Genomic DNA, 72,089 nt, shown 5'->3' with positions numbered 1-72,089 from the left:
TATATATATATATATATATATATATATATATATATATATTATTTTTTTCAAAAACCAATAAAAAAAACAATTAAATGCAACAAATTAGTCCATTATTAAATACCTATAAATATAAAAAAAAATAGTCTATTAAATAATATCTATTAATTTAAACAAAACAGAAGTTAATTAATGACTTTCCTCCAGAGGTTATGAACGAATCTCTTCAAAAACATTTTAGCAGTAACTACTGGAAAACAGTAAAGATCTACAATCTTTATTTGAAGCTAAAGTTTTGTTTAAATGGTATTTACTTATTTTGATAATAATTTTGAAGGTTTAATTTACTGAATTAATGCTGTCATTTAGGAATAATATTGTGCTAGAATCAAGATTGCCATTATTTAATGATAAATGGTGCACACACGGAGCTGTAGGCAATGTGCTTTCGAAATTAATATTTGTATGTTAACGTTACCAAAAGTAGGCTAACCCGCGCCCAAGGCCCCCTTTCCCGCGATCCATGTAGGCCTATAGACAATAGAGATAGAGAACATGGGAATTTGTAAGTATGCAAAGTACATTAGTTTTATCCAAAAACAACTCGCTAATAAAGTAGGCCTATAATCTATCCGTGGGGGAGAGAGAGCGCAGTCCGAATTGGTCACACCGAACGCGTCAAACACGTCAAGTCTAGTTAGACGCTTGAATCTTCTGCAGCCCGCTCAAGTTCAAAATTTTCTACTGAGAAAGACGTTCGCGGCAAACGAGTCACCCAATTCGCGACGCCCGGCGCGAATGATGCGTCTTCGCGTCTTTGCATTGATATGAATGTACTCTGCTATCGCAATTAAATTCGCGTTCGGTGTAAACACACCATTAATGCATATACGAGCCAACATCATGGTCATATATTTTGAAAAAACACAATATATAGCTACTCGCGTGCAAAACACTTATTTCATTCGTTAACATGTAGACTACAAATGTTTGCATTCGTAAGAAACGTTTCTAATTGTTGATGCAAAATTTGTAGCAATTCTGAAATTCAGTTAAAAGTAAATTTCTTGACCAAAAATGCAATAAATGATCATGTGTAGGCCTAAGTACAAAAATTAAGCTTACCGCTTCTCAACGTCTTCACATGTGTTTCATATTTTTTTTGTCTGGATAGGCATCACGGGAAATTGCATAGCCTATATCACGTGGCTCATACAGTTACTTAATGTCACATCCGGCCAGGAACGAAACAGAGAGTGAATCCAATCGCAAGCATTTATTAATTACACTAACAGATAATCCAGGGACCTCAGAACAGGACAGACGAACAGGCAGGAACCGAGTGACATTAAACAACAACCGACACCCAACAACTGAAACACAGGGGTATAAATACACAGACAAACAAGCTAATCAAGCTAACAAGGGGGTGTGGTAAATAAGAAACACCTGTGGACACTGAGCAAAATCATAACAAAAGACAAGACACATGGCAGGATCACATGACAAACAAGGAAACACGTGATACACAAAGCAAAACAAAACCCACAACGTGACATAGCCTCCCCCCTATGGGCGGCTCCCGACGCCCCTAGTGTAACACCCAAAACAAAACCCAAAACACAAGTTCAGGAGGGTGGTGACGCGGAGGTGGTCCTGGGGGAGGGAAGGAGGGCCAAGTCTGTGCAGGGGAACAGGACCAGACTTGGAGCAGACGACCAGGCGAAGGCCAGGGCAGAGCAGGACCAGGCGAAGGCCAGGGCGGAGCAGGACCAGGGCGGAGCAGGACCAGGCGAAGGCCAGGGCGGAGCAGGACCAGGCGAAGGCCAGGGCTGAGCAGGACCAGGCGAAGGCCAGGGCGGAGCAGGACCAGGCGAAGGCCAGGGCGGAGCAGGACCAGGCGAAGGCCAGGGCGGAGCAGGACCAGGCGAAGGCCAGGGCGGAGCAGGACCAGGCGAAGGCCAGGGCGGAGCAGGACCAGGCGAAGGCCAGGGCGGAGCAGGACCAGGCGAAGGCCAGGGCGGAGCAGGACCAGGCGAAGGCCAGGGCGGAGCAGGATCAGGCGACTGCCAGGGCGGAGCAGGACCAGGCGAAGGCCACGGCGGTGAAGACCCCTCGGGCGGCCACGGCGGTGAAGACCCCTCGGGCGGCCACGGCGGTGAAGACCCCTCGGGCGGCCACGGCGGTGAAGACCCCTCGGGCGGCCACGGCGGTGAATTCCTCTCGGGCGGCCACGGCGGTGAATTCTCCTCGGGCGGCCACGGCGGTGAGAGCCCTTCGGGCGGCCACGGCAGTGAGAGCCCTTCAGGCGGCCGTGGCTGGGACACTGGGCCCCCCCCAAAAAAAATATTTGGGTTGAGTCCCCGGGTGAAGGGCAGATGGGGAGTGGATGGTCTCGGGCTGGACGGTCTCGGGCTGGAGGGTCTGGACGGTCTCGGGCCGGACGGTCTGGACGGTCTCTGGCTGGACGGTCTGGCCGGTCTCTGGCTGGACGGTCTGGACGGTCTCTGGCTGGACGGGCTGGACTGTCTCTGGCTGGACGGGCTGGACGGTCTCTGGAGGGCTGGACGGAACCAGCAGTGAAGAGCATAGTCTCTGGAGGGCTGGACGGAACCAGCAGTGAAGAGCATACAGTCTCTGGAGGGCTGGACGGAACCAGCAGTGAAGAGCATACAGTCTCTGGAGAGCTGGACGGAACCAGCGGTGAAGAGCATACAGTCTCTGGAGAGCTGGACGGAACCAGCGGTGAAGAGCATTCAATCTCTGGAGAGCTGGACGGGACCAGCGGCGAAGAGCATTCAGACTCTGGAGAGCTGGACGGAACCAGCGGCGAAGAGCATTCAATCTCTGGAGAGCTGGACGGAACCAGCGGCGAAGAGCATTCAATCTCTGGAAAGCTGGACGAAACCAGCGTTGAAAGCTCGGGCTCGGCAGGGCTGACGGTGAGCGCAGGCTCGGCAGGGCTGACGGTGAGCGCAGGCTCGGCAGGGCTGACGGTGAGCGCAGGCTCGGCAGGGCTGACGGTGAGCGCAGGCTCGGCAGGGCTGACGGTGAGCGCAGGCTCGGCAGGGCTGAGCTCCGGCAGGTCGGTCTTGGCGGACAGAGAATCGTTCAGCAAAACAGCCTGGATGATATAGTCCTTCAGACTACAGCTAGGGTGATGGAGTGGCATAAAGGAGTAGAGTGGCTCGGATAGCCCTCCTCTGAAGAATACCATCAGGCATACCTCATCAAAAGATGAGACAGGTGCCAGCTTAATAAAGTCCATAATATACTCCCCTAAGGACTGATCTCCTTGACGGAGACACATAATCTGTGCTGCTGGATTCATTTGGAGGTCGGTTGTTCTGTCACATCCGGCCAGGAACGAAACAGAGAGTGAATCCAATCGCAAGCATTTATTAATTACACTAACAGATAATCCAGGGACCTCAGAACAGGACAGACGAACAGGCAGGAACCGAGTGACATTAAACAACAACCGACACCCAACAACTGAAACACAAGGGTATAAATACACAGACAAACAAGCTAATCAAGCTAACAAGGGGGTGTGGTAAATAAGAAACACCTGTGGACACTGAGCAAAATCATAACAAAAGACAAGACACATGGCAGGATCACATGACAAACAAGGAAACACGTGATACACAAAGCAAAACAAAACCCACAACGTGACACTTAAGCTGATATAATCGATTTACTTAATTTTGATGCAATTATTGTAGTAGTTGACATGCATTATGTTTTTTTATTATTTTATTTATGCATACATTTAAGTGCACCTAGTAGCTTATATTTTTTTTGTTACACACATATGTTAAGTAAACGTTGAAAAGTTAGGAATACTTATTTTTTTATGTTTGATCCAATTACTTTCATAAGTATTGGTTGTTCGGCTGCTTCAAGATCATACATGCTTTCGAAACAGTACTGTGATGTCATACACCAATCGTCTGTACTCTGTACAGTGCTGCTTCAAGATCATACTGTTTGCTTTCGAATCAGTACTGTGATGTCATACACCAATCGTCTGTACTCTGTACAGTGCTGCTTCAAGATCATACGTATGCTTTCAAATCAGTACTGTGATGTCATACACCAATCGTCTGTACTCTGTACAGTGCTGCTTCAAGATCATACTGTATGCTTTCGAATCAGGACTGTGATGTCATAAACCAATCGTCTGTAGGGGAGACCCGGGGCAATTGTAACGTATTTTACATTTTCCTTAATAACTCACAAACTACTTGAGATAGACTAGTCATCTTTTGATACAAGAAACATATATATGTGCACTAATTAATAATACAATTTATATATTTTTACTTATAAGAACAAGACTAAAATATTCAATTAAATGCAGTGTGGGGGCAATTGTAACACTGAGAAATAACTCCTATTAACCCACTTTATCTCAAATAAAAGCCTACCTCAAAGTAATCACTTTACTGCTGTTAATTTTAAGAGTTTATATAATATTCCCACTTTGTCAAGCACATATAAAACACACATTATTTTATATAAAAAATGCTAATTGATGATTTGTTAATACTGGAACAAACATTTATTTTAATACACCCTTTTAAAATGAAGTTTTACAATAGAATTTAGTGAAATATGTTCATTTTTTTAACAGAAAAGTATGTCAACACACACAAACAAGCTTATTACAATGGGCCTTGTGGCTCGGGGGCAACTGTAACACAGTGTTACAGTGTTGTTTATGTTCGTTTTTAATCAATAACCTAGGGATAAAATGTATACAAGTTTAAATTGACAGACATCTAAACTTTAGACAGCAGAAGAAAAATACTGTACATCCAAAAAATAACTTTCACACCTCAAAATCAGTTTGTCGTTAATAACTTCTGCTAAAGTTGAAAATGTCACGCTTCTTTTCCACAGATAGAGAGAGAATCCTATTGGGCATGTACAGATTAAGTGTCATCACTCTAGCTTGTTTCTGATTGGAGGAATTGAGTGTGGTACAATTGCCCCCTGTTAGTTACAATTGCCCCCGGTCTCCCCAGTGCTTCGTCAAGGTGATCAAAGTACACTGCATGCTTTCGAATCAGTACTGTGATGTCATACACCCAGGGATGTAGTGAAGGCTAAATGCGCAAATGCCGTTTACGCACCTCCCAATATTCGGGAATTGCGTTTACCCACCTCCAAAGTGCGTTTATCCACCTTTCAATTGCGTTTATCCACCTCTAAATATCCTAGTTCCTAAGACATTTTAAATTAAGCTTATGTCGTTAATTTAGTTTCTTTAATTTAGTTAATTTAGTATAGGTTGTTAAACCTAAGGCGAACTTTTTTACTCATTAAGACGGTCGCCTGCCACCACCTACTGGCGGTTTAGTGTTAAATGTTTAAAAGTAGCATCATTCTTTCTTATATGTAAATTAAAATCAATTTCATAACATTATTTCATGCAATTGTAATTTTTCAGTGTAAATGATTTAATTTGATCAACCCCTAGAGTAACAGCCCTATGGTGTCTTATTATTAGAAATAATTGAATTTATTGATCAAATTTAGGAATTTAAAATGAAATATGAAGCATACATTTAATAATATTGGGGGAGGGGGGTGCCCTTTAAAGGTGCAGAAATTACAATATGGTGATTTAAATATCAAAGCTGATATATCAATGATGAGAATATTTTTTAAGAATAAGTCAAATTTTTAAAAAATCCGAACAAGCAACTTTTTTACTCGGACAAGTGAAAGGCAGATTTACTTAGCATATGAAAAGGCTTAATGTCGAGCCCTCCCTATATAGCAATGTCATCAGGAGACACACATACACCGGTAGGCAGTGGCCCACCTTACCTGGTGACCATGTCTTGGTCCACCAGAATTTATAGTTTACCCACCTCTTCAACTACACCTCTGCATACACCAATCGTCTGTACTCTGTACAGTGCTGTCGATCACTGTCTGCTGTATGCTTTCGAATCAGTACTGTGATGTCATACACCAATCGTCTGTACTCTGTATAGTGCTGCTTAGTTGATCACTGTATATTTTCGAATCAGTACTGTGATGTCATACCCAGGGATGTAGTGGAGGCTAAATGCACGTAAATGCCATTTACCCACCTCCCAATATTCGGGAATTGCGTTTGCACCTCCAAAGTGCGTTTATCCACCTTTCAATTACGTTTATCCACCTCTAAATATCCAGTAGTTCCTAAGACATTTTAAATTAAGCTTATGTCGTTTTAGTTTCATATTGTCCACACTCTAAAAAATGATGAGTTGGATTTACTTAAAATATATATGCACCATTTTTGTATCAAAAAATGTGCACATATCTTTTAAGTAAATCCAACACAGTGCAGGCCATGTGAGATCAAAATAAATCTTAGTTCTGTTAACTTAAAATTTAAGCTCATTTATATATATAAAATAAGACAATTAAATCAGTTGAACCAACCATTTTAACTTAGTTTAGATCTTCAGCTTACATGTCTTAAAATAAATAACATGCAAATCACACACAATAAAGCATTTCACTTTATTATTTATTTAAATTGCATCTTAAAATATATTCAAATAGAAAATAGTTGTTAAAATAATAATAATAATATAGTCACAATATTACAGTTTTTCTTGGATCAAAGAAATGAAGGCTTGGTGGGCAGAAGAGACTTCTTTTAAAAATATTAAACAATCTTAGTGTGTGTGTGTGTGTGTGTGTGTGTGTGTGTGTGTGTGTGTGTGTGTGTGTGTGTGTGTGTGTGTGTGTGTGTGTGTGTGTGTGTGTGTGTGTGTGTGTGTGTGTGTGTGTGTGTGTGTGTGTGTGTGTGTGTCTATATATATAATATATATATATATATATATATATATATATATATATATATATATATATATATATATATATATATTATTTTTTTCAAAAACCAATAAAAAAAACAATTAAATGCAACAAATTAGTCCATTATTAAATACCTATAAATATAAAAAAAAATAGTCTATTAAATAATATCTATTAATTTAAACAAAACAGAAGTTAATTAATGACTTTCCTCCAGAGGTTATGAACGAATCTCTTCAAAAACATTTTAGCAGTAACTACTGGAAAACAGTAAAGATCTACAATCTTTATTTGAAGCTAAAGTTTTGTTTAAAGGGTATTTACTTATTTTGATAATAATTTTGAAGGTTTAATTTACTGAATTAATGCTGTCATTTAGGAATAATATTGTGCTAGAATCAAGATTGCCATTATTTAATGATAAATGGTGCACACACGGAGCTGTAGGCAATGTGCTTTCGAAATTAATATTTGTATGTTAACGTTACCAAAAGTAGGCTAACCCGCGCCCAAGGCCCCCTTTCCCGCGATCCATGTAGGCCTATAGACAATAGAGATAGAGAACATGGGAATTTGTAAGTATGCAAAGTACATTAGTTTTATCCAAAAACAACTCGCTAATAAAGTAGGCCTATAATCTATCCGTGGGGGAGAGAGAGCGCAGTCCGAATTGGTCACACCGAACGCGTCAAACACGTCAAGTCTAGTTAGACGCTTGAATCTTCTGCAGCCCGCTCAAGTTCAAAATTTTCTACTGAGAAAGACGTTCGCGGCAAACGAGTCACCCAATTCGCGACGCCCGGCGCGAATGATGCGTCTTCGCGTCTTTGCATTGATATGAATGTACTCTGCTATCGCAATTAAATTCGCGTTCGGTGTAAACACACCATTAATGCATATACGAGCCAACATCATGGTCATATATTTTGAAAAAACACAATATATAGCTACTCGCGTGCAAAACACTTATTTCATTCGTTAACATGTAGACTACAAATGTTTGCATTCGTAAGAAACGTTTCTAATTGTTGATGCAAAATTTGTAGCAATTCTGAAATTCAGTTAAAAGTAAATTTCTTGACCAAAAATGCAATAAATGATCATGTGTAGGCCTAAGTACAAAAATTAAGCTTACCGCTTCTCAACGTCTTCACATGTGTTTCATATTTTTTTTGTCTGGATAGGCATCACGGGAAATTGCATAGCCTATATCACGTGGCTCATACAGTTACTTAAGCTGATATAATCGATTTACTTAATTTTGATGCAATTATTGTAGTAGTTGACATGCATTATGTTTTTTTATTATTTTATTTATGCATACATTTAAGTGCACCTAGTAGCTTATATTTTTTTTGTTACACACATATGTTAAGTAAACGTTGAAAAGTTAGGAATACTTATTTTTTTATGTTTGATCCAATTACTTTCATAAGTATTGGTTGTTCGGCTGCTTCAAGATCATACATGCTTTCGAAACAGTACTGTGATGTCATACACCAATCGTCTGTACTCTGTACAGTGCTGCTTCAAGATCATACTGTTTGCTTTCGAATCAGTACTGTGATGTCATACACCAATCGTCTGTACTCTGTACAGTGCTGCTTCAAGATCATACGTATGCTTTCAAATCAGTACTGTGATGTCATACACCAATCGTCTGTACTCTGTACAGTGCTGCTTCAAGATCATACTGTATGCTTTCGAATCAGGACTGTGATGTCATAAACCAATCGTCTGTAGGGGAGACCCGGGGCAATTGTAACGTATTTTACATTTTCCTTAATAACTCACAAACTACTTGAGATAGACTAGTCATCTTTTGATACAAGAAACATATATATGTGCACTAATTAATAATACAATTTATATATTTTTACTTATAAGAACAAGACTAAAATATTCAATTAAATGCAGTGTGGGGGCAATTGTAACACTGAGAAATAACTCCTATTAACCCACTTTATCTCAAATAAAAGCCTACCTCAAAGTAATCACTTTACTGCTGTTAATTTTAAGAGTTTATATAATATTCCCACTTTGTCAAGCACATATAAAACACACATTATTTTATATAAAAAATGCTAATTGATGATTTGTTAATACTGGAACAAACATTTATTTTAATACACCCTTTTAAAATGAAGTTTTACAATAGAATTTAGTGAAATATGTTCATTTTTTTAACAGAAAAGTATGTCAACACACACAAACAAGCTTATTACAATGGGCCTTGTGGCTCGGGGGCAACTGTAACACAGTGTTACAGTGTTGTTTATGTTCGTTTTTAATCAATAACCTAGGGATAAAATGTATACAAGTTTAAATTGACAGACATCTAAACTTTAGACAGCAGAAGAAAAATACTGTACATCCAAAAAATAACTTTCACACCTCAAAATCAGTTTGTCGTTAATAACTTCTGCTAAAGTTGAAAATGTCACGCTTCTTTTCCACAGATAGAGAGAGAATCCTATTGGGCATGTACAGATTAAGTGTCATCACTCTAGCTTGTTTCTGATTGGAGGAATTGAGTGTGGTACAATTGCCCCCTGTTAGTTACAATTGCCCCCGGTCTCCCCAGTGCTTCGTCAAGGTGATCAAAGTACACTGCATGCTTTCGAATCAGTACTGTGATGTCATACACCCAGGGATGTAGTGAAGGCTAAATGCGCAAATGCCGTTTATGCACCTCCCAATATTCGGGAATTGCGTTTACCCACCTCCAAAGTGCGTTTATCCACCTTTCAATTGCGTTTATCCACCTCTAAATATCCTAGTTCCTAAGACATTTTAAATTAAGCTTATGTCGTTAATTTAGTTTTCTTTAATTTAGTTAATTTAGTATAGGTTGTTAAACCTAAGGCGAACTTTTTTACTCATTAAGACGGTCGCCTGCCACCACCTACTGGCGGTTTAGTGTTAAATGTTTAAAAGTAGCATCATTCTTTCTTATATGTAAATTAAAATCAATTTCATAACATTATTTCATGCAATTGTAATTTTTCAGTGTAAATGATTTAATTTGATCAACCCCTAGAGTAACAGCCCTATGGTGTCTTATTATTAGAAATAATTGAATTTATTGATCAAATTTAGGAATTTAAAATGAAATATGAAGCATACATTTAATAATATTGGGGGAGGGGGGTGCCCTTTAAAGGTGCAGAAATTACAATATGGTGATTTAAATATCAAAGCTGATATATCAATGATGAGAATATTTTTGAAGAATAAGTCAAATTTTTAAAAAATCTGAACAAGCAACTTTTTTACTCGGACAAGTGAAAGGCAGATTTACTTAGCATATGAAAAGGCTTAATGTCGAGCCCTCCCTATATAGCAATGTCATCAGGAGACACACATACACCGGTAGGCAGTGGCCCACCTTACCTGGTGACCATGTCTTGGTCCACCAGAATTTATAGTTTACCCACCTCTTCAACTACACCTCTGCATACACCAATCGTCTGTACTCTGTACAGTGCTGTCGATCACTGTCTGCTGTATGCTTTCGAATCAGTACTGTGATGTCATACACCAATCGTCTGTACTCTGTATAGTGCTGCTTCTAGTTGATCACTGTATATTTTCGAATCAGTACTGTGATGTCATACCCAGGGATGTAGTGGAGGCTAAATGCACGTAAATGCCATTTACCCACCTCCCAATATTCGGGAATTGCGTTTGCACCTCCAAAGTGCGTTTATCCACCTTTCAATTACGTTTATCCACCTCTAAATATCCAGTAGTTCCTAAGACATTTTAAATTAAGCTTATGTCGTTTTAGTTTCATATTGTCCACACTCTAAAAAATGATGAGTTGGATTTACTTAAAATATATATGCACCATTTTTGTATCAAAAAATGTGCACATATCTTTTAAGTAAATCCAACACAGTGCAGGCCATGTGAGATCAAAATAAATCTTAGTTCTGTTAACTTAAAATTTAAGCTCATTTATATATATAAAATAAGACAATTAAATCAGTTGAACCAACCATTTTAACTTAGTTTAGATCTTCAGCTTACATGTCTTAAAATAAATAACATGCAAATCACACACAATAAAGCATTTCACTTTATTATTTATTTAAATTGCATCTTAAAATATATTCAAATAGAAAATAGTTGTTAAAATAATAATAATAATATAGTCACAATATTACAGTTTTTCTTGGATCAAAGAAATGAAGGCTTGGTGGGCAGAAGAGACTTCTTTTAAAAATATTAAACAATCTTAGTGTGTGTGTGTGTGTGTGTGTGTGTGTGTGTGTGTGTGTGTGTGTGTGTGTGTGTGTGTGTGTGTGTGTGTGTGTGTGTGTGTGTGTGTGTGTCTATATATATAATTATATATATATATATATATATATATATATATATATATTATTTTTTTCAAAAACCAATAAAAAAAACAATTAAATGCAACAAATTAGTCCATTATTAAATACCTATAAATATAAAAAAATAGTCTATTAAATAATATCTATTAATTTAAACAAAACAGAAGTTAATTAATGACTTTCCTCCAGAGGTTATGAACGAATCTCTTCAAAAACATTTTAGCAGTAACTACTGGAAAACAGTAAAGATCTGCAATCTTTATTTGAAGCTAAAGTTTTGTTTAAAGGGTATTTACTTATTTTGATAATAATTTTGAACGTTTAATTTACTGAATTAATGCTGTCATTTAGGAATAATATTGTGCTAGAATCAAGATTGCCATTATTTAATGATAAATGGTGCACACACGGAGCTGTAGGCAATGTGCTTTCGAAATTAATATTTGTATGTTAACGTTACCAAAAGTAGGCTAACCCGCGCCCAAGGCCCCCTTTCCCGCGATCCATGTAGGCCTATAGACAATAGAGATAGAGAACATGGGAATTTGTAAGTATGCAAAGTACATTAGTTTTATCCAAAAACAACTCGCTAATAAAGTAGGCCTATAATCTATCCGTGGGGGAGAGAGAGCGCAGTCCGAATTGGTCACACCGAACGCGTCAAACACGTCAAGTCTAGTTAGACGCTTGAATCTTCTGCAGCCCGCTCAAGTTCAAAATTTTCTACTGAGAAAGACGTTCGCGGCAAACGAGTCACCCAATTCGCGACGCCCGGCGCGAATGATGCGTCTTCGCGTCTTTGCATTGACTATGAATGTACTCTGCTATCGCAATTAAATTCGCGTTCGGTGTAAACACACCATTAATGCATATACGAGCCAACATCATGGTCATATATTTTGAAAAAACACAATATATAGCTACTCGCGTGCAAAACACTTATTTCATTCGTTAACATGTAGACTACAAATGTTTGCATTCGTAAGAAACGTTTCTAATTGTTGATGCAAAATTTGTAGCAATTCTGAAATTCAGTTAAAAGTAAATTTCTTGACCAAAAATGCAATAAATGATCATGTGTAGGCCTAAGTACAAAAATTAAGCTTACCGCTTCTCAACGTCTTCACATGTGTTTCATATTTTTTTTGTCTGGATAGGCATCACGGGAAATTGCATAGCCTATATCACGTGGCTCATACAGTTACTTAAACTGATATAATCGATTTACTTAATTTTGATGCAATTATTGTAGTAGTTGACATGCATTATGTTTTTTTATTATTTTATTTATGCATACATTTAAGTGCACCTAGTAGCTTATATTTTTTTGTTACACACATATGTTAAGTAAACGTTGAAAAGTTAGGAATACTTATTTTTTTATGTTTGATCCAATTACTTTCATAAGTATTGGTTGTTCGGCTGCTTCAAGATCATACATGCTTTCGAAACAGTACTGTGATGTCATACACCAATCGTCTGTACTCTGTACAGTGCTGCTTCAAGATCATACTGTTTGCTAACTCACAAACTACTTGAGATAGACTAGTCATCTTTTGATACAAGAAACATATATATGTGCACTAATTAATAATACAATTTATATATTTTTACTTATAAGAACAAGACTAAAATATTCAATTAAATGCAGTGTGGGGGCAATTGTAACACTGAGAAATAACTCCTATTAACCCACTTTATCTCAAATAAAAGCCTACCTCAAAGTAATCACTTTACTGCTGTTAATTTTAAGAGTTTATATAATATTCCCACTTTGTCAAGCACATATAAAACACACATTATTTTATATAAAAAATGCTAATTGATGATTTGTTAATACTGGAACAAACATTTATTTTAATACACCCTTTTAAAATGAAGTTTTACAATAGAATTTAGTGAAATATGTTCATTTTTTTAACAGAAAAGTATGTCAACACACACAAACAAGCTTATTACAATGGGCCTTGTGGCTCGGGGGCAACTGTAACACAGTGTTACAGTGTTGTTTATGTTCGTTTTTAATCAATAACCTAGGGATAAAATGTATACAAGTTTAAATTGACAGACATCTAAACTTTAGACAGCAGAAGAAAAATACTGTACATCCAAAAAATAACTTTCACACCTCAAAATCAGTTTGTCGTTAATAACTTCTGCTAAAGTTGAAAATGGCACGCTTCTTTTCCACAGATAGAGAGAGAATCCTATTGGGCATGTACAGATTAAGTGTCATCACTCTAGCTTGTTTCTGATTGGAGGAATTGAGTGTGGTACAATTGCCCCCTGTTAGTTACAATTGCCCCCGGTCTCCCCAGTGCTTCGTCAAGGTGATCAAAGTACACTGCATGCTTTCGAATCAGTACTGTGATGTCATACACCCAGGGATGTAGTGAAGGCTAAATGCGCAAATGCCGTTTATGCACCTCCCAATATTCGGGAATTGCGTTTACCCACCTCCAAAGTGCGTTTATCCACCTTTCAATTGCGTTTATCCACCTCTAAATATCCTAGTTCCTAAGACATTTTAAATTAAGCTTATGTCGTTAATTTAGTTTTCTTTAATTTAGTTAATTTAGTATAGGTTGTTAAACCTAAGGCGAACTTTTTTACTCATTAAGACGGTCGCCTGCCACCACCTACTGGCGGTTTAGTGTTAAATGTTTAAAAGTAGCATCATTCTTTCTTATATGTAAATTAAAATCAATTTCATAACATTATTTCATGCAATTGTAATTTTTCAGTGTAAATGATTTAATTTGATCAACCCCTAGAGTAACAGCCCTATGGTGTCTTATTATTAGAAATAATTGAATTTATTGATCAAATTTAGGAATTTAAAATGAAATATGAAGCATACATTTAATAATATTGGGGGAGGGGGGTGCCCTTTAAAGGTGCAGAAATTACAATATGGTGATTTAAATATCAAAGCTGATATATCAATGATGAGAATATTTTTTAAGAATAAGTCAAATTTTTAAAAAATCCGAACAAGCAACTTTTTTACTCGGACAAGTGAAAGGCAGATTTACTTAGCATATGAAAAGGCTTAATGTCGAGCCCTCCCTATATAGCAATGTCATCAGGAGACACACATACACCGGTAGGCAGTGGCCCACCTTACCTGGTGACCATGTCTTGGTCCACCAGAATTTATAGTTTACCCACCTCTTCAACTACACCTCTGCATACACCAATCGTCTGTACTCTGTACAGTGCTGTCGATCACTGTCTGCTGTATGCTTTCGAATCAGTACTGTGATGTTATACACCAATCGTCTGTACTCTGTATAGTGCTGCTTAGTTGATCACTGTATATTTTCGAATCAGTACTGTGATGTCATACCCAGGGATGTAGTGGAGGCTAAATGCACGTAAATGCCATTTACCCACCTCCCAATATTCGGGAATTGCGTTTGCACCTCCAAAGTGCGTTTATCCACCTTTCAATTACGTTTATCCACCTCTAAATATCCAGTAGTTCCTAAGACATTTTAAATTAAGCTTATGTCGTTTTAGTTTCATATTGTCCACACTCTAAAAAATGATGAGTTGGATTTACTTAAAATATATATGCACCATTTTTGTATCAAAAAATGTGCACATATCTTTTAAGTAAATCCAACACAGTGCAGGCCATGTGAGATCAAAATAAATCTTAGTTCTGTTAACTTAAAATTTAAGCTCATTTATATATATAAAATAAGACAATTAAATCAGTTGAACCAACCATTTTAACTTAGTTTAGATCTTCAGCTTACATGTCTTAAAATAAATAACATGCAAATCACACACAATAAAGCATTTCACTTTATTATTTATTTAAATTGCATCTTAAAATATATTCAAATAGAAAATAGTTGTTAAAATAATAATAATAATATAGTCACAATATTACAGTTTTTCTTGGATCAAAGAAATGAAGGCTTGGTGGGCAGAAGAGACTTCTTTTAAAAATATTAAACAATCTTAGTGTGTGTGTGTGTGTGTGTGTGTGTGTGTGTGTCTATATATATAATTATATATATATATATATATATATATATATATATATATATATATATTATTTTTTTCAAAAACCAATAAAAAAAACAATTAAATGCAACAAATTAGTCCATTATTAAATACCTATAAATATAAAAAAAAATAGTCTATTAAATAATATCTATTAATTTAAACAAAACAGAAGTTAATTAATGACTTTCCTCCAGAGGTTATGAACGAATCTCTTCAAAAACATTTTAGCAGTAACTACTGGAAAACAGTAAAGATCTACAATCTTTATTTGAAGCTAAAGTTTTGTTTAAAGGGTATTTACTTATTTTGATAATAATTTTGAAGGTTTAATTTACTGAATTAATGCTGTCATTTAGGAATAATATTGTGCTAGAATCAAGATTGCCATTATTTAATGATAAATGGTGCACACACGGAGCTGTAGGCAATGTGCTTTCGAAATTAATATTTGTATGTTAACGTTACCAAAAGTAGGCTAACCCGCGCCCAAGGCCCCCTTTCCCGCGATCCATGTAGGCCTATAGACAATAGAGATAGAGAACATGGGAATTTGTAAGTATGCAAAGTACATTAGTTTTATCCAAAAACAACTCGCTAATAAAGTAGGCCTATAATCTATCCGTGGGGGAGAGAGAGCGCAGTCCGAATTGGTCACACCGAACGCGTCAAACACGTCAAGTCTAGTTAGACGCTTGAATCTTCTGCAGCCCGCTCAAGTTCAAAATTTTCTACTGAGAAAGACGTTCGCGGCAAACGAGTCACCCAATTCGCGACGCCCGGCGCGAATGATGCGTCTTCGCGTCTTTGCATTGATATGAATGTACTCTGCTATCGCAATTAAATTCGCGTTCGGTGTAAACACACCATTAATGCATATACGAGCCAACATCATGGTCATATATTTTGAAAAAACACAATATATAGCTACTCGCGTGCAAAACACTTATTTCATTCGTTAACATGTAGACTACAAATGTTTGCATTCGTAAGAAACGTTTCTAATTGTTGATGCAAAATTTGTAGCAATTCTGAAATTCAGTTAAAAGTAAATTTCTTGACCAAAAATGCAATAAATGATCATGTGTAGGCCTAAGTACAAAAATTAAGCTTACCGCTTCTCAACGTCTTCACATGTGTTTCATATTTTTTTTGTCTGGATAGGCATCACGGGAAATTGCATAGCCTATATCACGTGGCTCATACAGTTACTTAATGTCACATCCGGCCAGGAACGAAACAGAGAGTGAATCCAATCGCAAGCATTTATTAATTACACTAACAGATAATCCAGGGACCTCAGAACAGGACAGACGAACAGGCAGGAACCGAGTGACATTAAACAACAACCGACACCCAACAACTGAAACACAGGGGTATAAATACACAGACAAACAAGCTAATCAAGCTAACAAGGGGGTGTGGTAAATAAGAAACACCTGTGGACACTGAGCAAAATCATAACAAAAGACAAGACACATGGCAGGATCACATGACAAACAAGGAAACACGTGATACACAAAGCAAAACAAAACCCACAACGTGACATAGCCTCCCCCCTATGGGCGGCTCCCGACGCCCCTAGTGTAACACCCAAAACAAAACCCAAAACACAAGTTCAGGAGGGTGGTGACGCGGAGGTGGTCCTGGGGGAGGGAAGGAGGGCCAAGTCTGTGCAGGGGAACAGGACCAGACTTGGAGCAGACGACCAGGCGAAGGCCAGGGCAGAGCAGGACCAGGCGAAGGCCAGGGCGGAGCAGGACCAGGGCGGAGCAGGACCAGGCGAAGGCCAGGGCGGAGCAGGACCAGGCGAAGGCCAGGGCTGAGCAGGACCAGGCGAAGGCCAGGGCGGAGCAGGACCAGGCGAAGGCCAGGGCGGAGCAGGACCAGGCGAAGGCCAGGGCGGAGCAGGACCAGGCGAAGGCCAGGGCGGAGCAGGACCAGGCGAAGGCCAGGGCGGAGCAGGACCAGGCGAAGGCCAGGGCGGAGCAGGACCAGGCGAAGGCCAGGGCGGAGCAGGACCAGGCGAAGGCCAGGGCGGAGCAGGATCAGGCGACTGCCAGGGCGGAGCAGGACCAGGCGAAGGCCACGGCGGTGAAGACCCCTCGGGCGGCCACGGCGGTGAAGACCCCTCGGGCGGCCACGGCGGTGAAGACCCCTCGGGCGGCCACGGCGGTGAAGACCCCTCGGGCGGCCACGGCGGTGAATTCCTCTCGGGCGGCCACGGCGGTGAATTCTCCTCGGGCGGCCACGGCGGTGAGAGCCCTTCGGGCGGCCACGGCAGTGAGAGCCCTTCAGGCGGCCGTGGCTGGGACACTGGGCCCCCCCCCAAAAAAATATTTGGGTTGAGTCCCCGGGTGAAGGGCAGATGGGGAGTGGATGGTCTCGGGCTGGACGGTCTCGGGCTGGAGGGTCTGGACGGTCTCGGGCCGGACGGTCTGGACGGTCTCTGGCTGGACGGTCTGGCCGGTCTCTGGCTGGACGGTCTGGACGGTCTCTGGCTGGACGGGCTGGACTGTCTCTGGCTGGACGGGCTGGACGGTCTCTGGAGGGCTGGACGGAACCAGCAGTGAAGAGCATAGTCTCTGGAGGGCTGGACGGAACCAGCAGTGAAGAGCATACAGTCTCTGGAGGGCTGGACGGAACCAGCAGTGAAGAGCATACAGTCTCTGGAGAGCTGGACGGAACCAGCGGTGAAGAGCATACAGTCTCTGGAGAGCTGGACGGAACCAGCGGTGAAGAGCATTCAATCTCTGGAGAGCTGGACGGGACCAGCGGCGAAGAGCATTCAGACTCTGGAGAGCTGGACGGAACCAGCGGCGAAGAGCATTCAATCTCTGGAGAGCTGGACGGAACCAGCGGCGAAGAGCATTCAATCTCTGGAAAGCTGGACGAAACCAGCGTTGAAAGCTCGGGCTCGGCAGGGCTGACGGTGAGCGCAGGCTCGGCAGGGCTGACGGTGAGCGCAGGCTCGGCAGGGCTGACGGTGAGCGCAGGCTCGGCAGGGCTGACGGTGAGCGCAGGCTCGGCAGGGCTGACGGTGAGCGCAGGCTCGGCAGGGCTGAGCTCCGGCAGGTCGGTCTTGGCGGACAGAGAATCGTTCAGCAAAACAGCCTGGATGATATAGTCCTTCAGACTACAGCTAGGGTGATGGAGTGGCATAAAGGAGTAGAGTGGCTCGGATAGCCCTCCTCTGAAGAATACCATCAGGCATACCTCATCAAAAGATGAGACAGGTGCCAGCTTAATAAAGTCCATAATATACTCCCCTAAGGACTGATCTCCTTGACGGAGACACATAATCTGTGCTGCTGGATTCATTTGGAGGTCGGTTGTTCTGTCACATCCGGCCAGGAACGAAACAGAGAGTGAATCCAATCGCAAGCATTTATTAATTACACTAACAGATAATCCAGGGACCTCAGAACAGGACAGACGAACAGGCAGGAACCGAGTGACATTAAACAACAACCGACACCCAACAACTGAAACACAAGGGTATAAATACACAGACAAACAAGCTAATCAAGCTAACAAGGGGGTGTGGTAAATAAGAAACACCTGTGGACACTGAGCAAAATCATAACAAAAGACAAGACACATGGCAGGATCACATGACAAACAAGGAAACACGTGATACACAAAGCAAAACAAAACCCACAACGTGACACTTAAGCTGATATAATCGATTTACTTAATTTTGATGCAATTATTGTAGTAGTTGACATGCATTATGTTTTTTTATTATTTTATTTATGCATACATTTAAGTGCACCTAGTAGCTTATATTTTTTTTGTTACACACATATGTTAAGTAAACGTTGAAAAGTTAGGAATACTTATTTTTTTATGTTTGATCCAATTACTTTCATAAGTATTGGTTGTTCGGCTGCTTCAAGATCATACATGCTTTCGAAACAGTACTGTGATGTCATACACCAATCGTCTGTACTCTGTACAGTGCTGCTTCAAGATCATACTGTTTGCTTTCGAATCAGTACTGTGATGTCATACACCAATCGTCTGTACTCTGTACAGTGCTGCTTCAAGATCATACGTATGCTTTCAAATCAGTACTGTGATGTCATACACCAATCGTCTGTACTCTGTACAGTGCTGCTTCAAGATCATACTGTATGCTTTCGAATCAGGACTGTGATGTCATAAACCAATCGTCTGTAGGGGAGACCCGGGGCAATTGTAACGTATTTTACATTTTCCTTAATAACTCACAAACTACTTGAGATAGACTAGTCATCTTTTGATACAAGAAACATATATATGTGCACTAATTAATAATACAATTTATATATTTTTACTTATAAGAACAAGACTAAAATATTCAATTAAATGCAGTGTGGGGGCAATTGTAACACTGAGAAATAACTCCTATTAACCCACTTTATCTCAAATAAAAGCCTACCTCAAAGTAATCACTTTACTGCTGTTAATTTTAAGAGTTTATATAATATTCCCACTTTGTCAAGCACATATAAAACACACATTATTTTATATAAAAAATGCTAATTGATGATTTGTTAATACTGGAACAAACATTTATTTTAATACACCCTTTTAAAATGAAGTTTTACAATAGAATTTAGTGAAATATGTTCATTTTTTTAACAGAAAAGTATGTCAACACACACAAACAAGCTTATTACAATGGGCCTTGTGGCTCGGGGGCAACTGTAACACAGTGTTACAGTGTTGTTTATGTTCGTTTTTAATCAATAACCTAGGGATAAAATGTATACAAGTTTAAATTGACAGACATCTAAACTTTAGACAGCAGAAGAAAAATACTGTACATCCAAAAAATAACTTTCACACCTCAAAATCAGTTTGTCGTTAATAACTTCTGCTAAAGTTGAAAATGTCACGCTTCTTTTCCACAGATAGAGAGAGAATCCTATTGGGCATGTACAGATTAAGTGTCATCACTCTAGCTTGTTTCTGATTGGAGGAATTGAGTGTGGTACAATTGCCCCCTGTTAGTTACAATTGCCCCCGGTCTCCCCAGTGCTTCGTCAAGGTGATCAAAGTACACTGCATGCTTTCGAATCAGTACTGTGATGTCATACACCCAGGGATGTAGTGAAGGCTAAATGCGCAAATGCCGTTTACGCACCTCCCAATATTCGGGAATTGCGTTTACCCACCTCCAAAGTGCGTTTATCCACCTTTCAATTGCGTTTATCCACCTCTAAATATCCTAGTTCCTAAGACATTTTAAATTAAGCTTATGTCGTTAATTTAGTTTCTTTAATTTAGTTAATTTAGTATAGGTTGTTAAACCTAAGGCGAACTTTTTTACTCATTAAGACGGTCGCCTGCCACCACCTACTGGCGGTTTAGTGTTAAATGTTTAAAAGTAGCATCATTCTTTCTTATATGTAAATTAAAATCAATTTCATAACATTATTTCATGCAATTGTAATTTTTCAGTGTAAATGATTTAATTTGATCAACCCCTAGAGTAACAGCCCTATGGTGTCTTATTATTAGAAATAATTGAATTTATTGATCAAATTTAGGAATTTAAAATGAAATATGAAGCATACATTTAATAATATTGGGGGAGGGGGGTGCCCTTTAAAGGTGCAGAAATTACAATATGGTGATTTAAATATCAAAGCTGATATATCAATGATGAGAATATTTTTTAAGAATAAGTCAAATTTTTAAAAAATCCGAACAAGCAACTTTTTTACTCGGACAAGTGAAAGGCAGATTTACTTAGCATATGAAAAGGCTTAATGTCGAGCCCTCCCTATATAGCAATGTCATCAGGAGACACACATACACCGGTAGGCAGTGGCCCACCTTACCTGGTGACCATGTCTTGGTCCACCAGAATTTATAGTTTACCCACCTCTTCAACTACACCTCTGCATACACCAATCGTCTGTACTCTGTACAGTGCTGTCGATCACTGTCTGCTGTATGCTTTCGAATCAGTACTGTGATGTCATACACCAATCGTCTGTACTCTGTATAGTGCTGCTTAGTTGATCACTGTATATTTTCGAATCAGTACTGTGATGTCATACCCAGGGATGTAGTGGAGGCTAAATGCACGTAAATGCCATTTACCCACCTCCCAATATTCGGGAATTGCGTTTGCACCTCCAAAGTGCGTTTATCCACCTTTCAATTACGTTTATCCACCTCTAAATATCCAGTAGTTCCTAAGACATTTTAAATTAAGCTTATGTCGTTTTAGTTTCATATTGTCCACACTCTAAAAAATGATGAGTTGGATTTACTTAAAATATATATGCACCATTTTTGTATCAAAAAATGTGCACATATCTTTTAAGTAAATCCAACACAGTGCAGGCCATGTGAGATCAAAATAAATCTTAGTTCTGTTAACTTAAAATTTAAGCTCATTTATATATATAAAATAAGACAATTAAATCAGTTGAACCAACCATTTTAACTTAGTTTAGATCTTCAGCTTACATGTCTTAAAATAAATAACATGCAAATCACACACAATAAAGCATTTCACTTTATTATTTATTTAAATTGCATCTTAAAATATATTCAAATAGAAAATAGTTGTTAAAATAATAATAATAATATAGTCACAATATTACAGTTTTTCTTGGATCAAAGAAATGAAGGCTTGGTGGGCAGAAGAGACTTCTTTTAAAAATATTAAACAATCTTAGTGTGTGTGTGTGTGTGTGTGTGTGTGTGTGTGTGTGTGTGTGTGTGTGTGTGTGTGTGTGTGTGTGTGTGTGTGTCTATATATATAATTATATATATATATATATATATATATATATATATATATATTATTTTTTTCAAAAACCAATAAAAAAAACAATTAAATGCAACAAATTAGTCCATTATTAAATACCTATAAATATAAAAAAATAGTCTATTAAATAATATCTATTAATTTAAACAAAACAGAAGTTAATTAATGACTTTCCTCCAGAGGTTATGAACGAATCTCTTCAAAAACATTTTAGCAGTAACTACTGGAAAACAGTAAAGATCTGCAATCTTTATTTGAAGCTAAAGTTTTGTTTAAAGGGTATTTACTTATTTTGATAATAATTTTGAACGTTTAATTTACTGAATTAATGCTGTCATTTAGGAATAATATTGTGCTAGAATCAAGATTGCCATTATTTAATGATAAATGGTGCACACACGGAGCTGTAGGCAATGTGCTTTCGAAATTAATATTTGTATGTTAACGTTACCAAAAGTAGGCTAACCCGCGCCCAAGGCCCCCTTTCCCGCGATCCATGTAGGCCTATAGACAATAGAGATAGAGAACATGGGAATTTGTAAGTATGCAAAGTACATTAGTTTTATCCAAAAACAACTCGCTAATAAAGTAGGCCTATAATCTATCCGTGGGGGAGAGAGAGCGCAGTCCGAATTGGTCACACCGAACGCGTCAAACACGTCAAGTCTAGTTAGACGCTTGAATCTTCTGCAGCCCGCTCAAGTTCAAAATTTTCTACTGAGAAAGACGTTCGCGGCAAACGAGTCACCCAATTCGCGACGCCCGGCGCGAATGATGCGTCTTCGCGTCTTTGCATTGACTATGAATGTACTCTGCTATCGCAATTAAATTCGCGTTCGGTGTAAACACACCATTAATGCATATACGAGCCAACATCATGGTCATATATTTTGAAAAAACACAATATATAGCTACTCGCGTGCAAAACACTTATTTCATTCGTTAACATGTAGACTACAAATGTTTGCATTCGTAAGAAACGTTTCTAATTGTTGATGCAAAATTTGTAGCAATTCTGAAATTCAGTTAAAAGTAAATTTCTTGACCAAAAATGCAATAAATGATCATGTGTAGGCCTAAGTACAAAAATTAAGCTTACCGCTTCTCAACGTCTTCACATGTTTCATATTTTTTTTGTCTGGATAGGCATCACGGGAAATTGCATAGCCTATATCACGTGGCTCATACAGTTACTTAAACTGATATAATCGATTTACTTAATTTTGATGCAATTATTGTAGTAGTTGACATGCATTATGTTTTTTTATTATTTTATTTATGCATACATTTAAGTGCACCTAGTAGCTTATATTTTTTTGTTACACACATATGTTAAGTAAACGTTGAAAAGTTAGGAATACTTATTTTTTTATGTTTGATCCAATTACTTTCATAAGTATTGGTTGTTCGGCTGCTTCAAGATCATACATGCTTTCGAAACAGTACTGTGATGTCATACACCAATCGTCTGTACTCTGTACAGTGCTGCTTCAAGATCATACTGTTTGCTAACTCACAAACTACTTGAGATAGACTAGTCATCTTTTGATACAAGAAACATATATATGTGCACTAATTAATAATACAATTTATATATTTTTACTTATAAGAACAAGACTAAAATATTCAATTAAATGCAGTGTGGGGGCAATTGTAACACTGAGAAATAACTCCTATTAACCCACTTTATCTCAAATAAAAGCCTACCTCAAAGTAATCACTTTACTGCTGTTAATTTTAAGAGTTTATATAATATTCCCACTTTGTCAAGCACATATAAAACACACATTATTTTATATAAAAAATGCTAATTGATGATTTGTTAATACTGGAACAAACATTTATTTTAATACACCCTTTTAAAATGAAGTTTTACAATAGAATTTAGTGAAATATGTTCATTTTTTTAACAGAAAAGTATGTCAACACACACAAACAAGCTTATTACAATGGGCCTTGTGGCTCGGGGGCAACTGTAACACAGTGTTACAGTGTTGTTTATGTTCGTTTTTAATCAATAACCTAGGGATAAAATGTATACAAGTTTAAATTGACAGACATCTAAACTTTAGACAGCAGAAGAAAAATACTGTACATCCAAAAAATAACTTTCACACCTCAAAATCAGTTTGTCGTTAATAACTTCTGCTAAAGTTGAAAATGTCACGCTTCTTTTCCACAGATAGAGAGAGAATCCTATTGGGCATGTACAGATTAAGTGTCATCACTCTAGCTTGTTTCTGATTGGAGGAATTGAGTGTGGTACAATTGCCCCCTGTTAGTTACAATTGCCCCCGGTCTCCCCAGTGCTTCGTCAAGGTGATCAAAGTACACTGCATGCTTTCGAATCAGTACTGTGATGTCATACACCCAGGGATGTAGTGAAGGCTAAATGCGCAAATGCCGTTTATGCACCTCCCAATATTCGGGAATTGCGTTTACCCACCTCCAAAGTGCGTTTATCCACCTTTCAATTGCGTTTATCCACCTCTAAATATCCTAGTTCCTAAGACATTTTAAATTAAGCTTATGTCGTTAATTTAGTTTTCTTTAATTTAGTTAATTTAGTATAGGTTGTTAAACCTAAGGCGAACTTTTTTACTCATTAAGACGGTCGCCTGCCACCACCTACTGGCGGTTTAGTGTTAAATGTTTAAAAGTAGCATCATTCTTTCTTATATGTAAATTAAAATCAATTTCATAACATTATTTCATGCAATTGTAATTTTTCAGTGTAAATGATTTAATTTGATCAACCCCTAGAGTAACAGCCCTATGGTGTCTTATTATTAGAAATAATTGAATTTATTGATCAAATTTAGGAATTTAAAATGAAATATGAAGCATACATTTAATAATATTGGGGGAGGGGGGTGCCCTTTAAAGGTGCAGAAATTACAATATGGTGATTTAAATATCAAAGCTGATATATCAATGATGAGAATATTTTTTAAGAATAAGTCAAATTTTTAAAAAATCCGAACAAGCAACTTTTTTACTCGGACAAGTGAAAGGCAGATTTACTTAGCATATGAAAAGGCTTAATGTCGAGCCCTCCCTATATAGCAATGTCATCAGGAGACACACATACACCGGTAGGCAGTGGCCCACCTTACCTGGTGACCATGTCTTGGTCCACCAGAATTTATAGTTTACCCACCTCTTCAACTACACCTCTGCATACACCAATCGTCTGTACTCTGTACAGTGCTGTCGATCACTGTCTGCTGTATGCTTTCGAATCAGTACTGTGATGTCATACACCAATCGTCTGTACTCTGTATAGTGCTGCTTAGTTGATCACTGTATATTTTCGAATCAGTACTGTGATGTCATACCCAGGGATGTAGTGGAGGCTAAATGCACGTAAATGCCATTTACCCACCTCCCAATATTCGGGAATTGCGTTTGCACCTCCAAAGTGCGTTTATCCACCTTTCAATTACGTTTATCCACCTCTAAATATCCAGTAGTTCCTAAGACATTTTAAATTAAGCTTATGTCGTTTTAGTTTCATATTGTCCACACTCTAAAAAATGATGAGTTGGATTTACTTAAAATATATATGCACCATTTTTGTATCAAAAAATGTGCACATATCTTTTAAGTAAATCCAACACAGTGCAGGCCATGTGAGATCAAAATAAATCTTAGTTCTGTTAACTTAAAATTTAAGCTCATTTATATATATAAAATAAGACAATTAAATCAGTTGAACCAACCATTTTAACTTAGTTTAGATCTTCAGCTTACATGTCTTAAAATAAATAACATGCAAATCACACACAATAAAGCATTTCACTTTATTATTTATTTAAATTGCATCTTAAAATATATTCAAATAGAAAATAGTTGTTAAAATAATAATAATAATATAGTCACAATATTACAGTTTTTCTTGGATCAAAGAAATGAAGGCTTGGTGGGCAGAAGAGACTTCTTTTAAAAATATTAAACAATCTTAGTGTGTGTGTGTGTGTGTGTGTGTGTGTGTGTGTGTGTGTGTGTCTATATATATAATTATATATATATATATATATATATATTATTTTTTTCAAAAACCAATAAAAAAAACAATTAAATGCAACAAATTAGTCCATTATTAAATACCTATAAATATAAAAAAAAATAGTCTATTAAATAATATCTATTAATTTAAACAAAACAGAAGTTAATTAATGACTTTCCTCCAGAGGTTATGAACGAATCTCTTCAAAAACATTTTAGCAGTAACTACTGGAAAACAGTAAAGATCTACAATCTTTATTTGAAGCTAAAGTTTTGTTTAAATGGTATTTACTTATTTTGATAATAATTTTGAAGGTTTAATTTACTGAATTAATGCTGTCATTTAGGAATAATATTGTGCTAGAATCAAGATTGCCATTATTTAATGATAAATGGTGCACACACGGAGCTGTAGGCAATGTGCTTTCGAAATTAATATTTGTATGTTAACGTTACCAAAAGTAGGCTAACCCGCGCCCAAGGCCCCCTTTCCCGCGATCCATGTAGGCCTATAGACAATAGAGATAGAGAACATGGGAATTTGTAAGTATGCAAAGTACATTAGTTTTATCCAAAAACAACTCGCTAATAAAGTAGGCCTATAATCTATCCGTGGGGGAGAGAGAGCGCAGTCCGAATTGGTCACACCGAACGCGTCAAACACGTCAAGTCTAGTTAGACGCTTGAATCTTCTGCAGCCCGCTCAAGTTCAAAATTTTCTACTGAGAAAGACGTTCGCGGCAAACGAGTCACCCAATTCGCGACGCCCGGCGCGAATGATGCGTCTTCGCGTCTTTGCATTGATATGAATGTACTCTGCTATCGCAATTAAATTCGCGTTCGGTGTAAACACACCATTAATGCATATACGAGCCAACATCATGGTCATATATTTTGAAAAAACACAATATATAGCTACTCGCGTGCAAAACACTTATTTCATTCGTTAACATGTAGACTACAAATGTTTGCATTCGTAAGAAACGTTTCTAATTGTTGATGCAAAATTTGTAGCAATTCTGAAATTCAGTTAAAAGTAAATTTCTTGACCAAAAATGCAATAAATGATCATGTGTAGGCCTAAGTACAAAAATTAAGCTTACCGCTTCTCAACGTCTTCACATGTGTTTCATATTTTTTTTGTCTGGATAGGCATCACGGGAAATTGCATAGCCTATATCACGTGGCTCATACAGTTACTTAATGTCACATCCGGCCAGGAACGAAACAGAGAGTGAATCCAATCGCAAGCATTTATTAATTACACTAACAGATAATCCAGGGACCTCAGAACAGGACAGACGAACAGGCAGGAACCGAGTGACATTAAACAACAACCGACACCCAACAACTGAAACACAGGGGTATAAATACACAGACAAACAAGCTAATCAAGCTAACAAGGGGGTGTGGTAAATAAGAAACACCTGTGGACACTGAGCAAAATCATAACAAAAGACAAGACACATGGCAGGATCACATGACAAACAAGGAAACACGTGATACACAAAGCAAAACAAAACCCACAACGTGACATAGCCTCCCCCCTATGGGCGGCTCCCGACGCCCCTAGTGTAACACCCAAAACAAAACCCAAAACACAAGTTCAGGAGGGTGGTGACGCGGAGGTGGTCCTGGGGGAGGGAAGGAGGGCCAAGTCTGTGCAGGGGAACAGGACCAGACTTGGAGCAGACGACCAGGCGAAGGCCAGGGCAGAGCAGGACCAGGCGAAGGCCAGGGCGGAGCAGGACCAGGGCGGAGCAGGACCAGGCGAAGGCCAGGGCGGAGCAGGACCAGGCGAAGGCCAGGGCTGAGCAGGACCAGGCGAAGGCCAGGGCGGAGCAGGACCAGGCGAAGGCCAGGGCGGAGCAGGACCAGGCGAAGGCCAGGGCGGAGCAGGACCAGGCGAAGGCCAGGGCGGAGCAGGACCAGGCGAAGGCCAGGGCGGAGCAGGACCAGGCGAAGGCCAGGGCGGAGCAGGACCAGGCGAAGGCCAGGGCGGAGCAGGACCAGGCGAAGGCCAGGGCGGAGCAGGATCAGGCGACTGCCAGGGCGGAGCAGGACCAGGCGAAGGCCACGGCGGTGAAGACCCCTCGGGCGGCCACGGCGGTGAAGACCCCTCGGGCGGCCACGGCGGTGAAGACCCCTCGGGCGGCCACGGCGGTGAAGACCCCTCGGGCGGCCACGGCGGTGAATTCCTCTCGGGCGGCCACGGCGGTGAATTCTCCTCGGGCGGCCACGGCGGTGAGAGCCCTTCGGGCGGCCACGGCAGTGAGAGCCCTTCAGGCGGCCGTGGCTGGGACACTGGGCCCCCCCCAAAAAAAATATTTGGGTTGAGTCCCCGGGTGAAGGGCAGATGGGGAGTGGATGGTCTCGGGCTGGACGGTCTCGGGCTGGAGGGTCTGGACGGTCTCGGGCCGGACGGTCTGGACGGTCTCTGGCTGGACGGTCTGGCCGGTCTCTGGCTGGACGGTCTGGACGGTCTCTGGCTGGACGGGCTGGACTGTCTCTGGCTGGACGGGCTGGACGGTCTCTGGAGGGCTGGACGGAACCAGCAGTGAAGAGCATAGTCTCTGGAGGGCTGGACGGAACCAGCAGTGAAGAGCATACAGTCTCTGGAGGGCTGGACGGAACCAGCAGTGAAGAGCATACAGTCTCTGGAGAGCTGGACGGAACCAGCGGTGAAGAGCATACAGTCTCTGGAGAGCTGGACGGAACCAGCGGTGAAGAGCATTCAATCTCTGGAGAGCTGGACGGGACCAGCGGCGAAGAGCATTCAGACTCTGGAGAGCTGGACGGAACCAGCGGCGAAGAGCATTCAATCTCTGGAGAGCTGGACGGAACCAGCGGCGAAGAGCATTCAATCTCTGGAAAGCTGGACGAAACCAGCGTTGAAAGCTCGGGCTCGGCAGGGCTGACGGTGAGCGCAGGCTCGGCAGGGCTGACGGTGAGCGCAGGCTCGGCAGGGCTGACGGTGAGCGCAGGCTCGGCAGGGCTGACGGTGAGCGCAGGCTCGGCAGGGCTGACGGTGAGCGCAGGCTCGGCAGGGCTGAGCTCCGGCAGGTCGGTCTTGGCGGACAGAGAATCGTTCAGCAAAACAGCCTGGATGATATAGTCCTTCAGACTACAGCTAGGGTGATGGAGTGGCATAAAGGAGTAGAGTGGCTCGGATAGCCCTCCTCTGAAGAATACCATCAGGCATACCTCATCAAAAGATGAGACAGGTGCCAGCTTAATAAAGTCCATAATATACTCCCCTAAGGACTGATCTCCTTGACGGAGACACATAATCTGTGCTGCTGGATTCATTTGGAGGTCGGTTGTTCTGTCACATCCGGCCAGGAACGAAACAGAGAGTGAATCCAATCGCAAGCATTTATTAATTACACTAACAGATAATCCAGGGACCTCAGAACAGGACAGACGAACAGGCAGGAACCGAGTGACATTAAACAACAACCGACACCCAACAACTGAAACACAAGGGTATAAATACACAGACAAACAAGCTAATCAAGCTAACAAGGGGGTGTGGTAAATAAGAAACACCTGTGGACACTGAGCAAAATCATAACAAAAGACAAGACACATGGCAGGATCACATGACAAACAAGGAAACACGTGATACACAAAGCAAAACAAAACCCACAACGTGACACTTAAGCTGATATAATCGATTTACTTAATTTTGATGCAATTATTGTAGTAGTTGACATGCATTATGTTTTTTTATTATTTTATTTATGCATACATTTAAGTGCACCTAGTAGCTTATATTTTTTTTGTTACACACATATGTTAAGTAAACGTTGAAAAGTTAGGAATACTTATTTTTTTATGTTTGATCCAATTACTTTCATAAGTATTGGTTGTTCGGCTGCTTCAAGATCATACATGCTTTCGAAACAGTACTGTGATGTCATACACCAATCGTCTGTACTCTGTACAGTGCTGCTTCAAGATCATACTGTTTGCTTTCGAATCAGTACTGTGATGTCATACACCAATCGTCTGTACTCTGTACAGTGCTGCTTCAAGATCATACGTATGCTTTCAAATCAGTACTGTGATGTCATACACCAATCGTCTGTACTCTGTACAGTGCTGCTTCAAGATCATACTGTATGCTTTCGAATCAGGACTGTGATGTCATAAACCAATCGTCTGTAGGGGAGACCCGGGGCAATTGTAACGTATTTTACATTTTCCTTAATAACTCACAAACTACTTGAGATAGACTAGTCATCTTTTGATACAAGAAACATATATATGTGCACTAATTAATAATACAATTTATATATTTTTACTTATAAGAACAAGACTAAAATATTCAATTAAATGCAGTGTGGGGGCAATTGTAACACTGAGAAATAACTCCTATTAACCCACTTTATCTCAAATAAAAGCCTACCTCAAAGTAATCACTTTACTGCTGTTAATTTTAAGAGTTTATATAATATTCCCACTTTGTCAAGCACATATAAAACACACATTATTTTATATAAAAAATGCTAATTGATGATTTGTTAATACTGGAACAAACATTTATTTTAATACACCCTTTTAAAATGAAGTTTTACAATAGAATTTAGTGAAATATGTTCATTTTTTTAACAGAAAAGTATGTCAACACACACAAACAAGCTTATTACAATGGGCCTTGTGGCTCGGGGGCAACTGTAACACAGTGTTACAGTGTTGTTTATGTTCGTTTTTAATCAATAACCTAGGGATAAAATGTATACAAGTTTAAATTGACAGACATCTAAACTTTAGACAGCAGAAGAAAAATACTGTACATCCAAAAAATAACTTTCACACCTCAAAATCAGTTTGTCGTTAATAACTTCTGCTAAAGTTGAAAATGTCACGCTTCTTTTCCACAGATAGAGAGAGAATCCTATTGGGCATGTACAGATTAAGTGTCATCACTCTAGCTTGTTTCTGATTGGAGGAATTGAGTGTGGTACAATTGCCCCCTGTTAGTTACAATTGCCCCCGGTCTCCCCAGTGCTTCGTCAAGGTGATCAAAGTACACTGCATGCTTTCGAATCAGTACTGTGATGTCATACACCCAGGGATGTAGTGAAGGCTAAATGCGCAAATGCCGTTTACGCACCTCCCAATATTCGGGAATTGCGTTTACCCACCTCCAAAGTGCGTTTATCCACCTTTCAATTGCGTTTATCCACCTCTAAATATCCTAGTTCCTAAGACATTTTAAATTAAGCTTATGTCGTTAATTTAGTTTCTTTAATTTAGTTAATTTAGTATAGGTTGTTAAACCTAAGGCGAACTTTTTTACTCATTAAGACGGTCGCCTGCCACCACCTACTGGCGGTTTAGTGTTAAATGTTTAAAAGTAGCATCATTCTTTCTTATATGTAAATTAAAATCAATTTCATAACATTATTTCATGCAATTGTAATTTTTCAGTGTAAATGATTTAATTTGATCAACCCCTAGAGTAACAGCCCTATGGTGTCTTATTATTAGAAATAATTGAATTTATTGATCAAATTTAGGAATTTAAAATGAAATATGAAGCATACATTTAATAATATTGGGGGAGGGGGGTGCCCTTTAAAGGTGCAGAAATTACAATATGGTGATTTAAATATCAAAGCTGATATATCAATGATGAGAATATTTTTTAAGAATAAGTCAAATTTTTAAAAAATCCGAACAAGCAACTTTTTTACTCGGACAAGTGAAAGGCAGATTTACTTAGCATATGAAAAGGCTTAATGTCGAGCCCTCCCTATATAGCAATGTCATCAGGAGACACACATACACCGGTAGGCAGTGGCCCACCTTACCTGGTGACCATGTCTTGGTCCACCAGAATTTATAGTTTACCCACCTCTTCAACTACACCTCTGCATACACCAATCGTCTGTACTCTGTACAGTGCTGTCGATCACTGTCTGCTGTATGCTTTCGAATCAGTACTGTGATGTCATACACCAATCGTCTGTACTCTGTATAGTGCTGCTTAGTTGATCACTGTATATTTTCGAATCAGTACTGTGATGTCATACCCAGGGATGTAGTGGAGGCTAAATGCACGTAAATGCCATTTACCCACCTCCCAATATTCGGGAATTGCGTTTGCACCTCCAAAGTGCGTTTATCCACCTTTCAATTACGTTTATCCACCTCTAAATATCCAGTAGTTCCTAAGACATTTTAAATTAAGCTTATGTCGTTTTAGTTTCATATTGTCCACACTCTAAAAAATGATGAGTTGGATTTACTTAAAATATATATGCACCATTTTTGTATCAAAAAATGTGCACATATCTTTTAAGTAAATCCAACACAGTGCAGGCCATGTGAGATCAAAATAAATCTTAGTTCTGTTAACTTAAAATTTAAGCTCATTTATATATATAAAATAAGACAATTAAATCAGTTGAACCAACCATTTTAACTTAGTTTATATCTTCAGCTTACATGTCTTAAAATAAATAACATGCAAATCACACACAATAAAGCATTTCACTTTATTATTTATTTAAATTGCATCTTAAAATATATTCAAATAGAAAATAGTTGTTAAAATAATAATAATAATATAGTCACAATATTACAGTTTTTCTTGGATCAAAGAAATGAAGGCTTGGTGGGCAGAAGAGACTTCTTTTAAAAATATTAAACAATCTTAGTGTGTGTGTGTGTGTGTGTGTGTGTGTGTGTGTGTGTGTGTGTGTGTGTGTGTGTGTGTGTGTGTGTGTGTGTGTGTGTGTGTGTGTGTGTGTGTGTGTGTGTGTGTGTGTGTGTGTGTGTGTGTGTGTGTCTATATATATAATTATATATATATATATATATATATATATATATATATATATATATATATATATATATATATATATATATTATTTTTTTCAAAAACCAATAAAAAAAACAATTAAATGCAACAAATTAGTCCATTATTAAATACCTATAAATATAAAAAAAAATAGTCTATTAAATAATATCTATTAATTTAAACAAAACAGAAGTTAATTAATGACTTTCCTCCAGAGGTTATGAACGAATCTCTTCAAAAACATTTTAGCAGTAACTACTGGAAAACAGTAAAGATCTACAATCTTTATTTGAAGCTAAAGTTTTGTTTAAAGGGTATTTACTTATTTTGATAATAATTTTGAAGGTTTAATTTACTGAATTAATGCTGTCATTTAGGAATAATATTGTGCTAGAATCAAGATTGCCATTATTTAATGATAAATGGTGCACACACGGAGCTGTAGGCAATGTGCTTTCGAAATTAATATTTGTATGTTAACGTTACCAAAAGTAGGCTAACCCGCGCCCAAGGCCCCCTTTCCCGCGATCCATGTAGGCCTATAGACAATAGAGATAGAGAACATGGGAATTTGTAAGTATGCAAAGTACATTAGTTTTATCCAAAAACAACTCGCTAATAAAGTAGGCCTATAATCTATCCGTGGGGGAGAGAGAGCGCAGTCCGAATTGGTCACACCGAACGCGTCAAACACGTCAAGTCTAGTTAGACGCTTGAATCTTCTGCAGCCCGCTCAAGTTCAAAATTTTCTACTGAGAAAGACGTTCGCGGCAAACGAGTCACCCAATTCGCGACGCCCGGCGCGAATGATGCGTCTTCGCGTCTTTGCATTGATATGAATGTACTCTGCTATCGCAATTAAATTCGCGTTCGGTGTAAACACACCATTAATGCATATACGAGCCAACATCATGGTCATATATTTTGAAAAAACACAATATATAGCTACTCGCGTGCAAAACACTTATTTCATTCGTTAACATGTAGACTACAAATGTTTGCATTCGTAAGAAACGTTTCTAATTGTTGATGCAAAATTTGTAGCAATTCTGAAATTCAGTTAAAAGTAAATTTCTTGACCAAAAATGCAATAAATGATCATGTGTAGGCCTAAGTACAAAAATTAAGCTTACCGCTTCTCAACGTCTTCACATGTGTTTCATATTTTTTTTGTCTGGATAGGCATCACGGGAAATTGCATAGCCTATATCACGTGGCTCATACAGTTACTTAAGCTGATATAATCGATTTACTTAATTTTGATGCAATTATTGTAGTAGTTGACATGCATTATGTTTTTTTATTATTTTATTTATGCATACATTTAAGTGCACCTAGTAGCTTATATTTTTTTTGTTACACACATATGTTAAGTAAACGTTGAAAAGTTAGGAATACTTATTTTTTTATGTTTGATCCAATTACTTTCATAAGTATTGGTTGTTCGGCTGCTTCAAGATCATACATGCTTTCGAAACAGTACTGTGATGTCATACACCAATCGTCTGTACTCTGTACAGTGCTGCTTCAAGATCATACTGTTTGCTTTCGAATCAGTACTGTGATGTCATACACCAATCGTCTGTACTCTGTACAGTGCTGCTTCAAGATCATACGTATGCTTTCAAATCAGTACTGTGATGTCATACACCAATCGTCTGTACTCTGTACAGTGCTGCTTCAAGATCATACTGTATGCTTTCGAATCAGGACTGTGATGTCATAAACCAATCGTCTGTAGGGGAGACCCGGGGCAATTGTAACGTATTTTACATTTTCCTTAATAACTCACAAACTACTTGAGATAGACTAGTCATCTTTTGATACAAGAAACATATATATGTGCACTAATTAATAATACAATTTATATATTTTTACTTATAAGAACAAGACTAAAATATTCAATTAAATGCAGTGTGGGGGCAATTGTAACACTGAGAAATAACTCCTATTAACCCACTTTATCTCAAATAAAAGCCTACCTCAAAGTAATCACTTTACTGCTGTTAATTTTAAGAGTTTATATAATATTCCCACTTTGTCAAGCACATATAAAACACACATTATTTTATATAAAAAATGCTAATTGATGATTTGTTAATACTGGAACAAACATTTATTTTAATACACCCTTTTAAAATGAAGTTTTACAATAGAATTTAGTGAAATATGTTCATTTTTTTAACAGAAAAGTATGTCAACACACACAAACAAGCTTATTACAATGGGCCTTGTGGCTCGGGGGCAACTGTAACACAGTGTTACAGTGTTGTTTATGTTCGTTTTTAATCAATAACCTAGGGATAAAATGTATACAAGTTTAAATTGACAGACATCTAAACTTTAGACAGCAGAAGAAAAATACTGTACATCCAAAAAATAACTTTCACACCTCAAAATCAGTTTGTCGTTAATAACTTCTGCTAAAGTTGAAAATGTCACGCTTCTTTTCCACAGATAGAGAGAGAATCCTATTGGGCATGTACAGATTAAGTGTCATCACTCTAGCTTGTTTCTGATTGGAGGAATTGAGTGTGGTACAATTGCCCCCTGTTAGTTACAATTGCCCCCGGTCTCCCCAGTGCTTCGTCAAGGTGATCAAAGTACACTGCATGCTTTCGAATCAGTACTGTGATGTCATACACCCAGGGATGTAGTGAAGGCTAAATGCGCAAATGCCGTTTATGCACCTCCCAATATTCGGGAATTGCGTTTACCCACCTCCAAAGTGCGTTTATCCACCTTTCAATTGCGTTTATCCACCTCTAAATATCCTAGTTCCTAAGACATTTTAAATTAAGCTTATGTCGTTAATTTAGTTTTCTTTAATTTAGTTAATTTAGTATAGGTTGTTAAACCTAAGGCGAACTTTTTTACTCATTAAGACGGTCGCCTGCCACCACCTACTGGCGGTTTAGTGTTAAATGTTTAAAAGTAGCATCATTCTTTCTTATATGTAAATTAAAATCAATTTCATAACATTATTTCATGCAATTGTAATTTTTCAGTGTAAATGATTTAATTTGATCAACCCCTAGAGTAACAGCCCTATGGTGTCTTATTATTAGAAATAATTGAATTTATTGATCAAATTTAGGAATTTAAAATGAAATATGAAGCATACATTTAATAATATTGGGGGAGGGGGGTGCCCTTTAAAGGTGCAGAAATTACAATATGGTGATTTAAATATCAAAGCTGATATATCAATGATGAGAATATTTTTGAAGAATAAGTCAAATTTTTAAAAAATCTGAACAAGCAACTTTTTTACTCGGACAAGTGAAAGGCAGATTTACTTAGCATATGAAAAGGCTTAATGTCGAGCCCTCCCTATATAGCAATGTCATCAGGAGACACACATACACCGGTAGGCAGTGGCCCACCTTACCTGGTGACCATGTCTTGGTCCACCAGAATTTATAGTTTACCCACCTCTTCAACTACACCTCTGCATACACCAATCGTCTGTACTCTGTACAGTGCTGTCGATCACTGTCTGCTGTATGCTTTCGAATCAGTACTGTGATGTCATACACCAATCGTCTGTACTCTGTATAGTGCTGCTTCTAGTTGATCACTGTATATTTTCGAATCAGTACTGTGATGTCATACCCAGGGATGTAGTGGAGGCTAAATGCACGTAAATGCCATTTACCCACCTCCCAATATTCGGGAATTGCGTTTGCACCTCCAAAGTGCGTTTATCCACCTTTCAATTACGTTTATCCACCTCTAAATATCCAGTAGTTCCTAAGACATTTTAAATTAAGCTTATGTCGTTTTAGTTTCATATTGTCCACACTCTAAAAAATGATGAGTTGGATTTACTTAAAATATATATGCACCATTTTTGTATCAAAAAATGTGCACATATCTTTTAAGTAAATCCAACACAGTGCAGGCCATGTGAGATCAAAATAAATCTTAGTTCTGTTAACTTAAAATTTAAGCTCATTTATATATATAAAATAAGACAATTAAATCAGTTGAACCAACCATTTTAACTTAGTTTAGATCTTCAGCTTACATGTCTTAAAATAAATAACATGCAAATCACACACAATAAAGCATTTCACTTTATTATTTATTTAAATTGCATCTTAAAATATATTCAAATAGAAAATAGTTGTTAAAATAATAATAATAATATAGTCACAATATTTCAGTTTTTCTTGGATCAAAGAAATGAAGGCTTGGTGGGCAGAAGAGACTTCTTTTAAAAATATTAAACAATCTTAGTGTGTGTGTGTGTGTGTGTGTGTGTGTGTGTGTGTGTGTGTGTGTGTGTGTGTGTGTGTGTGTGTGTGTGTGTGTGTGTGTGTGTGTGTCTATATATATAATTATATATATATATATATATATATATATATATATTATTTTTTTCAAAAACCAATAAAAAAAACAATTAAATGCAACAAATTAGTCCATTATTAAATACCTATAAATATAAAAAAAATAGTCTATTAAATAATATCTATTAATTTAAACAAAACAGAAGTTAATTAATGACTTTCCTCCAGAGGTTATGAACGAATCTCTTCAAAAACATTTTAGCAGTAACTACTGGAAAACAGTAAAGATCTGCAATCTTTATTTGAAGCTAAAGTTTTGTTTAAAGGGTATTTACTTATTTTGATAATAATTTTGAACGTTTAATTTACTGAATTAATGCTGTCATTTAGGAATAATATTGTGCTAGAATCAAGATTGCCATTATTTAATGATAAATGGTGCACACACGGAGCTGTAGGCAATGTGCTTTCGAAATTAATATTTGTATGTTAACGTTACCAAAAGTAGGCTAACCCGCGCCCAAGGCCCCCTTTCCCGCGATCCATGTAGGCCTATAGACAATAGAGATAGAGAACATGGGAATTTGTAAGTATGCAAAGTACATTAGTTTTATCCAAAAACAACTCGCTAATAAAGTAGGCCTATAATCTATCCGTGGGGGAGAGAGAGCGCAGTCCGAATTGGTCACACCGAACGCGTCAAACACGTCAAGTCTAGTTAGACGCTTGAATCTTCTGCAGCCCGCTCAAGTTCAAAATTTTCTACTGAGAAAGACGTTCGCGGCAAACGAGTCACCCAATTCGCGACGCCCGGCGCGAATGATGCGTCTTCGCGTCTTTGCATTGACTATGAATGTACTCTGCTATCGCAATTAAATTCGCGTTCGGTGTAAACACACCATTAATGCATATACGAGCCAACATCATGGTCATATATTTTGAAAAAACACAATATATAGCTACTCGCGTGCAAAACACTTATTTCATTCGTTAACATGTAGACTACAAATGTTTGCATTCGTAAGAAACGTTTCTAATTGTTGATGCAAAATTTGTAGCAATTCTGAAATTCAGTTAAAAGTAAATTTCTTGACCAAAAATGCAATAAATGATCATGTGTAGGCCTAAGTACAAAAATTAAGCTTACCGCTTCTCAACGTCTTCACATGTGTTTCATATTTTTTTTGTCTGGATAGGCATCACGGGAAATTGCATAGCCTATATCACGTGGCTCATACAGTTACTTAAACTGATATAATCGATTTACTTAATTTTGATGCAATTATTGTAGTAGTTGACATGCATTATGTTTTTTTATTATTTTATTTATGCATACATTTAAGTGCACCTAGTAGCTTATATTTTTTTGTTACACACATATGTTAAGTAAACGTTGAAAAGTTAGGAATACTTATTTTTTTATGTTTGATCCAATTACTTTCATAAGTATTGGTTGTTCGGCTGCTTCAAGATCATACATGCTTTCGAAACAGTACTGTGATGTCATACACCAATCGTCTGTACTCTGTACAGTGCTGCTTCAAGATCATACTGTTTGCTTTCGAATCAGTACTGTGATGTCATACACCAATCGTCTGTACTCTGTACAGTGCTGCTTCAAGATCATACGTATGCTTTCAAATCAGTACTGTGATGTCATACACCAATCGTATGTACTCTGTACAGTGCTGCTTCAAGATCATACGTATGCTTTCAAATCAGTACTGTGATGTCATACACCAATCGTCTGTACTCTGTACAGTGCTGCTTCAAGATCATACTGTATGCTTTCGAATCAGGACTGTGATGTCATAAACCAATCGTCTGTAGGGGAGACCCGGGGCAATTGTAACGTATTTTACATTTTCCTTAATAACTCACAAACTACTTGAGATAGACTAGTCATCTTTTGATACAAGAAACATATATATGTGCACTAATTAATAATACAATTTATATATTTTTACTTATAAGAACAAGACTAAAATATTCAATTAAATGCAGTGTGGGGGCAATTGTAACACTGAGAAATAACTCCTATTAACCCACTTTATCTCAAATAAAAGCCTACCTCAAAGTAATCACTTTACTGCTGTTAATTTTAAGAGTTTATATAATATTCCCACTTTGTCAAGCACATATAAAACACACATTATTTTATATAAAAAATGCTAATTGATGATTTGTTAATACTGGAACAAACATTTATTTTAATACACCCTTTTAAAATGAAGTTTTACAATAGAATTTAGTGAAATATGTTCATTTTTTTAACAGAAAAGTATGTCAACACACACAAACAAGCTTATTACAATGGGCCTTGTGGCTCGGGGGCAACTGTAACACAGTGTTACAGTGTTGTTTATGTTCGTTTTTAATCAATAACCTAGGGATAAAATGTATACAAGTTTAAATTGACAGACATCTAAACTTTAGACAGCAGAAGAAAAATACTGTACATCCAAAAAATAACTTTCACACCTCAAAATCAGTTTGTCGTTAATAACTTCTGCTAAAGTTGAAAATGTCACGCTTCTTTTCCACAGATAGAGAGAGAATCCTATTGGGCATGTACAGATTAAGTGTCATCACTCTAGCTTGTTTCTGATTGGAGGAATTGAGTGTGGTACAATTGCCCCCTGTTAGTTACAATTGCCCCCGGTCTCCCCAGTGCTTCGTCAAGGTGATCAAAGTACACTGCATGCTTTCGAATCAGTACTGTGATGTCATACACCCAGGGATGTAGTGAAGGCTAAATGCGCAAATGCCGTTTACGCACCTCCCAATATTCGGGAATTGCGTTTACCCACCTCCAAAGTGCGTTTATCCACCTTTCAATTGCGTTTATCCACCTCTAAATATCCTAGTTCCTAAGACATTTTAAATTAAGCTTATGTCGTTAATTTAGTTTCTTTAATTTAGTTAATTTAGTATAGGTTGTTAAACCTAAGGCGAACTTTTTTACTCATTAAGACGGTCGCCTGCCACCACCTACTGGCGGTTTAGTGTTAAATGTTTAAAAGTAGCATCATTCTTTCTTATATGTAAATTAAAATCAATTTCATAACATTATTTCATGCAATTGTAATTTTTCAGTGTAAATGATTTAATTTGATCAACCCCTAGAGTAACAGCCCTATGGTGTCTTATTATTAGAAATAATTGAATTTATTGATCAAATTTAGGAATTTAAAATGAAATATGAAGCATACATTTAATAATATTGGGGGAGGGGGGTGCCCTTTAAAGGTGCAGAAATTACAATATGGTGATTTAAATATCAAAGCTGATATATCAATGATGAGAATATTTTTTAAGAATAAGTCAAATTTTTAAAAAATCCGAACAAGCAACTTTTTTACTCGGACAAGTGAAAGGCAGATTTACTTAGCATATGAAAAGGCTTAATGTCGAGCCCTCCCTATATAGCAATATAGGAGACACACATACACCGGTAGGCAGTGGCCCACCTTACCTGGTGACCATGTCTTGGTCCACCAGAATTTATAGTTTACCCACCTCTTCAACTACACCTCTGCATACACCAATCGTCTGTACTCTGTACAGTGCTGTCGATCACTGTCTGCTGTATGCTTTCGAATCAGTACTGTGATGTCATACACCAATCGTCTGTACTCTGTATAGTGCTGCTTAGTTGATCACTGTATATTTTCGAATCAGTACTGTGATGTCATACCCAGGGATGTAGTGGAGGCTAAATGCACGTAAATGCCATTTACCCACCTCCCAATATTCGGGAATTGCGTTTGCACCTCCAAAGTGCGTTTATCCACCTTTCAATTACGTTTATCCACCTCTAAATATCCAGTAGTTCCTAAGACATTTTAAATTAAGCTTATGTCGTTTTAGTTTCATATTGTCCACACTCTAAAAAATGATGAGTTGGATTTACTTAAAATATATATGCACCATTTTTGTATCAAAAAATGTGCACATATCTTTTAAGTAAATCCAACACAGTGCAGGCCATGTGAGATCAAAATAAATCTTAGTTCTGTTAACTTAAAATTTAAGCTCATTTATATATATAAAATAAGACAATTAAATCAGTTGAACCAACCATTTTAACTTAGTTTAGATCTTCAGCTTACATGTCTTAAAATAAATAACATGCAAATCACACACAATAAAGCATTTCACTTTATTATTTATTTAAATTGCATCTTAAAATATATTCAAATAGAAAATAGTTGTTAAAATAATAATAATAATAATAATATAGTCACAATATTACAGTTTTTCTTGGATCAAAGAAATGAAGGCTTGGTGGGCAGAAGAGACTTCTTTTAAAAATATTAAACAATCTTAGTGTGTGTGTGTGTGTGTGTGTGTGTGTGTGTGTGTGTCTATATATATAATTATATATATATATATATATATATATATATATATATATATATATATATATATATATATATATATATATATATATATATATATATATATATTATTTTTTTCAAAAACCAATAAAAAAAACAATTAAATGCAACAAATTAGTCCATTATTAAATACCTATAAATATAAAAAAATAGTCTATTAAATAATATCTATTAATTTAAACAAAACAGAAGTTAATTAATGACTTTCCTCCAGAGGTTATGAACGAATCTCTTCAAAAACATTTTAGCAGTAACTACTGGAAAACAGTAAAGATCTACAATCTTTATTTGAAGCTAAAGTTTTGTTTAAAGGGTATTTACTTATTTTGATAATAATTTTGAAGGTTTAATTTACTGAATTAATGCTGTCATTTAGGAATAATATTGTGCTAGAATCAAGATTGCCATTATTTAATGATAAATGGTGCACACACGGAGCTGTAGGCAATGTGCTTTCGAAATTAATATTTGTATGTTAACGTTACCAAAAGTAGGCTAACCCGCGCCCAAGGCCCCCTTTCCCGCGATCCATGTAGGCCTATAGACAATAGAGATAGAGAACATGGGAATTTGTAAGTATGCAAAGTACATTAGTTTTATCCAAAAACAACTCGCTAATAAAGTAGGCCTATAATCTATCCGTGGGGGAGAGAGAGCGCAGTCCGAATTGGTCACACCGAACGCGTCAAACACGTCAAGTCTACACTCTAAAAAATGCTGGGTTGTTTTAACCCAACTTTGGGTCAAATATGGACTAACCCAGCCATTGGGTTAAATTTTTACATTACATTTTTAACCCAACATTTCGGGTTTGTCCATATTTGACCCAAAATTGGGTTAAAACAACCCAGCATTTTTTAGAGTGTAGTTAGACGCTTGAATCTTCTGCAGCCCGCTCAAGTTCAAAATTTTCTACTGAGAAAGACGTTCGCGGCAAACGAGTCACCCAATTCGCGACGCCCGGCGCGAATGATGCGTCTTCGCGTCTTTGCATTGACTATGAATGTACTCTGCTATCGCAATTAAATTCGCGTTCGGTGTAAACACACCATTAATGCATATACGAGCCAACATCATGGTCATATATTTTGAAAAAACACAATATATAGCTACTCGCGTGCAAAACACTTATTTCATTCGTTAACATGTAGACTACAAATGTTTGCATTCGTAAGAAACGTTTCTAATTGTTGATGCAAAATTTGTAGCAATTCTGAAATTCAGTTAAAAGTAAATTTCTTGACCAAAAATGCAATAAATGATCATGTGTAGGCCTAAGTACAAAAATTAAGCTTACCGCTTCTCAACGTCTTCACATGTGTTTCATATTTTTTTTGTCTGGATAGGCATCACGGGAAATTGCATAGCCTATATCACGTGGCTCATACAGTTACTTAAACTGATATAATCGATTTACTTAATTTTGATGCAATTATTGTAGTAGTTGACATGCATTATGTTTTTTTATTATTTTATTTATGCATACATTTAAGTGCACCTAGTAGCTTATATTTTTTTGTTACACACATATGTTAAGTAAACGTTGAAAAGTTAGGAATACTTATTTTTTTATGTTTGATCCAATTACTTTCATAAGTATTGGTTGTTCGGCTGCTTCAAGATCATACATGCTTTCGAAACAGTACTGTGATGTCATACACCAATCGTCTGTACTCTGTACAGTGCTGCTTCAAGATCATACTGTTTGCTTTCGAATCAGTACTGTGATGTCATACACCAATCGTCTGTACTCTGTACAGTGCTGCTTCAAGATCATACGTATGCTTTCAAATCAGTACTGTGATGTCATACACCAATCGTATGTACTCTGTACAGTGCTGCTTCAAGATCATACTTTCAAATCAGTACTGTGATGTCATACACCAATCGTCTGTACTCTGTACAGTGCTGCTTCAAGATCATACTGTATGCTTTCGAATCAGGACTGTGATGTCATAAACCAATCGTCTGTAGGGGAGACCCGGGGCAATTGTAACGTATTTTACATTTTCCTTAATAACTCACAAACTACTTGAGATAGACTAGTCATCTTTTGATACAAGAAACATATATATGTGCACTAATTAATAATACAATTTATATATTTTTACTTATAAGAACAAGACTAAAATATTCAATTAAATGCAGTGTGGGGGCAATTGTAACACTGAGAAATAACTCCTATTAACCCACTTTATCTCAAATAAAAGCCTACCTCAAAGTAATCACTTTACTGCTGTTAATTTTAAGAGTTTATATAATATTCCCACTTTGTCAAGCACATATAAAACACACATTATTTTATATAAAAAATGCTAATTGATGATTTGTTAATACTGGAACAAACATTTATTTTAATACACCCTTTTAAAATGAAGTTTTACAATAGAATTTAGTGAAATATGTTCATTTTTTTAACAGAAAAGTATGTCAACACACACAAACAAGCTTATTACAATGGGCCTTGTGGCTCGGGGGCAACTGTAACACAGTGTTACAGTGTTGTTTATGTTCGTTTTTAATCAATAACCTAGGGATAAAATGTATACAAGTTTAAATTGACAGACATCTAAACTTTAGACAGCAGAAGAAAAATACTGTACATCCAAAAAATAACTTTCACACCTCAAAATCAGTTTGTCGTTAATAACTTCTGCTAAAGTTGAAAATGTCACGCTTCTTTTCCACAGATAGAGAGAGAATCCTATTGGGCATGTACAGATTAAGTGTCATCACTCTAGCTTGTTTCTGATTGGAGGAATTGAGTGTGGTACAATTGCCCCCTGTTAGTTACAATTGCCCCCGGTCTCCCCAGTGCTTCGTCAAGGTGATCAAAGTACACTGCATGCTTTCGAATCAGTACTGTGATGTCATACACCCAGGGATGTAGTGAAGGCTAAATGCGCAAATGCCGTTTACGCACCTCCCAATATTCGGGAATTGCGTTTACCCACCTCCAAAGTGCGTTTATCCACCTTTCAATTGCGTTTATCCACCTCTAAATATCCTAGTTCCTAAGACATTTTAAATTAAGCTTATGTCGTTAATTTAGTTTCTTTAATTTAGTTAATTTAGTATAGGTTGTTAAACCTAAGGCGAACTTTTTTACTCATTAAGACGGTCGCCTGCCACCACCTACTGGCGGTTTAGTGTTAAATGTTTAAAAGTAGCATCATTCTTTCTTATATGTAAATTAAAATCAATTTCATAACATTATTTCATGCAATTGTAATTTTTCAGTGTAAATGATTTAATTTGATCAACCCCTAGAGTAACAGCCCTATGGTGTCTTATTATTAGAAATAATTGAATTTATTGATCAAATTTAGGAATTTAAAATGAAATATGAAGCATACATTTGATAATATTGGGGGAGGGGGGTGCCCTTTAAAGGTGCAGAAATTACAATATGGTGATTTAAATATCAAAGCTGATATATCAATGATGAGAATATTTTTGAAGAATAAGTCAAATTTTTAAAAAATCTGAACAAGCAACTTTTTTACTCGGACAAGTGAAAGGCAGATTTACTTAGCATATGAAAAGGCTTAATGTCGAGCCCTCCCTATATAGCAATGTCATCAGGAGACACACATACACCGGTAGGCAGTGGCCCACCTTACCTGGTGACCATGTCTTGGTCCACCAGAATTTATAGTTTACCCACCTCTTCAACTACACCTCTGCATACACCAATCGTCTGTACTCTGTACAGTGCTGTCGATCACTGTCTGCTGTATGCTTTCGAATCAGTACTGTGATGTCATACACCAATCGTCTGTACTCTGTATAGTGCTGCTTAGTTGATCACTGTATATTTTCGAATCAGTACTGTGATGTCATACACTGTAAAACCGGATAAGTTAATATAACTCAAAAAAATAGTTGAAACTGATTACATCGAAAATTTTAAGTGATATTAACTAAATTTTATAAGTTAAAGTAACATAATTTTTTTAAGTAAATGGTACTAGATAATGTTAACTGATCCAAACTTGATATTACAAGTTAATGTAACATTATTAATCAAGTAATTTTACAAGGAGTTTTTGGGTTCACATAACTTATTTAAAATTAAAGATAACTTGCATTTCTTTGTAAGAATACAATTTATTTTACCTTCATTAAAACATTTTAGTTAAAATTTCTCTGTAACAAATTACTCAATTTATTATTTTTTGTACGTTCCTAGATTTGTCATCAAATAACTAAATTTCCAACTATAACCCATTCTGAAATAAAATAAAACAGATTAATACAGACAATTTAAATGCAATTAACTCTTTTATTAAAGTAACCACAAAACACCAACAATAAATTGTTTGTCAAAATACTCAAGGCCCTTCAGAAATGGTCTGAGATAACCATCAACTGGACAATATGGGTATCTCCCAGCTGTAAACACTTCCAGTCAAGTAGAAACAATATTCAAAATTAACACATAGCAGTAACCTTAAAGGGATAGTTCACTTTGAAATTAATTTGATAGGTTTTAGCTATCAGTCTAAATATGATCACAAAAACCGCTCGTTTCGTGTCTTAGGCCTTCAATGTGTACTTACATTTACAAGTCATTAAATCATGTTTAATTTGGACTTCTCTGTGCATGCTCTTTGACGTGGACCCCCTTATTCTCCAGTGTATGACTGATAGACAACAACGGTTTGACTGAAAAATGTCAAAATTGAAAATGCTGTGGAAACAAAGACACCTACATCTTAGATGCCCTTGAGGTAAGCTAAAACATATCAAAAATTATTTTCAAAGTGAACAATCCCTTTAACAATATTAAGAGTTATATATTATAATATAATATATATATATATATATAAATGTATATATATATATATATATAAACAGTCTTTAAGCCATCATCTGAGTGTAACACATCAAAACAGTGCAAACATGCCAACTTGAAGAGCAACACATTTAAACTGTATGTTGAACAATCATACTTCAAAAAACATAAGTAAGCTGTTTTCCCAAAAAACAGTTTCCCTGTTTTCCCGTGCACTATGGTGCGCGCTAAAAGTGAAAGGAGTGAAATTTTACATGAAATGTCAAATAAAGGAGTACCTTTGTAATCGTTGTTCAAACACTGAGGTTACTCCACTGCAAAAAGCTCATTTTTAAGACTCAATACTCTGGGCCTTAGCTTCCCATGCTCCAGACCCATCAAGACTTTCTGAGTAAAGTCAAATGTGTTGGCCAACTCTTTTGGGTAACTTTGATCCAATGCGTAAGTTAGTCCATCGGCGAATGTGGAAAAATCGATTACCATGTTACCCTCAAGCACAACTGCAATCTTCTCTGGGCAGAAGAACGTGGCATCTGTTGAATTGCCACAAATGGAGAGGAGACCGAGTGGTACATCATCAATTCCTGGCTCATTAGATTGTTCAACCTGAAGACAAGAACAAAGAACTGTTACTCTAAACTTCCAAAGGATGACTGCTAATAAGTTACAAATATTTACATCTACGTATTTCAAACCATTCTATCCCATACAGTAACTACAATTGACTTTATGCACAGCTGCACTACTTCCTGAACTTAAGCCAGCTCCTTGTTTCCTGTCTGCCATTATTGGGCAAACTTGATTAATTCAGGTGTGTCTGATTATTGTTGCCGTGACTACTGAGGTCAGGCACACCTGAATTAATCAATTTATCCAATAATGGCAGACAGGAAACAAGGAGCTGGCTTAAGTTCAGGAAGTAGTGCAGCTGTGCATAAAGCCAATTCTAATTAATATATTAAAAACATGGAACTTGAACCAGGCTGACATCTGAATGGCGATGTGAGATTGTTGGTAATCAAACAGTGCAACACTTACATCCCACGTCTTGAGAAAGTTGGAGTCATCCTCTTGCAGATAGGCGGGGAGAGCACAGAGGATGGCAGCTCGTCGTACATGGACGTCCATGTTTTCCTTCAGTGTGAGAATTAGAGACACGAGTATGAGAATCTTCATTTAAAGGGATAGTTCACTTTGAAATTAATTTTTGATATGTTTTAGCTTACCTCAAGGTAATGTCTTGTATAGCCATCTCTGATACATGATGAACACTCTGCATTTTCAAGAACAAAGAAACATTAATTTTTTTTCTGCAATTTGTGTTGTGCACTCAATATTCAATCACATTTTAGCATCTCTATGCAATGAATGTGTATTAATAATTGGACATGAACATACCAAAATGAACTGCCAGCTGCTTCACTTTTAGCCTGAAAAAAGAGAGATTGAGAAGTTAGTCAGGTTGTAATATTTGCCTAAAGACAAGTAAAAATGTGAATACACGACGCTAATCAGTTGTGTAAATAGGCATCATGCTCAGTCACTCTGAAATCTTAAATGTTTAATTGAAATATTTTTTATACTGCAAAATTTGCTTTTTAAAATGTCACATTTTAAGCAAAAACAAATATGCCTCCACTAAATAACACAAGCTGCTTTGGCAATCTATTTAAATACAATTATATAAATGCCTGTTCTAAAAAAATGTACAACAAAAAGTGCATCAAATTATTGTCAAACCTCTATGAAAACCGCGTGCCAAATAAATTCTCAGTCACAGCCCGCCATTTTGAGGTCATAAAAACATCTTGCCTGAAAACTTTTATGTGCAAATCGAGGCAGATTACCGATGCACAATGCACATTAACCGATGCATAAGACAGACTTGATATATCTAAAAAAAAATTAACTAAATACACTTGCTTCAACACTTGTAAAATGTCTCATTTTCTCACGAGATATTCTTATTTGCTTTCAAATGCATAAAATACGATGCACATTGACCGAAGCAAAAAGACAGACTTGATATCTCAAAAAACTAACGTTAACCAAATACACTTGCTTCAACACTTGTAAAATGTATCATTTTCACATTGACCGAAGCAAAAAGACAGACTTGATATCTAAAAAAACTAACGTTAGCCAAATACACGTGCTTCAACACTTGTAAAATGTATCATTTTCTCACGAGATATTCTTTTTTGCTTTCAAATGCATAAAATACGATGCACATTAACCGATGCAAAAAGACAAACTTGATATCTAAAAAAAATAACTAAATAGAGTTGCTTCAACACTTGTAAAATGTATCATTTTTTCACGAGACATTCTTATTTGCTTTCAAATGCATAAAATACATTAACTGCGAAGACATTAAAACTATTTGCAGAAAATAAAACAGGGAACTTACCAGATTAGCGTGCCCGAAGAGAAGAGGAATAAAATGCTAGGCAGCACAACGAAGAAAAGAGTGTCACCAGCAGGTTCAGAAAACTGCATGCCGCGTTTCCCATCAAAGGTCCTCACAGGCAACACCACTGCAAATTCCCGATCGAAAAATATCACCACCTATTATATTCTTATAAAATATGATTGAGTTTTCACGTTTGGCAAACTTAACAAATTTTCAGAGAGGCGAGCAACTAAAACATGGCGTGTTTTCGCGCACTTCTAACTACTAAAGTTGAAGGAGGAGCACGTGCGTGACGTCAGACAGTAACAGTTAACTATTTTGAGTGCACTAACTAAAATAAATGAAAGCATTTGATTGCTGTAAACTTAAAATTTCACTTTCGTTTTAATTACACAAAAAATTAAAGGCGAATGAACGTTTTTATTTTTTTGAGTAATTGCAACCCATTTTATTTATCTAAGTTGTACTGTTTGGTTTTACAGTGTACCCAGGGATGTAGTGGAGGCTAAATGCACGTAAATGCCATTTACCCACCTCCCAATATTCGGGAATTGCGTTTGCACCTCCAAAGTGCGTTTATCCACCTTTCAATTACGTTTATCCACCTCTAAATATCCAGTAGTTCCTAAGACATTTTAAATTAAGCTTATGTCGTTTTAGTTTCATATTGTCCACACTCTAAAAAATGATGAGTTGGATTTACTTAAAATATATATGCACCATTTTTGTATCAAAAAATGTGCACATATCTTTTAAGTAAATCCAACACAGTGCAGGCCATGTGAGATCAAAATAAATCTTAGTTCTGTTAACTTAAAATTTAAGCTCATTTATATATATAAAATAAGACAATTAAATCAGTTGAACCAACCATTTTAACTTAGTTTAGATCTTCAGCTTACATGTCTTAAAATAAATAACATGCAAATCACACACAATAAAGCATTTCACTTTATTATTTATTTAAATTGCATCTTAAAATATATTCAAATAGAAAATAGTTGTTAAAATAATAATAATAATAATATAGTCACAATATTACAGTTTTTCTTGGATCAAAGAAATGAAGGCTTGGTGGGCAGAAGAGACTTCTTTTAAAAATATTAAACAATCTTAGTGTGTGTGTGTGTGTGTGTGTGTGTGTGTGTGTGTGTGTGTGTGTGTGTGTGTGTGTGTGTGTGTCTATATATATATATATATATATATATATATATATATATTATTTTTTTCAAAAACCAATAAAAAAAAACAATTAAATGCAACAAATTAGTCCATTATTAAATACCTATAAATATAAAAAAAATAGTCTATTAAATAATATCTATTAATTTAAACAAAACAGAAGTTAATTAATGACTTTCCTCCAGAGGTTATGAACGAATCTCTTCAAAAACATTTTAGCAGTAACTACTGGAAAACAGTAAAGATCTACAATCTTTATTTGAAGCTAAAGTTTTGTTTAAAGGGTATTTACTTATTTTGATAATAATTTTGAAGGTTTAAATTACTGAATTAATGCTGTCATTTAGGAATAATATTGTGCTAGAATCAAGATTGCCATTATTTAATGATAAATGGTGCACACACGGAGCTGTAGGCAATGTGCTTTCGAAATTAATATTTGTATGTTAACGTTACCAAAAGTAGGCTAACCCGCGCCCAAGGCCCCCTTTCCCGCGATCCATGTAGGCCTATAGACAATAGAGATAGAGAACATGGGAATTTGTAAGTATGCAAAGTACATTAGTTTTATCCAAAAACAACTCGCTAATAAAGTAGGCCTATAATCTATCCGTGGGGGAGAGAGAGCGCAGTCCGAATTGGTCACACCGAACGCGTCAAACACGTCAAGTCTAGTTAGACGCTTGAATCTTCTGCAGCCCGCTCAAGTTCAAAATTTTCTACTGAGAAAGACGTTCGCGGCAAACGAGTCACCCAATTCGCGACGCCCGGCGCGAATGATGCGTCTTCGCGTCTTTGCATTGATATGAATGTACTCTGCTATCGCAATTAAATTCGCGTTCGGTGTAAACACACCATTAATGCATATACGAGCCAACATCATGGTCATATATTTTGAAAAAACACAATATATAGCTACTCGTGTAACGGATGTGAAAGGACACTCACAAATGGGATTCAGCTTCAGTTTATCTTTTTTTTGGAAACAACAAGAAAGAAAAGTTACATTGTGGCTGATGACAGACTGCAGACATTCATATGGACCACAGCGTCGACACTTGAATCTGCTGTCAATAGTATTATTCACATTAAACACATAGTATTAATATACAATGTGAAAAACTTAACATAATACTCATAATAAGCACACCAATGTAAATGTACAGAATAGTTAATTGCAGACAACATCAGTAAATCTTCAATAATTGTCAAATAACATTTGTTAATAGAATAAACACGAAAGCAACATACCTTTTTTTTGGAAACAACAAGAAAGAAAAGTTACATTGTGGCTGATGACAGACTGCAGACATTCATATGGACTAGAAAGATAAAGATTACACATTCAATTAACTCATAATACAAAAAATCGTCAGATAGTTAAGACAGACGCAATAATCACGAGAAATGAATCCGTGCTCGCACATGTGACGCACATGTAAATTCAATACATCTTATAAAACTCTCAACAATCGTGTTAAAGTGCAAAATGCATTATCCATATGTTCACATATATGAATGCAATGTATTAAGTCAAAAAGATTCACTTGAAACGCATCATTTTCACAATTAATTTGTTAATGCGTCAGAGCATGAAAAACCATACGTACCCACAGCGTCGACACTTGAATCTGCTGTGGTACGGCAAGAGAAGAGCGACAAAATCAAATATCTGCAGTACCATTAATAGCCACAGGAGGGGAGCCTTCTAACACCAATGAATACACCCAAATGCCTTATTTTATGAAATTCACACAAAATTTTAAATCAAAGGTTCTTTTTAACCCTGTTACATCCACCCCCACTGAATTACATAAAATATATGCATGACCCAGGGAGCGTTCAACAACGGGGCACTTTTCTTTCACAATAATACACAATAAAAACCATCACATTTCGAAAGGAACTCCTTTAGAAGGAAAGTCAAAAAAACAATTATCCCTTAAGGACGAATTGATGAAAGAGTAGCGCTAAGCTCTCTCACCAGCTTCTGACAGCAGAACATCTACATACATTCCGCAATATCCTTCCATACTTCATTCACCATTAAATACCAAAACAAATTTAAGAATTCTCTCTTTTTTTTTTAAGAGATACACAAGGTGTACTCAAAAATGTGAAGGCAACCCATTTCTAAAGGTATGTGCTTAATCTGAACTACTGCTTTTAGACTATAAAACAGCCGTAACACTATTTAAGACGATATGCCAACAGGCACGAAACTAGCAGTATTGTTCTAAATAGAGAAAGCCCTTAACACTGACTTGCAAACAGCTTGAACATTGTGTTTTGTATCCTGAACCACAGCCTGTGTAGACATTACATGTATTAATCTTTCAACAGGTCTAACGACCCGACCAAAACGTGTCCTAACCTGTGTGACTGAACTAGAACTTTGCGGTACATTCTCAGTGTCAGCTACGTTTGTGTTGGTAGGAGTTTGAGAGAGTGGCTGGGCAGACAGGACAGACTCAGAACCAGATTCATGTGAATCTGAACCGCCGCTTGTGTCTCCATCAGAAACAGATGTTCTTACATCTCTTGACATGTCAGATAGATGGCTTTTTGGTGCAGAAGGGAAGGCCTCAGCTACAGGATCTACCAGAACTCCACTTGGAGTTTGTTCAGACTCATGTGATCCCTCATGCAGCCCCGAAACCCAGCTTAACGTTCTGTTTCTGGCATCAGATTCCTGAACTGACATAGAACCATCTTCACAATTGACATCGGCATAATCACATGAGGCTGTTGCTTTGCCTCTTGACATTACCGAATCATCCATTGTAACATTGCTGTAGCTATCCTCTGTATGCTCAGATACAACCGCATCTCCTCCTAAAGACTCATCCTCCGCTGCACACAATGACAGGACTGAAGATGACCTCTGGCAAGAAGTGGATACACCAGAAAGTTGATCAGACTGAGGGTGCTCAACGTTCACTGGTAAGAAATTCACCAACATCAGCAAGTTTCGATGCACCACTTTTTCCTGACCTGTGGCTGGATTACGGATCCTGTAAGTATGAGTGTCTGGCTTACAATCCACAACAGTGTATACAGTTGACTCCCACCTGTCAGCAACCTTCTTCTTACCCCTTTCGGTTTTATTCGCCAAGAGCACCTGGTCACCTTTTTCGATGAGTAGTCCTTTTACCCTTCGGTTGTACAACTCTGCATGTCTTTTCTGTTCTTTCATTGCATGCTCCTGTGCGATTTGTAATGCTTCTTTCAGATCTTTGACCAGAGTGGAAACGAACTTGTCACAGCAGGTCACATCTGGATCATTCAAGACAGAGCGAAACAGAATGTCAATGGGCAGACGGGGTACACGCCCGAACATCAGATAAAAAGGGGCATATCCTGTCGTCTCATGGATAGTGCAATTATACAGAAATGTCAGTGTCTGCAACCGTCTCGGCCAATCTCTCTTCACATCTGGTGACAAAGCCCGAATCATATTTCCAAGGGTTCTATTAAAGCGCTCCACGCTTCCATTACCCATAGGGTGATACGGTGTTGTGTGCGACTTGTTCACTCCAGAGACCCTTAGAAGCTCTCGGATTAATTTACTTTCAAAACTCGGACCCTGGTCGCTATGGATGCGTTCTGGCAGGCCGTAGATGCAAAAATACCGGTCCCAAATTATCCTGGCCACCTGTTTGGCAGATTGATCTCTACACACAAAGGCTTGTGCTAGTCTCGTAAAGTGATCAGTTATCACTAAAACGTCAACCGACTTGTTAGTAGAGTCTTCAGCTGACCAGAAGTCTATGCAGACAAGCTGTAATGGTCTACTTGTTGAAATGTTTTCCAGGGGTGCTCTGCCAGAAGGATCAATGGTTTTGCTCACAGTGCAGCGGTGACACAAGCGCACATAATCCCTCACATTTCGCTCCATGTTCAGCCAAAAGAAGCGCTGCCTTGCAAGGCTCATACTCCGCGACTGACCTTGATGACCACAGTCGTCATGGATTCCTTTCAAGATCACACTCACTAAAGACTCCGGGACCACAAACTGAAAGCGTTTCTTCCTTGATAGTTGGTCACAGGACACTCTGTACAAGATACCACTTCTGACAACAAATTTCTCCCAGTGCCTCAGGTATCGAAGGACACACATTGATTCCTTTGACCTCTCTCTTCTTGAAGGCCTACGCTGTCGTTCAACATAATACAAGACTCTTGACAAAATTTTGTCTGTGAGCTGTTTTTCACGCAGCTCCTGTTCTGAATATGTTGGCAATGTGTCTTGCCCTTCTGACATCAACTGAGGTAAGTGATCAATGACAGACATTGCTCGTGCTCTGGCACCGATGTTCCACTCAACATGTGAGTCCAATATGGCAGAGACATCTGCATTTGAGACAGTTAGAAGCTCTTTGGTCTGCTTTATGTCTGGACTGCATGACTGGCCTAGATTAATGACACTCGGCCTCCTATCTGAATCACAGGAACGTCTGAATGCATCTTGCACAGAATCTGTAGACATCCCTTTGGAACCACCCAATAGTGCTCCATATGGCTCTTCAAGCAGTCTCTGCGTGACACCAGTTTTGACAAATGGAACCCTGCTCAGGGCATCAGCGACTATGTTCTGGGGACCAGGCACATACTTTATGTCAAAGTTGTAGCTAGCCAACTTAGCCACCCAGCGTTGTTCGCAGCAATCAAGTTTGGGTTTTGTAAGTATATGAGCCAAAGGATTATTGTCAGTCAAGACAGTGAATTCATGTCCTTTGAGCCAATGACTGAATTTATCACATACTGACCATTTTAAGGCCAAAAACTCCAATCGATGTGCTGGATAATTTTGCTGCGACCGAGAAAGGGACTTACTGGCGAAGGCTACAGGCCTGGCTTTTGTCTCTCCCTCTGTGACCTGAGAGAGCACAGCTCCAATACCGTCTAAGGAGGCATCCGTTGCCAGTATGAAAGGGCGGTCAAAATCTGGATGGGCAAGAACGACACTCTCAACCAATGCTGTTTTCAGCCGCTCGACTGCCTGGTCCTGCGCTTGTGTCCAGTCACTAGATTTCAGCTTCCTGGTCTGACGAGCATGACCCAGCTTCCTCAGATTTCTTGCTGTCGTCTTTTGACCCTTCAGAAGATTAAAAAGTGGCTTGGCTACAGCAGAATAGTTTGGAACAAAGTGCTGGTAGTAATTCACCATTCCCAAAAATGATCTTATCTTCTTCTGAGAAGGCGTTGTCCCATCAAGCTCCATCAAATCTAAACTCTTTATCTTAGAGATGCTTTCAACTTTACTTGGGTCCGTAGAGACACCCGTCTGATCAATCATATGCCCAAGGAACTTCACTGATTTCCTCATCAGGTGACACTTCTTTGGAGCCAGCTTAAGATTGTGTGTGCGAAGCCTGCCAAACACCATCTCCAAGCGATCAATAGCGGTTTTCTCATCTGGGCCGAAGACAATCAAATCGTCTAGATAACACAGAAGACTGAGAAAGTTTTCATCCCCAAATATGTTGGTCATCATTCTCATGAAGCTGCCAGGACTGTTGCAGAGACCTTGGGGTAATCGATTGTATTCGAAAAGGCCCATTGGTGTAGTAAAGGCAGTAAACTTGCGGTCCTCCTCATGCAGTGGCATATTATAAAATCCCGATGTCAAATCCATCGTGCTAAATAGGGCATTACCGCCAAGTGCTGCCAAGCAATCCGCTTGGTGAGGAAGAGGGTGCGCGTCCTTCAGCGTTCTCCTGTTCAGCCAACGGAAGTCGGTGCACACACGCAGGTCTCCATTCTTCTTCCAGACCAAAACGAGAGGAGACGCGTACTCGCTGGTGGATCGCCGAATTATCTCCTTCTCCTCCATTTCAGACAACACCTGTCGCAGTTTTTGATATTGGCTGGGTGCTACTCTTCTGAACGGAAGCCTGAAGGGTCTGGTGTCCGAGAGGTGTATTCTATGGACAAAACCCCTTGCTTTTCCACAATCAAGATGGTCACGTGAAAAGATGTCTTCGTAACTCAGTAGTAGGTTCTGCAACCGTTGCTTGCAGGCATCCGAGATATCACACGCGTCAACGTCAAGACTGTTCAAACCAACTGACTTCAGTCGCTCTTCCACAGGTGACATGTCGGCCACATCAGACAAACTAGTGGGGCAATTCACCAGAAAAGGATTGACTGCACTGGTGTGATCAAGATCTTCAAGCGCAATGCATGGATAAAGATCTGCAATTTTTGCATTCCGTCTCAATAGTACTGGACTACCTGATGTGTTGATAAGTTTCAAGGGGACCCATCCATCTTTCCACAGAGATGTGATTAGTCTAGCCACCATAACACCTCTGGGAGCTGAGTGAGAAGATGTAGGTTCAGTCATGACTGCACTTCCCGGGGACACAACAGCGGATTTGGGCAGCTTCCCCCATACTAAATACTCACGACCCGGCTCTAGCTGGACAGCTGAATTGCATCTGACTGTTCCTATCTTCCCAGGAATCTTGTCTCCTCTCCAGCGGTCCAATCCGGCAAGCATCGACAAGAAACTTTCACACTCAGGGTCTGCTGAAGTTGGACTAGACAGAGCTTGCCAATATCCATCGCATAATTTGAAGTATCTCATAATGTGTTTAATGACATTAGTCCCAATTATCAGTTCATCATGTTGTCCGGGAACCACTAAGGTGGGAACTGCCATCTTTATACCATAAACTTCCATGGTAACATTGAACGATGATTTAGGCTTCACACGCAGCCCTCCGCAGCCTACAAGGGTGACATCAGTTTTGAACTCACTGGATTCATCCACTGCGCCAGCCGATCTCAGTTTCATCTCAGCAGACTCATTTATAGTGCAGGCCATCGAACCACTGTCCAGCATTGCATTTAATGTCACTGTGTCTCCAATCTTCACTGGTGTATAAAATAGGCTGTCACATCCGCCGACAATGTGTGTGTTCTGATAAATGACTTCTGAATGATCAAGACTTCCTTTGGCTAAAAGGTATGTATTCTCAGACTCACAGTCATCAATGGCTTGGGAGTTACAATGAAGACCCGCACTGTCTCCCTCTGAATACGGGTCTGCTAGTTTCCCTCATGATGTGTCTGGGCAGAGGAGAGTTTAGGACAGTCCTTCTTTGCGTGCCCAGGGGAGAAGCATGCAAAACACAGTTTGTCTGTCATGCAGTGCGTCACTGTGGTGTGTTTGCTGTCATTACAAACTCGACAGGCACTTCTGACAAAACTGCGCTGCTGTCTAGCACCATGCCTTTGGTTGGAAACATCACGAAACTGCACCCTGCCCATGAGCTGCTCCATCATCTCCATCATTCGAGTGAGCAACTGACTCTCAGCCTGTTGTGTTTGTTGAGACATCACTGGAGCCGGAGTTGAGCAGGATGAGGGCTTATGCTGTGCCAGATTGGGTGCTGGCGTAGGCTCTGACTGGCGACATGCCTGACTATCAGGCGTGGAACTGAATGATTGGACAGGAACAGAGGGTGACTCAGTTTTAGGGCAATCGTACATAACATGTTCGCTGTTGAGCACTGCAGTTGTGTGGCTCCGTAGATTCGCTGTACTATTTCCCCTGCTTCTAAAGTCCCTTTGGTAATCATCAATCCTGCTCTGTATTTCTTTTGCACTCCATTCTTGAACAGGCTTGCATCTGAACATACTCGCCAAACTGGGGTCAGGACAGAATTTAACAAACATCCGTGTCACCTCTTCTCCTATGTTGTCGAAACTTTTGCCTTGTCTTCGCAGTCCCTCATCTGCCAGATCAGCCGCCTTGTTAATTCGAATCCAGTAGTCCACAGGATTCTCTTTGGCTCTGGGGAGAGTGGCATAGAAATCTGCGAGTGGCAGGCAAGAGGTAGATTCACTGAAGTACTGCATAAGAATGCCATAAATTAACTTAGGTTCCTGCCTGACGTTGAGCGTATCATCACTGCGAAGGCTGACTTTGACAACATCTCTTGCCTTTCCAGCTAGTCTGCTCATGATCTCTTCGGCTTGCTCATGAACAGGGCACTTTTGCTTTCTTAAGTAAGCTTTTGTCCTGTCCACCCACTCCTCAATGCCATACTTGTCAGAGCCATCGCCCCTAAATGAGTCATGTTCAGACTTCATGTGCACTGTAACTTGTGGTGCCATCATTTGTGTATGTGTACACTGTTCTGCACGTGCAGGTGTCTGATTGTAACTGAGTGAATTGGTTTGGCAATCGGCATGTGCATTAACTAAGCCAGCAGACACTAGTTTTGCAACTATTGACTCGCCAATTTGCGAACCTAACTGGCCTACCATGTCTGTGAGGTGGTCAAAAGCGACTCTATCAACACCAGGTGTCGAGGTGTATGGGCCCTCACCAGAAACCCGACCAACAGGAGTACCACCCGGGAACTGACTCAACCCAATACCCCTACTATTGTCATCATATAACTGTGGTCGTCCAACCCCCCGATTGACGTCTTCGCTGAAAGTACCACCCTCGGCGCTGCTCAGCAACCATGTACCCCTACCTCTAGGGAAACCCATGTTACCACAACATGATGCATCTAAATCACCAACATATTCAGGTTTCTCAGCCATAATGAAATCAAAAGTTGTGCCTGAAAAATGTTATTATTATTTTTCTAAATAAAACAAGAGAAATATCGACAATATTGATTATGAGAAAACTCACTACTTGAAATTATATTTTGATTGCAATGACAGTCAAATCAGAACTACATTCCATGTGTCCATGCGTTGTGTATGTAATAACTAATGTACAGTCCCAATGACAGTCCCAGTGTGTGAGTGTTTTTATACTGTCCGCATCCAAAGCATTGAAGACTTGACCCTACTGACGAACTTGACCTGCTCCCAGCAATGAAGACTTGAACCACCGATGAACTCGATCCTGCACACAGCAATCACGGTCGATCTTCATCAAGCTGATCAAGGGATCCACGGAGTCACGGCACCAGTGTAACGGATGTGAAAGGACACTCACAAATGGGATTCAGCTTCAGTTTATCTTTTTTTTGGAAACAACAAGAAAGAAAAGTTACATTGTGGCTGATGACAGACTGCAGACATTCATATGGACCACAGCGTCGACACTTGAATCTGCTGTCAATAGTATTATTCACATTAAACACATAGTATTAATATACAATGTGAAAAACTTAACATAATACTCATAATAAGCACACCAATGTAAATGTACAGAATAGTTAATTGCAGACAACATCAGTAAATCTTCAATAATTGTCAAATAACATTTGTTAATAGAATAAACACGAAAGCAACATACCTTTTTTTTGGAAACAACAAGAAAGAAAAGTTACATTGTGGCTGATGACAGACTGCAGACATTCATATGGACTAGAAAGATAAAGATTACACATTCAATTAACTCATAATACAAAAAATCGTCAGATAGTTAAGACAGACGCAATAATCACGAGAAATGAATCCGTGCTCGCACATGTGACGCACATGTAAATTCAATACATCTTATAAAACTCTCAACAATCGTGTTAAAGTGCAAAATGCATTATCCATATGTTCACATATATGAATGCAATGTATTAAGTCAAAAAGATTCACTTGAAACGCATCATTTTCACAATTAATTTGTTAATGCGTCAGAGCATGAAAAACCATACGTACCCACAGCGTCGACACTTGAATCTGCTGTGGTACGGCAAGAGAAGAGCGACAAAATCAAATATCTGCAGTACCATTAATAGCCACAGGAGGGGAGCCTTCTAACACCAATGAATACACCCAAATGCCTTATTTTATGAAATTCACACAAAATTTTAAATCAAAGGTTCTTTTTAACCCTGTTACACTCGCGTGCAAAACACTTATTTCATTCGTTAACATGTAGACTACAAATGTTTGCATTCGTAAGAAACGTTTCTAATTGTTGATGCAAAATTTGTAGCAATTCTGAAATTCAGTTAAAAGTAAATTTCTTGACCAAAAATGCAATAAATGATCATGTGTAGGCCTAAGTACAAAAATTAAGCTTACCGCTTCTCAACGTCTTCACATGTGTTTCATATTTTTTTTGTCTGGATAGGCATCACGGGAAATTGCATAGCCTATATCACGTGGCTCATACAGTTACTTAAGCTGATATAATCGATTTACTTAATTTTGATGCAATTATTGTAGTAGTTGACATGCATTATGTTTTTTTATTATTTTATTTATGCATACATTTAAGTGCACCTAGTAGCTTATATTTTTTTTGTTACACACATATGTTAAGTAAACGTTGAAAAGTTAGGAATACTTATTTTTTTATGTTTGATCCATTTACTTTCATAAGTATTGGTTGTTCGGCTGCTTCAAGATCATACATGCTTTCGAAACAGTACTGTAATGTCATACACCAATCGTCTGTACTCTGTACAGTGCTGCTTCAAGATCATACTGTTTGCTTTCGAATCAGTACTGTGATGTCATACACCAATCGTCTGTACTCTGTACAGTGCTGCTTCAAGATCATACGTATGCTTTCAAATCAGTACTGTGATGTCATACACCAATCGTATGTACTCTGTACAGTGCTGCTTCAAGATCATACTGTTTGCTTTTGAATCAGTACTGTGATGTCATACACCAATCGTCTGTACTCTGTACAGTGCTGCTTCAAGATCATACTGTATGCTTTCGAATCAGGACTGTGATGTCATAAACCAATCGTCTGTAGGGGAGACCCGGGGCAATTGTAACGTATTTTACATTTTCCTTAATAACTCACAAACTACTTGAGATAGACTAGTCATCTTTTGATACAAGAAACATATATATGTGCACTAATTAATAATACAATTTATATATTTTTACTTATAAGAACAAGACTAAAATATTCAATTAAATGCAGTGTGGGGGCAATTGTAACACTGAGAAATAACTCCTATTAACCCACTTTATCTCAAATAAAAGCCTACCTCAAAGTAATCACTTTACTGCTGTTAATTTTAAGAGTTTATATAATATTCCCACTTTGTCAAGCACATATAAAACACACATTATTTTATATAAAAAATGCTAATTGATGATTTGTTAATACTGGAACAAACATTTATTTTTAATACACCCTTTTAAAATGAAGTTTTACAATAGAATTTAGTGAAATATGTTCATTTTTTTAACAGAAAAGTATGTCAACACACACAAACAAGCTTATTACAATGGGCCTTGTGGCTCGGGGGCAACTGTAACACAGTGTTACAGTGTTGTTTATGTTCGTTTTTAATCAATAACCTAGGGATAAAATGTATACAAGTTTAAATTGACAGACATCTAAACTTTAGACAGCAGAAGAAAAATACTGTACATCCAAAAAATAACTTTCACACCTCAAAATCAGTTTGTCGTTAATAACTTCTGCTAAAGTTGAAAATGTCACGCTTCTTTTCCACAGATAGAGAGAGAATCCTATTGGGCATGTACAGATTAAGTGTCATCACTCTAGCTTGTTTCTGATTGGAGGAATTGAGTGTGGTACAATTGCCCCCGGTTACAATTGCCCCCGGTCTCCCCAGTGCTTCGTCAAGGTGATCAAAGTACACTGCATGCTTTCGAATCAGTACTGTGATGTCATACACCCAGGGATGTAGTGAAGGCTAAATGCGCAAATGCCGTTTACGCACCTCCCAATATTCGGGAATTGCGTTTACCCACCTCCAAAGTGCGTTTATCCACCTTTCAATTGCGTTTATCCACCTCTAAATATCCTAGTTCCTAAGACATTTTAAATTAAGCTTATGTCGTTAATTTAGTTTCTTTAATTTAGTTAATTTAGTATAGGTTGTTAAACCTAAGGCGAACTTTTTCACTCATTAAGACGGTCGCCTGCCACCACCTACTGGCGGTTTAGTGTTAAATGTTTAAAAGTAGCATCATTCTTTCTTATATGTAAATTAAAATCAATTTCATAACATTATTTCATGCAATTGTAATTTTTCAGTGTAAATGATTTAATTTGATCAACCCCTAGAGTAACAGCCCTATGGTGTCTTATTATTAGAAATAATTGAATTTATTGATCAAATTTAGGAATTTAAAATGAAATATGAAGCATACATTTAATAATATTGGGGGAGGGGTGTGCCCTTTAAAGGTGCAGAAATTACAATATGGTGATTTAAATATCAAAGCTGATATATCAATGATGAGAATATTTTTTAAGAATAAGTCAAATTTTTAAAAAATCCGAACAAGCAACTTTTTTACTCGGACAAGTGAAAGGCAGATTTACTTAGCATATGAAAAGGCTTAATGTCGAGCCCTCCCTATATAGCAATATAGGAGACACACATACACCGGTAGGCAGTGGCCCACCTTACCTGGTGACCATGTCTTGGTCCACCAGAATTTATAGTTTACCCACCTCTTCAACTACACCTCTGCATACACCAATCGTCTGTACTCTGTACAGTGCTGTCGATCACTGTCTGCTGTATGCTTTCGAATCAGTACTGTGATGTCATACACCAATCGTCTGTACTCTGTATAGTGCTGCTTCTAGTTGATCACTGTATATTTTCGAATCAGTACTGTGATGTCATACCCAGGGATGTAGTGGAGGCTAAATGCACGTAAATGCCATTTACCCACCTCCCAATATTCGGGAATTGCGTTTGCACCTCCAAAGTGCGTTTATCCACCTTTCAATTACGTTTATCCACCTCTAAATATCCAGTAGTTCCTAAGACATTTTAAATTAAGCTTATGTCGTTTTAGTTTCATATTGTCCACACTCTAAAAAATGATGAGTTGGATTTACTTAAAATATATATGCACCATTTTTGTATCAAAAAATGTGCACATATCTTTTAAGTAAATCCAACACAGTGCAGGCCATGTGAGATCAAAATAAATCTCAGTTCTGTTAACTTAAAATTTAAGCTCATTTATATATATAAAATAAGACAATTAAATCAGTTGAACCAACCATTTTAACTTAGTTTAGATCTTCAGCTTACATGTCTCAAAATAAATAACATGCAAATCACACACAATAAAGCATTTCACTTTATTATTTATTTAAATTGCATCTTAAAATATATTCAAATAGAAAATAGTTGGTAAAATAATAATAATAATAATATAGTCACAATATTACAGTTTTTCTTGGATCAAAGAAATGAAGGCTTGGTGGGCAGAAGAGACTTCTTTTAAAAATATTAAACAATCTTAGTGTGTGTGTGTGTGTGTGTGTGTGTGTGTGTGTGTGTGTGTGTGTGTGTGTGTGTGTGTGTGTGTGTCTATATATATATATATATATATATATATATATTATTTTTTTCAAAAACCAATAAAAAAAAACAATTAAATGCAACAAATTAGTCCATTATTAAATACCTATAAATATAAAAAAAATAGTCTATTAAATAATATCTATTAATTTAAACAAAACAGAAGTTAATTAATGACTTTCCTCCAGAGGTTATGAACGAATCTCTTCAAAAACATTTTAGCAGTAACTACTGGAAAACAGTAAAGATCTACAATCTTTATTTGAAGCTAAAGTTTTGTTTAAAGGGTATTTACTTATTTTGATAATAATTTTGAAGGTTTAAATTACTGAATTAATGCTGTCATTTAGGAATAATATTGTGCTAGAATCAAGATTGCCATTATTTAATGATAAATGGTGCACACACGGAGCTGTAGGCAATGTGCTTTCGAAATTAATATTTGTATGTTAACGTTACCAAAAGTAGGCTAACCCGCGCCCAAGGCCCCCTTTCCCGCGATCCATGTAGGCCTATAGACAATAGAGATAGAGAACATGGGAATTTGTAAGTATGCAAAGTACATTAGTTTTATCCAAAAACAACTCGCTAATAAAGTAGGCCTATAATCTATCCGTGGGGGAGAGAGAGCGCAGTCCGAATTGGTCACACCGAACGCGTCAAACACGTCAAGTCTAGTTAGACGCTTGAATCTTCTGCAGCCCGCTCAAGTTCAAAATTTTCTACTGAGAAAGACGTTCGCGGCAAACGAGTCACCCAATTCGCGACGCCCGGCGCGAATGATGCGTCTTCGCGTCTTTGCATTGATATGAATGTACTCTGCTATCGCAATTAAATTCGCGTTCGGTGTAAACACACCATTAATGCATATACGAGCCAACATCATGGTCATATATTTTGAAAAAACACAATATATAGCTACTCGCGTGCAAAACACTTATTTCATTCGTTAACATGTAGACTACAAATGTTTGCATTCGTAAGAAACGTTTCTAATTGTTGATGCAAAATTTGTAGCAATTCTGAAATTCAGTTAAAAGTAAATTTCTTGACCAAAAATGCAATAAATGATCATGTGTAGGCCTAAGTAAAAAAATTAAGCTTACCGCTTCTCAACGTCTTCACATGTGTTTCATATTTTTTTTGTCTGGATAGGCATCACGGGAAATTGCATAGCCTATATCACGTGGCTCATACAGTTACTTAAGCTGATATAATCGATTTACTTAATTTTGATGCAATTATTGTAGTAGTTGACATGCATTATGTTTTTTTATTATTTTATTTATGCATACATTTAAGTGCACCTAGTAGCTTATATTTTTTTTGTTACACACATATGTTAAGTAAACGTTGAAAAGTTAGGAATACTTATTTTTTTATGTTTGATCCATTTACTTTCATAAGTATTGGTTGTTCGGCTGCTTCAAGATCATACATGCTTTCGAAACAGTACTGTAATGTCATACACCAATCGTCTGTACTCTGTACAGTGCTGCTTCAAGATCATACTGTTTGCTTTCGAATCAGTACTGTGATGTCATACACCAATCGTCTGTACTCTGTACAGTGCTGCTTCAAGATCATACGTATGCTTTCAAATCAGTACTGTGATGTCATACACCAATCGTATGTACTCTGTACAGTGCTGCTTCAAGATCATACTGTTTGCTTTTGAATCAGTACTGTGATGTCATACACCAATCGTCTGTACTCTGTACAGTGCTGCTTCAAGATCATACTGTATGCTTTCGAATCAGGACTGTGATGTCATAAACCAATCGTCTGTAGGGGAGACCCGGGGCAATTGTAACGTATTTTACATTTTCCTTAATAACTCACAAACTACTTGAGATAGACTAGTCATCTTTTGATACAAGAAACATATATATGTGCACTAATTAATAATACAATTTATATATTTTTACTTATAAGAACAAGACTAAAATATTCAATTAAATGCAGTGTGGGGGCAATTGTAACACTGAGAAATAACTCCTATTAACCCACTTTATCTCAAATAAAAGCCTACCTCAAAGTAATCACTTTACTGCTGTTAATTTTAAGAGTTTATATAATATTCCCACTTTGTCAAGCACATATAAAACACACATTATTTTATATAAAAAATGCTAATTGATGATTTGTTAATACTGGAACAAACATTTATTTTTAATACACCCTTTTAAAATGAAGTTTTACAATAGAATTTAGTGAAATATGTTCATTTTTTTAACAGAAAAGTATGTCAACACACACAAACAAGCTTATTACAATGGGCCTTGTGGCTCGGGGGCAACTGTAACACAGTGTTACAGTGTTGTTTATGTTCGTTTTTAATCAATAACCTAGGGATAAAATGTATACAAGTTTAAATTGACAGACATCTAAACTTTAGACAGCAGAAGAAAAATACTGTACATCCAAAAAATAACTTTCACACCTCAAAATCAGTTTGTCGTTAATAACTTCTGCTAAAGTTGAAAATGTCACGCTTCTTTTCCACAGATAGAGAGAGAATCCTATTGGGCATGTACAGATTAAGTGTCATCACTCTAGCTTGTTTCTGATTGGAGGAATTGAGTGTGGTACAATTGCCCCCTGTTACAATTGCCCCCGGTCTCCCCAGTGCTTCGTCAAGGTGATCAAAGTACACTGCATGCTTTCGAATCAGTACTGTGATGTCATACACCCAGGGATGTAGTGAAGGCTAAATGCGCAAATGCCGTTTACGCACCTCCCAATATTCGGGAATTGCGTTTACCCACCTCCAAAGTGCGTTTATCCACCTTTCAATTGCGTTTATCCACCTCTAAATATCCTAGTTCCTAAGACATTTTAAATTAAGCTTATGTCGTTAATTTAGTTTCTTTAATTTAGTTAATTTAGTATAGGTTGTTAAACCTAAGGCGAACATTTTCACTCATTAAGACGGTCGCCTGCCACCACCTACTGGCGGTTTAGTGTTAAATGTTTAAAAGTAGCATCATTCTTTCTTATATGTAAATTAAAATCAATTTCATAACATTATTTCATGCAATTGTAATTTTTCAGTGTAAATGATTTAATTTGATCAACCCCTAGAGTAACAGCCCTATGGTGTCTTATTATTAGAAATAATTGAATTTATTGATCAAATTTAGGAATTTAAAATGAAATATGAAGCATACATTTAATAATATTGGGGGAGGGGTGTGCCCTTTAAAGGTGCAGAAATTACAATATGGTGATTTAAATATCAAAGCTGATATATCAATGATGAGAATATTTTTTAAGAATAAGTCAAATTTTTAAAAAATCCGAACAAGCAACTTTTTTACTCGGACAAGTGAAAGGCAGATTTACTTAGCATATGAAAAGGCTTAATGTCGAGCCCTCCCTATATAGCAATATAGGAGACACACATACACCGGTAGGCAGTGGCCCACCTTACCTGGTGACCATGTCTTGGTCCACCAGAATTTATAGTTTACCCACCTCTTCAACTACACCTCTGCATACACCAATCGTCTGTACTCTGTACAGTGCTGTCGATCACTGTCTGCTGTATGCTTTCGAATCAGTACTGTGATGTCATACACCAATCGTCTGTACTCTGTATAGTGCTGCTTCTAGTTGATCACTGTATATTTTCGAATCAGTACTGTGATGTCATACCCAGGGATGTAGTGGAGGCTAAATGCACGTAAATGCCATTTACCCACCTCCCAATATTCGGGAATTGCGCTTGCACCTCCAAAGTGCGTTTATCCACCTTTCAATTACGTTTATCCACCTCTAAATATCCAGTAGTTCCTAAGACATTTTAAATTAAGCTTATGTCGTTTTAGTTTCATATTGTCCACACTCTAAAAAATGATGAGTTGGATTTACTTAAAATATATATGCACCATTTTTGTATCAAAAAATGTGCACATATCTTTTAAGTAAATCCAACACAGTGCAGGCCATGTGAGATCAAAATAAATCTTAGTTCTGTTAACTTAAAATTTAAGCTCATTTATATATATAAAATAAGACAATTAAATCAGTTGAACCAACCATTTTAACTTAGTTTAGATCTTCAGCTTACATGTCTTAAAATAAATAACATGCAAATCACACACAATAAAGCATTTCACTTTATTATTTATTTAAATTGCATCTTAAAATATATTCAAATAGAAAATAGTTGTTAAAATAATAATAATAATAATAATAATATAGTCACAATATTACAGTTTTTCTTGGATCAAAGAAATGAAGGCTTGGTGGGCAGAAGAGACTTCTTTTAAAAATATTAAACAATCTTAGTGTGTGTGTGTGTGTGTGTGTGTGTGTGTGTGTGTGTGTGTGTGTGTGTGTGTGTGTGTGTGTGTGTGTGTGTGTGTGTGTGTGTCTATATATATAATTATATATATATATATATATATATATATATATATATATATATATATATATATATTATTTTTTTCAAAAACCAATAAAAAAAACAATTAAATGCAACAAATTAGTCCATTATTAAATACCTATAAATATAAAAAAAAATAGTCTATTAAATAATATCTATTAATTTAAACAAAACAGAAGTTAATTAATGACTTTCCTCCAGAGGTTATGAACGAATCTCTTCAAAAACATTTTAGCAGTAACTACTGGAAAACAGTAAAGATCTACAATCTTTATTTGAAGCTAAAGTTTTGTTTAAAGGGTATTTACTTATTTTGATAATAATTTTGAAGGTTTAAATTACTGAATTAATGCTGTCATTTAGGAATAATATTGTGCTAGAATCAAGATTGCCATTATTTAATGATAAATGGTGCACACACGGAGCTGTAGGCAATGTGCTTTCGAAATTAATATTTGTATGTTAACGTTACCAAAAGTAGGCTAACCCGCGCCCAAGGCCCCCTTTCCCGCGATCCATGTAGGCCTATAGACAATAGAGATAGAGAACATGGGAATTTGTAAGTATGCAAAGTACATTAGTTTTATCCAAAAACAACTCGCTAATAAAGTAGGCCTATAATCTATCCGTGGGGGAGAGAGAGCGCAGTCCGAATTGGTCACACCGAACGCGTCAAACACGTCAAGTCTAGTTAGACGCTTGAATCTTCTGCAGCCCGCTCAAGTTCAAAATTTTCTACTGAGAAAGACGTTCGCGGCAAACGAGTCACCCAATTCGCGACGCCCGGCGCGAATGATGCGTCTTCGCGTCTTTGCATTGACTATGAATGTACTCTGCTATCGCAATTAAATTCGCGTTCGGTGTAAACACACCATTAATGCATATACGAGCCAACATCATGGTCATATATTTTGAAAAAACACAATATATAGCTACTCGCGTGCAAAACACTTATTTCATTCGTTAACATGTAGACTACAAATGTTTGCATTCGTAAGAAACGTTTCTAATTGTTGATGCAAAATTTGTAGCAATTCTGAAATTCAGTTAAAAGTAAATTTCTTGACCAAAAATGCAATAAATGATCATGTGTAGGCCTAAGTACAAAAATTAAGCTTACCGCTTCTCAACGTCTTCACATGTGTTTCATATTTTTTTTGTCTGGATAGGCATCACGGGAAATTGCCTAGCCTATATCACGTGGCTCATACAGTTACTTAAACTGATATAATCGATTTACTTAATTTTGATGCAATTATTGTAGTAGTTGACATGCATTATGTTTTTTTATTATTTTATTTATGCATACATTTAAGTGCACCTAGTAGCTTATATTTTTTTGTTACACACATATGTTAAGTAAACGTTGAAAAGTTAGGAATACTTATTTTTGTATGTTTGATCCAATTACTTTCATAAGTATTGGTTGTTCGGCTGCTTCAAGATCATACATGCTTTCGAAACAGTACTGTGATGTCATACACCAATCGTCTGTACTCTGTACAGTGCTACTTCAAGATCATACTGTTTGCTTTCGAATCAGTACTGTGATGTCATACACCAATCGTCTGTACTCTGTACAGTGCTGCTTCAAGATCATACGTATGCTTTCAAATCAGTACTGTGATGTCATACACCAATCGTATGTACTCTGTACAGTGCTGCTTCAAGATCATACTGTTTGCTTTTGAATCAGTACTGTGATGTCATACACCAATCGTCTGTACTCTGTACAGTGCTGCTTTAAGATCATATGCTTTCGAATCAGGACTGTGATGTCATAAACCAATCGTCTGTAGGGGAGACCCGGGGCAATTGTAACGTATTTTACATTTTCCTTAATAACTCACAAACTACTTGAGATAGACTAGTCATCTTTTGATACAAGAAACATATATATGTGCACTAATTAATAATACAATTTATATATTTTTACTTATAAGAACAAGACTAAAACATTCAATTAAATGCAGTGTGGGGGCAATTGTAACACTGAGAAATAACTCCTATTAACCCACTTTATCTCAAATAAAAGCCTACCTCAAAGTAATCGCTTTACTGCTGTTAATTTTAAGAGTTTATATAATATTCCCACTTTGTCAAGCACATATAAAACACACATTATTTTATATAAAAAATGCTAATTGATGATTTGTTAATACTGGAACAAACATTTATTTTAATACACCCTTTTAAAATGAAGTTTTACAATAGAATTTAGTGAAATATGTTCATTTTTTTAACAGAAAAGTATGTCAACACACACAAACAAGCTTATTACAATGGGCCTTGTGGCTCGGGGGCAACTGTAACACAGTGTTACAGTGTTGTTTATGTTCGTTTTTAATCAATAACCTAGGGATAAAATGTATACAAGTTTAAATTGACAGACATCTAAACTTTAGACAGCAGAAGAAAAATACTGTACATCCAAAAAATAACTTTCACACCTCAAAATCAGTTTGTCGTTAATAACTTCTGCTAAAGTTGAAAATGTCACGCTTCTTTTGCACAGATAGAGAGAGAATCCTATTGGGCATGTACAGATTAACAGCCCATTCTCACTCCCAAGGCGTCACCTAACTGACGCCTTGGGAAGCATTTGGACATGCTTCAATATCTGACGCTTTAGGCGCCCTTTAGCGTCAGTTAGATGACGCCCTAGGATCGCGTGTACCCTACCCCCACCCCACACCTAAACCTAACCGCGTCCTCTAACAGACGCTTTCCTTTAGCATCAGTTAGATGACGCCGTAGGATCGCGTCATGTAAGTGACGCTAAAGGGCGCCTAAAACGTCAAATATCAACGCATTCTCACCCCAAGGCGTCACCTTTGACCATGCTTCAATATTTGACGTTTTAGGCGCCCTTTAGCGTCACTTACATGACGCGATCCTACGGCGTCATCTAACTGACGCTAAAGGAAAGCGTCTGTTAGAGGACGCGGTTAGGTTTAGGTGTGGGGTGGGGGTAGGGTACACGCGATCTTAGGGCGTCATCTTACTGACGCTAAAGGGCGCCTAAAGCGTCAGATATTGAAGCATGTCCAAAAGCTTCCCAAGGCGTCAGTTAGGTGACGCCTTGGGGGTGAGAATGGGCTGCAAATATTGAAGCATGGTCAAAGGTGACGCCTTGGGGTGAGAATGCGTTGAGATTAAGTGTCATCACTCTAGCTTGTTTCTGATTGGAGGAATTGAGTGTGGTACAATTGCCCCCTGTTACAATTGCCCCCGGTCTCCCCAGTGCTTCGTCAAGGTGATCAAAGTACACTGCATGCTTTCGAATCAGTACTGTGATGTCATACACCCAGGGATGTAGTGAAGGCTAAATGCGCAAATGCCGTTTACGCACCTCCCAATATTCGGGAATTGCGTTTACCCACCTCCAAAGTGCGTTTATCCACCTTTCAATTGCGTTTATCCACCTCTAAATATCCTAGTTCCTAAGACATTTTAAATTAAGCTTATGTCGTTAATTTAGTTTCTTTAATTTAGTTAATTTAGTATAGGTTGTTAAACCTAAGGCGAACTTTTTCACTCATTAAGACGGTCGCCTGCCACCACCTACTGGCGGTTTAGTGTTAAATGTTTAAAAGTAGCATCATTCTTTCTTATATGTAAATTAAAATCAATTTCATAACATTATTTCATGCAATTGTAATTTTTCAGTGTAAATGATTTAATTTGATCAACCCCTAGAGTAACAGCCCTATGGTGTCTTATTATTAGAAATAATTGAATTTATTGATCAAATTTAGGAATTTAAAATGAAATATGAAGCATACATTTAATAATATTGGGGGAGGGGGGTGCCCTTTAAAGGTGCAGAAATTACAATATGGTGATTTAAATATCAAAGCTGATATATCAATGATGAGAATATTTTTTAAGAATAAGTCAAATTTTTAAAAAATCCGAACAAGCAACTTTTTTACTCGGACAAGTGAAAGGCAGATTTACTTAGCATATGAAAAGGCTTAATGTCGAGCCCTCCCTATATAGCAATATAGGAGACACACATACACCGGTAGGCAGTGGCCCACCTTACCTGGTGACCATGTCTTGGTCCACCAGAATTTATAGTTTACCCACCTCTTCAACTACACCTCTGCATACACCAATCGTCTGTACTCTGTACAGTGCTGTCGATCACTGTCTGCTGTATGCTTTCGAATCAGTACTGTGATGTCATACACCAATCGTCTGTACTCTGTATAGTGCTGCTTCTAGTTGATCACTGTATATTTTCGAATCAGTACTGTGATGTCATACCCAGGGATGTAGTGGAGGCTAAATGCACGTAAATGCCATTTACCCACCTCCCAATATTCGGGAATTGCGCTTGCACCTCCAAAGTGCGTTTATCCACCTTTCAATTACGTTTATCCACCTCTAAATATCCAGTAGTTCCTAAGACATTTTAAATTAAGCTTATGTCGTTTTAGTTTCATATTGTCCACACTCTAAAAAATGATGAGTTGGATTTACTTAAAATATATATGCACCATTTTTGTATCAAAAAATGTGCACATATCTTTTAAGTAAATCCAACACAGTGCAGGCCATGTGAGATCAAAATAAATCTTAGTTCTGTTAACTTAAAATTTAAGCT

The 72,089-nt window shown here is 37.6% G+C and overlaps 1 protein-coding gene across 1 annotated transcript; it reads right to left on the bottom strand.

Moving 5' to 3' along the window:
- Positions 1–46,439: 46,439 nt before the first annotated feature.
- On the bottom strand, positions 46,440–48,940 carry LOC148964983 (uncharacterized). The gene is made up of 5 exons (XM_089127855.1): positions 48,662–48,940; positions 47,650–47,681; positions 47,478–47,524; positions 47,290–47,385; positions 46,440–46,857 (listed from the first exon to the last, which is right to left on the bottom strand). The coding sequence occupies exons 1-5, from the start codon at positions 48,748–48,750 to the stop codon at positions 46,558–46,560; spliced, it is 564 nt and encodes a 187-aa protein (XP_088983981.1). The 5' UTR covers positions 48,751–48,940; the 3' UTR covers positions 46,440–46,557.
- Between the last annotated feature and the right edge of the window lie 23,149 nt (positions 48,941–72,089).

Source organism: Pimephales promelas, chromosome 25 (genome assembly GCF_988280905.1).
Source record: "Pimephales promelas chromosome 25, fPimPro1.hap1.1, whole genome shotgun sequence".
Taxonomy (NCBI): domain Eukaryota; kingdom Metazoa; phylum Chordata; class Actinopteri; order Cypriniformes; family Leuciscidae; genus Pimephales; species Pimephales promelas.
The sequence above is the reverse complement of the archived record's forward strand: the minus strand, read 5'-3'. Positions and strand labels throughout refer to the sequence as shown.

Coding starts and splice junctions, on each gene's coding strand:
- LOC148964983 (XM_089127855.1), bottom strand. CDS start 48,750: ATGCAGTTTTCTGAACCTGCTGGTGACACTCTTTTCTTCGTTGTGCTG. Junction 47,682..48,661: donor TCTTCGGGCACGCTAATCTG/GTAAGTTCCCTG, acceptor CTCTTTTTTCAG/GCTAAAAGTGAAGCAGCTGG. Junction 46,858..47,289: donor ACTTTCTCAAGACGTGGGAT/GTAAGTGTTGCA, acceptor TCTTGTCTTCAG/GTTGAACAATCTAATGAGCC.